The following is a 68276-nucleotide window of genomic DNA, read 5'->3' as shown; positions in this document are numbered from 1 at the left end:
CCAAATTTTGGCAGTTATGAATAAAGCTGCTATAAACATCCATGTACAAGTGTTTGTATGGACATAAGTTTTCAATTCCTTTGGGTAAATACCAAGCACAATCACTGGGCTGCACAGTAAGTATTTTTAATTTTCTAGAAGCCATTCAACTGTCTTCCAAAATGGCTGTACCATTTTGCATTCCCTCCAGCCATGAATGAGAGTTCCTGTTCCTCTACATCCTCACCAGCACTTGGTGTTGTCCATGTTCTGGATTTTTACCATTCTGATAGGTGTGCAGTGGTCTCATCGTCATGACCTATTACTTTCTAATTAATTTTTTAAATTTTTTGATTATAAACATGCAGTTTTAAGAAATAATGTGATGAGATCTAGTTAATGTACTCTTTACTCATTTCATGCAATGTTAATATCTTTGAAAACTATAGTACAATATCACAAGTGAGATAAATATGTTGATATAAGATACAGAACATTAACAATACCACAAGGATCCCTCTTACAGCTACATCTACTTTCCTCCTGCTTTCACATCTCCTTAACCTCTACTAACCACCATTCTCTTCTCCATTTCTGTAATTTTATCATTTCAAGAATGCTCTATAAGCAGAATCATATAGTACATGATCTTTGGGGATAGTCTTCTTTCCCTGAAGCTCAATTCTCTGGAGCTTGAGCAAGGTGGTTAACAACCTCTGGGTCATTTCCAGGTTTTGGCTATTACAAAACTCCTATCAACATTCATTTACAAGTTTTTGGTAAACGTAACTTTTCATTTCTCTGGGATAAATGCCCCCAAGTGAAATTGCTGTGATGTATGGTAGTTACATATTCAGTATTATAAGAAACTGCCTACAATTTTCCAGAGTGGCTAGACCATATCCACTAGCAACATAAGAGTTTCTCTGATAGCTCCCCAGCATTTGGTGTCATCACTATTTAACACTTATTTTAAAGTGTACTATTTGATAGTTTTGGTGTATTTATAAAGTTTTACAATGATAATAACGATCTATTTCCAGAATATTTCAACATCCCCAAAAGAAAACTCCATATTTATTAGCAGTTCTTTCCCCATTCCTCTCTCTCCCAGCCCCTGGCAACTGTGTTCTGTTTCTGTAGATTTGCCTATTCGGGACACTTCATATGATGTAATCATACAATATGTGTTCTTTTGTGACTGGCTTCTTTCACTTAACAGTGTTTTCAAAGTTTATCCATATTCTAGCATGTATTCAAACCTCATTACTTATGGTTGAAGAATATTCCATATATGGATATATTGGATTTTGTTTTTGCATTTCTCAGTAGATAGACTTTGGGTTGTTTCCACTTTTTAGCTATTAGGAATAATGCTGCTACAGATGTACACATTTTTTTGTGTGCAAATAAGTTTTAAACTCTCTTGGTTGTATACCTAAGAGCAGAATTGTTGGATAGCTTTACATATAACTTTGGGAGACTGCCAAACTGTTTTTGAAAGGGACTTAACCATTTTTTACATTCCCCCCAGCAACATATGAGGATTTCAGTTTCTTCACATTCTCCCCAATACTTATCAATGTCTTTTTTTTTATTACAGCCACCCTTGTGGGAGTGAAGTGGTATCTCATTGTGGTTTTGACCTGTATTTGTCTGATGGCTAATGCTGTTGCACACCTTTTCATGTGTCTTTGCTATTTGTATATATTCTTTTTTTTTTTTAATTTATGATAGTCACACAGAGAGAGAGAGGGAGAGAGAGAGGCAGAGACATAGGCAGATGGAGAAGCAGGCTCCATGCACCGGGAGCCCGACTTGGGATTCGACCCCGGGTCTCCGGGATCGCGCCCTGGGCCAAAGGCAAGCGCTAAATTGCTGCGCCACCCAGGGATCCCTATTTGTATATATTCTTTGGAGAAAAGTCTATTCAGACCCTTTGCCATTATTAACTTGGGTTCTTTTTCTTTTTATTATTGAGTTGTAATTCCTTATATATTTTGGATACTGGTCCCTCATTAGATATACAATTTGAAAATATTTTCTCCCATTCTGTCAGTTGTCTTTTCACTTTCTTAATGGTATTGCCTTCAGCACAAAAGTTTCTAATTTCTTTTTATTTTATTTTATTTTTTTTTTTTATGACAGTCACAGAGAGAGAGAGAGAGAGGCAGAGACACAGGCAGAGGGAGAAGCAGGCTCCATGCATGCACCAGGAGCCTGACGTGGGATTCGATCCCGGGTCTCCAGGATTGCGCCCTGGGCCAAAGACCGGCGCTAAACCACTGCGCCACCCAGGGATCCCAAAAGTTTCTAATTTCAATATAGTCCAATGTATATTTCCTTTTGCTACTTGTGCTTTTGTGTCATATCTAAGAAACAGTTTCCAAATGCAAAGTCCCTTATCCAGTATGGCTAGCCTCCTCAAAAGAAGATTAAAAAGTCACATAAAGACTGAGACCCACAGAGAGAACACAGTGTGATGACAGAGACGCAGATTGGAAGCGCAAGGATCAATGGCCATCATGAAAAGCAAAGAAGAGGAAAGGCAAGATTCTGCCCAGAGTCTCAGAGAATGACCTTACTGACATCTTGATTCTTGAATGCTAGCCTCCAAAACCACGAGAAAAGTAAATTTCTGTTGTTTATTTTATTTTATATTTTTAAAGATGTTATTTATTTATTCATAAGAGACACACAAGAGAGAGGCAGAGACACAGGCAGAGGGAGAAGCAGGCTCCATGCAGGGAGCCCGATGTGGGACTCGATCCTGGGTCTCCAGGATCATGCCCAGGGCCGAAGGTGGCACTAAACCACTGAGCCACCCGTGCTGCCCAATTTCTGTTGTTTAAAGCCATCTAGTTTATGGTACTTTGTTATGACACTCCTAGGAAATTAGAATAGTCTTGGCATTTAATTCTTTCATATATATGGCTTAATTCCATATACTAGTATTATTAAGGACTTTTGCACCTATATTAGTGAACAATATTGATCCATAGCTTTCCATTTTTTGTCTAGTTTTGGCATCAGAGCAATATTAGCTTCATCAAATGTATTGGGCAGTGTTCCTCCTTCCATTTTCTGAAAAAGATTATGTAAATTGGTTTTATTTATTTTTTAAAACTCCCCCCCTTTTTTAAAGGTTTTATTTATTTATTAGAGAAACATACAGAGAGACAGACAGACAGGCAGACAGGCAGAGGGAGAAGCTAGCTCCATGCAGGGAGACCCACTCGATCCCGGGTCTCCAGGATCAGGCCCTGGGCTGAAGGTGACTCTAAACAACTAAGCCACTGGGGCTGCCCTGTAAATTGGTTTTAATTCTTCTTTGAGTATTTGGTAGAATTCTGAAGTGTACCCTCAGTTTTCCCTTTCTTAAAATATCTTCATTTTCCCCTCATTCCTGACAGATATTTTTTGCCAGATAGAGGTTTTGGGGTTGATAGTTCTTTCTTTTCATCCCTTTAAAACTGTTGCACTAATTCCTTCCTGCCTCCATGATTTTTGGTGAGAAACCCATTGTCATTTGCCTTGTTTTTCTTATTGGTAAAATGTCATTTTTCTCTCACTGCCTTCAAACGTTTTTCTGTTTTTCTTTGGCATTAAATTTCAGATATTTTTTAAAAGATTTTATTTATTTATTCATGACAGACACACACACACAGAGAGAGAGAGAGAGGGAGAGAGAGGCAGAGACACAGGCAGAGGGAGAAGCAGGCTCCATGCAGGGAGCCTGATGTGGGACTCGATCCCTGGTCTCCAGGATCGTGCCCTGGGCCAAAGGCAGGCGCTAAACCGCTGAGCTACCCAGGGATCCCCAAATTTCAGATATTTAACTATATGTCTTGGTGTAGATTATTTTATATTTATCCTATTTGGTATTTGTTCAGCTTCTTAAGCCTATAGGTTTAGAGTTTTCGCCAAATTTGGAAAATTTTTGTCCATTATTTCTTTGAGCACTTTGCAACCTCACCTTCTTCTTTCTTTCTGGGATTCCAATCACATGAACACTAAATCTTTCATTATAGTCACGTGGATCCTGGGCATCTGTTCATTTTTTTTCAGTCCACTTTCTTTTTATTGTTCAGATTGAGTAATTTCTATTATTCTGTTTTCAAGTTTACTTATTATTTCCTCTGTTTCCTCCATTGTTCTGTTGAGCCCATCCACTGAGCTTTTTGTTTCATTTTGTTTTATTTTTCAGTTCTAAAATTTCCACTTGGTACTTCTTTATATCTTATAGTTCTTTACTAAGACACTATTTCTTTGGGAGGAGATTTTATACTTTTTTCATTTATATCAAGCATGTTTTTAATGTTCATTGAAGCACTTTTATGATGGCTGCTTTAACAACTTTGTCATATAGTTCTAAAATTGCTGTTATCTTGATGTTGACATCTATTGATTATTGTTATCTACTGGGTAGTGGTGAAAGTTCTGACTCTCCACTAGGTCTCCTCTGACACTACTCTAGTGGTGAGGAGGAGGGATGCTTCATTACTGCTGGATAGGGGTGGAATTCATGCTACTCATAATATGAAGTGGGGGGTTAAGTACACCCACTGGAGACGAAAGTCCTGGCTTTCTACTGAGCCTTGTCTGATACACTGGTGAGAGGACGGTCTTTATTTGGCTTTTGCCTTTGGGGATGGGGATTGAGTTGGAGGTTACAATTTTTCCGTAATGTTTGGCTGTAATAGAGTGGCTACTATCTAAAAGTTTTGTGTGTTGCTAGCCTGCCCCTTGCCAATCCTTTTGTTAGAAAGAATGACTTTTTTTTTTTTTTTTTTGGAGTTTTTATCTCAGTGCCTGCTATGTTTCTGGTTTGTCAGCTTTTTTTTTTTTTTTTTTTCCTGTAAGTCTGGGATATATGAGGGGAAAAAACAAAGTGTGGAGAATGCACCACCATGTCATTTCTTGGATTCAGAGTTCTTTGGCCAGTATGCCTTCTTTTTTCCCGCCATTTAGAGTGTTCTTAGGTTTATTTTATATGTAGTGTCCAGGGTTTTTAATAGTGTTTAGGAGTACTTTATCCTAAAGACAGTGAAAATATATTGCAATATTTTAAGCATTTTTAACAAGTCATTCTAGTTGGTTGCAGTGTAATTAAAGGATAAGAGAGAGCAAGACTGGAAGTAGAAGCCAGTTAAAAGCCTGCTACAGGAATCTTAAAGACAATGATGTCTTGCACTTGGATGGTAACAGAGGAAGTAGAAATCAGTAGTTGAATTTGAGAGATATTTAGGAATTAAGAATCAATAGAACTTGGTGATTGTTTGATATCCAAGATAAATAAAGGAGACAGGAGTAACTTCTATGTTTCTGACTTGCACACTGGGTGGGTAGTAGTTTGTTTTTTAACAGCATTTATAATTATGATTTTATAGTTATTGGTATATTTGTTTAATGTTTGTCTCCCATGGAAGGGCCATGAGAGTTTTGTTCACTGCTATAATCCCAGTCCCTAGTACAATGTTTGGCCTGTAATTATATGCTCAATAAATAGTAATACACTACAGTATATTTAGAAGAGTGAACATGATTGGGACTCCTTGGTAGCTCAGTTAGTTAAGTGGCCAGCTTTCAATTTCACCTCAGGTCATGATGGTTTTGGGATCAAGCCTGGTGGCAGGCTCCATGCTCACTGGGTAGTCTAGTTAAGGATTCTTTCTCTCTTGCCTTTTCCCTCTGCCATTTCCCCTGCTTGGGCATTATCTCTCTCTCTCTCTAAAATAAATAAATAAATCTTTAAAAAAATAAAAGAGACATCATGATTGTGGGGAAGATTATTTTGGAAATGTTATTTTGAATGTATTAAATTTAAAGTGTCTATGAGACATGTCTCAGTTACACATTGGTCTAGAGCTTAAGAGATAGCAGTAAATAAGGATTTGGTAACTATCTGCTTAAATGGAAATCTTAAGACATTGATATAGAGAGATTGTTCATGGAGTATATAAAGGAGCAAAGAAAGCCAAGAACTAAGTCTTAAGGAACTCTACCTTAAAGTGACAACAATAGGAGCTTTTTAAGCAGTAGGGTAAGAGTAGTCAGAGTAGTAGGGGATGTATAGGAAAAGTGTAGTTAAATAGAAGGCAAAGAGAAAGTGTTTAAAGAAAGAGGGAGGAGTTATCTCTGTTGCAACTGAGAAATCAAACAAGATAAAGACTGAATTTGTGAATGCAGTGAATACACTGCATTCACAAATTAGTTAAAAAATGGTTTTGGTAGAGACACTGGTGAAGAAGGCATATTGGAAGAATACTTTGAAATAAGAACACGGGGCAGCCCGGGTGGCTCAGCGGTTTAGTGCCACCTTCAGCCCAGGGCGTGATCCTGGAGACCTGGGGTCAAGTCCCACATCGGGCTCCCTGCATGAAGCCTGCTCCTCCCTCTGCCTGTGTCTCTGCCTTTCTCTCTCTCTCTCTGTGGGTCTCAACATAAATAAAATAAATAAATAAATAAATAAATATTTAAAAAAATAAGAACATGGAAGCAGAAAATATAGAAAATTATTGAAATACTTCACTGAATAAGAGAAAAAGATGAGAGCTGGAGGGCAAAGTAAAGCCCAAGGAAAATATTAGTTTCTTTATTATTTTCAGATAGACTAGACTAGACCATGTTTATCAACGGATGAAAAGGAGCCAGTAGAAAAGAGATTCAAGACAGGGTGGGAGGGTGGAATAATCAGTAGAGGAAATTAGATCCAGAACACTGGTAAAGGATTTTTACTTCATTTTTTTAAAGCTTTTATTTAAATTCCAATTAGTTAATGTATGGTATACTATAATTTCAGGTGTATAAATTCAGTGATCCAGCAGTGCCATACAACACCCAGTGCTCAACACAACAAGTGTGCTTCTTACTCCCCATCACCTATTTCACCCATTCCCCCCCACCCATCTCTCCTCTGTTAACCATCAGTTTGTTCTCTGTAGTTAAGAGCCTGTTTCTTGGTTTGCCTCTCTTGTTTTTCCCTTTGCTTGTTTGTTTTGTTTCTTAAATTCCACATGAGTGAAATCATATGGTGTTTGTCTTTCTCTGACTGACTTATTTCTCTTAATGTAATACTCTAGTTCTACCCACATCATTGCAAATGGGAAATTTTCATTCATTTTGATGGCTGAGTAATATTCCATTGTGTATATACACCACATCTTCTCTATCTATTCATCGGTTGATGGACGCTTGGACTGTTTACATAATTTGGCTATTGTAGGTAACACTGCAGTAAACATCAGGGTGTATGTATCCCTTTTCCTTTACAGTCAAGAACAAGACAGGGATGTCCTCTCTCACCACTGTTATTTAGCATAGTATCAGTAGTCCTAGCTACAACAATCAGGCAACAAAAAAATAAAGACATGCAAATCAGCAAGAAAGAAATAAAACTTTCATTATTTGTAGAAGACTTAATGCTCTGTATGGATAACCCTAAAGACTCCACCAGAAAACTACTAGAACTGATATCAATTCAGGAAAGTCACAGGATACAAAATCATTGTGGAGAAATCTATTCCAGTTCTATACACTAGTAATGAAGCAGCAAAAGAGAAATTAAGAAAATGATCTCATTTATAATTGCGCAAAAAGTAGTAAGATACCTAGGAATAAAACTAACCAACCTGTGAAAGATCCGTACTCTGAAAACTATAACATATTGAGGAAAGAAATTGAAGATGATGAAAGACCTTCCATGCTCATGGATCAGAAGAACAAATAGTGTTAAAATACCTATACAACCCGAAGCAATCTACACATTTAATGCAACCCCTATCAAAATACCAACAGCATTTTTATTTTAGATGGAAAGATGAACATTTCCTTTATTGCAAAGGGGGCAGAGAAATAAAACAAAGAAGGAGAAGGAATGGATTCAAATAAAGATATGTTTATAGGTTTGGTAGCAAAAATTGAAGTAATTCTAGATTGTAGGTGCTGATGCTTCTCTTTCTTCTTCTCCTCCTCCTCTCTCTTGCTCTTTGTCCTTCTTCTCTTCATCCTCCTCCTTCTTCCTCTTCTTCTTTTCTTCTTCTTTTAGTGATGTAGAAATTGAAGAGATCTGCTGAGATTTGAGTGAGTTAGAAGGTTTAAAAGGGATAGCATATGTTAAGGACAGGTGTTAAGGAATGGTAGTTTTGTGTTACTTATAGCTTTAGAAAGTATGATTATATAGAAACAGTGCAGTATAATGTGATTTGAGAACATTCAAATATCTTCTAACAATGTGCTTGAACCTCTATTTTAAGAAAATGTTTACTTTGGATTAAAGCATTGTGAGAGGGGACACCTGGGTGGCTCAGCAGTTGAGCGTCTGCCTTCAGCTAAGGATGTGATCCCCAGGACCCGGGATCACGCCCTGAGCCAAAGGCAGACACTCAACCACTGAGCCACCCAGGCATCCCAGGAAATATTATTTTAAATTGAAGCCAATTTCTACTTGATTTCAAACTTATTAGTTCCTACTACAATCCCTTTTAAGTTCTTTTTAAAGTAATCTATATACCCAACATGGGGTTCAAACTCACAACCCTGAGATCAAGAGTCACATGCTCACTGACTGAGCCTACCAGGCACCCCTCTACTAAATCCCCTTTTGATGTTTTCTGCAGATTGAGATTTGACCCTCAGAATGACTGGTTTTGACTTTAAGCAGGAATGATATAACTCAACACTTATGGACTTAGCATCAACTCAACTTGAGTATTAAACTAGCCTTGATCTTGTGCACGGTTCTAAGTTCCCTATTACTTCCTTATTCCTGAGACTTCATCCCCACCTCACACCCCAGGTTTAGTAATCAGAACCTTGTGCCTGAATCCCAGATTTAGTGATCTGTCGTCCCTTTAGTACTGCCTTAGACTAATCCCTGGTCAGGGTCAGATCCTAGCCCACTGGTTTGGCACTAACTAATAGGCCTAGCTGACGCTTCTTGCCTTCATGAGTATTCTCTTCTTCTAATTACTAGGTTGCTCCTCAAACCAGCAGCATGAGCATTGTCTAGGAACTTGTTAGAAATGCACATTATTGGGCCACACGCCCACCGTCTCTAATTCAGTGGTTCTGGGAGTGAAGCTCAGCAATCTGTATTGCAATGAGCCCTCCAAATGATTCTGATGTGTGCTAACGTTTGAAAACCACTATATCATAAACCTGCTGCTTTCTAGGGCATCCACCCTCCTGTGTTAATGACCAAGAGCACATCAATATTCTATATTCTCATCTACATGCTCTGTCTGATAGACTATATGCTCAGTGTGGATAACTGATCCTCATTGCCTTCCACATCTTGTGAATTGTTCCTGTCAGCCTGTTCAATCCTATTTGCCTTCGTGTAAAATTAGGAAAGCTGCAATATGTAGTCAGAATTTTGAGAGACAAGAAGTCTACATTATGTATTAATTCTCAAAGCACAGAGTCACAAATTAACATGTATAAGTGTCATTAAATTAGTAATACTAATTGTATTTATTAGTAATAAATACAATATGTATTGTTTTGTAAGGAATAGCACCTAGTGGACAACTATTGGACAGTACTTTGTATTTTGCTTTGCAATGGACACTGGATAAAGATGATAATTTCTGATTCAAACATGATATAAAAACAATGAAATGGAGACACCTGGGTGGCTCAGCAGTTGAGCGTCTGCCTTTAGCTCAGGGTGTGATCCTGGATTCCCGGGATCGAGTCCCACATCGGGCTCCCTTCATGGAGCCTGCTTCTCCCTCTGCCTGCGTCTCTGCCTCTCTTTCTGTGCCTCTCACGAATAAATAAATAAAATATTTTTTTAAAAAATGTGTTCTGCCAAAAAAATATACTAGTGACTTTGCTAGAATTTCCTATGAGAGTTTATTAGCATTTCCTTTATAAAATGGGAGGTTGTTTTCTATAAATTATTTTATACTTATTTTTTGTTGTCATATTTCTTTTTTTAAAAAGATTTTATTGGGGATCCCTGGGTGGCACAGCGGTTTGGCACCTGCCTTTGGCCCAGGGCACGATCCTGGAGACCCGGGATCGAATCCCACATCGGGCTCCCGGTGCATGGAGCCTGCTTCTCCCTCTGCCTGTGTCTCTGCCTCTCTCTCTCTCTCTGTGACTATCCTAAGTAAATAAAAATTTAAAAAATATATATTTATTTATTTGACGGAGAGAGAGTAGAAGCCAGGGGGAGATGCAGAGGGAGAAGGAGAAGCAGTCTCCCCGCTGAATAGGGAGCCCGATGTGGGGCTCGATCCCAGGACCCCAGGGTCATGACCTGACCTGAAGGCAGATGTTTAACCGACTAAGCCATCTAGGCATAGATGGCTTATTTCTTATTTATTTATGGCTTATTTTGTTGTCATATTTCTTATTTAAAATTTTTCCGACTTTATTAAGGTATAACTGACAAAACTGTAATGTATTTGAAGTGTACAACTGATAATTTGTTGTATGTCTACATTGTGAAAGGATTTCCACAATCAAGTTAATTAACACATCCACCATCTCACACAGTTACCTTGTTTTGTTTTGTTTTGGTGAGAACATTTAATTAAGATCTACTTTCTTCACAAATTTCAGTTATACAATACAGTATTATCAATTAGAGTCAGCATGCTATACTTTAGATCCTCAGACTTTATTCATCTTATAATGGAAAGTTGTGTATCTTTTTAACAAACTCTCCCTATCTCCTCCATCCCCAATCCCCTGGCAACCACCATTCTACTCTGTTCCTTTTAGATACTATATATAAGAGATACCAGGTGGTATTTGTCACTGTCTGTCTGGCTTACTTAATTAGCATCATGCCCTCAAGATTCATTCGTATTGTCATAAATGGCAAAGTTTCCTTCTTTTTTAAGGCTGAATAATATTCCATCACCTCTCTCTCTCTGTCTCTCTTTTTCTCTCTCTGTCTGTCTGTCTCTCTCTCTCTCTCTCTCTCTCTCACACACACACACCATTTTCTTTATTCATCCATCCAATGACAGACATTTACATTGTTTCATATTTTGGCTGCAATAAGTATGAAAGTACAGATAACTCTTTGAGATCATGATTTCATTTCCTTTGGAAATATACCCAGGAATGGGATTGTTGAATCATATGGTAGCTCTATTTTTAATCTCTTAGGGAACCTCCATACTTTTTATTTTTTATAAGGGCTGTATCTGTTTACATTTACCAATGGAGTATAGGGATTCCCATTTTTCCACATCCTTCCCAGTATTATCTTCTTTCATCTTGTTAATAGACATCTAACAGGTGTGAAGTGGATATTTCACTGTGGTTTTGATTTGCATTTCCTTGATGATTAGTGGTGTTGAGCACCTTTTCATATACCTATTAGCCATTTGTATGTCTTCTTTGGAAAAGTGTCTATTCAGGCCCATTGCCCATTCTTAAATTGGGTTGTTTTTGCTATTGAGGTATATGACTTTCTCATGTACTTTCGATATTAACCACTTTTCAGGTATATGGTTTGTAAATATTTTCTTTTATTCCATGGATTGTCTTCAATTTGTTGATGATTTCTTTTGCTGTGCAGAGGTTTTTAGTTTGATGTAGTCTTCACTGTTTATTTTTATTTTGTGGCCTTTGCTTTCGGTGTCAAATCAAAAATTATTGCCAAGATGTCAAGGAGCTTTTCCTCTGTGTTTTTTTTTTTCTTTTTTCCAGGAGTTTTACATTTTCGGGTCTTACATTCAGATCTTTAATCATTGCGAGTTGATTTTTTATGTGTTGTGTAAGATAGGGATCAAATTCCATTCTTTTGTATGTGGATGTTCAGTTTTCCCAACACTATACTTTTCCCCATTGTGCATTTTTTGGCACATGTGTTGAAAATTAATTGACCATATATGAATGGGTTTATTTCTGGGCTCTTTATTCTGTTACATTGACCTATATGTCTGATTTTATGCCAATAACATACTATTTTGATCACTATAGTTTTATTTTTAAAAATATTTTATTTATTTTTTCATGAAAGACCCAGAGAGAGAGAGAGAGAGAGAGAGAGAGAGAGAGAGGCAAAGACACAGGCAGAGGGAGAAGCAGGCTCCATGCAGGGAGCTCAACGTGGGACTCAATCCCTGGACTCCAGGATCATGCCCTGGGCCAAAGGCAGGCGCTAAACCACTGAGCCACCCAGAGATCCCTGATTAGTATAGCTTTAAAATGTAGTTTGAAATCAGGAAGTGTGATACCTACAGCTTTGCTTTTCTGGGTCAAGATTTTTTTTATTTATAGGCTCTTATTCCATATGAATTTTAAAATTATTTTTTCTCTTTCTGTGAAAAATATCATTTTTTAAAAGATTTTATTTATTTATTCATGAGACACACACAGAGAGAGGCAGAGACACAGGCAGAGGGAGAAGCAGGCTTCCCTGTGGGGAGCCCGATGTGGGACTCGATCCTGGGACCCCGGGATCATGACCTGAGCCCAAGGCAGATGCTCAACCACTGAGCCACCCAGGTGCCCCAATATCATTTTAATTTTGATAGAGATTGCATTAAATCTGTATATTGCTTTGGGACTATGCATGTTTTAACAATACTCGTTTTTTTCCAATCCATCAGCATGAAACATTTTTAAATTTATTTGTATCAGATTATAGATTATAGATCTTTCACCCAGGTTTACATTTATCTTGAATATTTTATTCTTTTTTTAAGATTTTATTTATTTATTCATGAGAGACACAGAGAAAGGCAGAGACATAGGCAGAGGGAGAAGCAGGCTCCCTACAGGGAACCTAATGTGGGACTCAATCCCCAGACCTGGATTACACCCTGAGCTAAAGGCAGATGCTCAACCACTGAGCCACCATAGGTGCCTATATAGAAGATCATGTCATGTGCAAAAAGATAATTTTCCATTTCCTTTCTGATTTTGATGCCTATTATTTAATTTTTCTTGCCTCCAAATGAGGCTGAACTGATAATTCAGTTCAGGGGGGGAGGTCTGAGCAGCCCCTGTTTACAGGTGAAGAAAACAAGGAACAGGGAAAGGGAGCATGTTGGCCTGAGGCATCAAGAGGTGGATGCAAAGTGTCCATTTTGTGGGTGGTGGGGTGAGCTGGAGCATCAGGACCGTGACCCCTGGCCTGGCAATCGAAGTCACACGCACTCAGCTCATTCTACTTCAAGAAGACTAACCAGGGTTCCTTTTTTAGGAACTTGGTTGAGAATAACCAAAATGACCTCCTGAATGAGTGAAAATGAACTGAGTGTCTGTTCTGGGCCAGGTATTTCATCTAATCCTCCCAAGCACATGGAATGATGAACAGAGCAGACAAATCCCCACGACTGAGAGCACAGGCTTAGAGGCCTCTCTCTTTCCACCTATGTGATCCTGTGCTCCAGAACTGCTCCCACTGCTAGGGGAGCAGGGAATCATACTTCGGTGGGATCCTAGGAGAAGAGCACTGCGCTAGGAGCTCAGTACGGGAGTGACCATGACCCTCTGTGTGCCTCGGTTTCCCCCACCTGTGCCACAAAGTGTTCCCTTGGTGAGTCTTAAGGCCTCAGAGCCTAAGGGCTTTCAACTTCTATGGGTGGGCTCCCAAAGTATCCCAGAAGCAGCACCCAGAAGGAATTCCTTCCTAGGGTTGTCACCTAGAAGCTGCCCACACTCTGTGGTCCTTTCTGTTTTTCTACTTAAAAACAGTCCCTACATGGCTTTGACCAGATCAAAGGGACACGCACTGCTAAACTCGCTGGCCAGAGGCTATCACCATGAACTCTTGCCTGCTGTCTATAGGTGGACCATACTGGCTTCCGTGAGGATATAAAGAATAAATAAAAGCTCTGTGAGGGCAGGAACCATGTCTCCCTCGATTACCGATTTATCTCTTGGAGGAATGCATGAAATAAATAAAGTGTGGAAATAGTTTCTGCCTATTTAGAGCTGATGGGCTAGTTGGTGAGAGAAGAGGTACACGTGTAAAAGTTAAATAATGACCCAAGGACTGAGTTACCATGCAAAGCAATGATATGAGATATTGCAAGACAGCACGTTTGTCTGTGGTGCAGCCAGTAAGGGCTGCGGAACACAGTGTAGCTCCGACCTAGGGACAGCAGGCTGGGACTTGAGGGTCAAGCCAGGTTTGCAGTTGGTGGGGCGGAGAGCTCCCAGAGGCTTGTCCCACAGAAGTGAGGCAGTTCCCGCAGGGGCTCTGTGCTGCAAGGGAGCAAGGCACACTCAGGGTCTCCAGCAGAGGATGCATCTCTGCCACAGAGGGAAGGAAGCCTGCGCAGGGGTGGTGGGGCTCAGAGCATTCTGGTCTAGCCTCTGCCCCCTCAGAATGTCGACTGCACTGGGGGGTCTTACTGGAATTTCCTGGGATATGTTTGCACAAGCACTTTGCAGTCTGAGACCTGTTCTGCTGATGCTAATGGTCCCTGTGATTCTAGGGCTCCCTGCAAAAGCTGCCCTCTAGGCAGGAACAGCATTGGCTCTCCTCACATTTTCGTAAGCCGGGGGACAGCGAGTCAAGGCCCAGCAGATGACAGACCAAATGAGTAACCACTGGGGAAGCAGCTGCAGAGGATGAAGGGGAGAAAGACATGTCTCAACCTTACAGGGCTTAAACAGGCAATAAGGAAAGCTGGCAAAAATATAATATCCTCTGAAATTTTATACATCAATCAAAGTGATAACAGAATTTGCTGAAATTATGTTAGGTGACCTTAACTGCCCTGTTTCCCATGGATAGTTCATTTCAACTTTAGAGGGGTGGAGTTGGGCAGGGTATACCATATTTCATGTTGTGATAGGATGAGCTCTGCTTGCATAACAGGAGATGAGCCTCTGTGTATTTTTTTGATCCCAGGGGTGCCCAGCTGAGGAACAGGCCACCAGGAGGAGAATTAGCCTTAGCAAGTGGCCTGTAAACAACCCCTTGTTATCCTTCCTGCCAGATGTTTGTTGCATAACATGAATGAGGTCAATTTTTTTTCTTGTTCTACTCTTACACAATCTCCATAGGCAGGGGGAAAAAATCTTCCATGGAGCAGATGAGAGACTGAGTCCTGGAGAGGTGACTTTTCCAAGCTGTGCGATGAGTTAGCAGACCGGGTGGGAGAGCCACTTCTGATTGATGCCTGGAGCTGGCGGGCCTTCAGATCCTGCTGACCCTCCTTAGAACCAGAGCGGGGCACTGTGAACGGTTGGCTGGAGTGGGGGAGATTGCTCTATGGGATGCTCATCTAGCCAGCCTGATTCAGTCATTCATTAAATATTGACCAAGTGACAGTCACAGCCCAGGTACTGTTTGAGTTTTGAGACTCATGTGTAAATAAAACAGACATAAGTCCTCACCCTCCTGGAGCTTATATTCTAGTCGGGTGGAGGCAGACAAAAAAAAAACAAAACATCATAAAGAAGCTCATTATATAGTGTGTCAGAAGATGATACATGCTATGGAAAGAAGAGAATAGAGCAGGGTAACGGGAATTAGTAGTTGGGGTAAGGTGAGATCTAATTTTAAAACAGGGTGCTCTGGGTACACTTCCACTGAGAAGGGGTGAGACAAGAAGCTTGAAGGATGTGAAGCAGTTAGCCAGGTAGTTATCTGGGAGAAGAGTATTCCAGAGGGAATAGTCAGTGCAAATGCCCTGAGGCAGAAGTGTGCCTGGCATGATCAAGAAATACTGAGGAGGCCAGTGTAGCTGGGGCTGAGTGAGTGAGGAGGAGAGCCTGAGGTGAGGGCAGCCAGGTCATGGGGCCATGTCATGGAGGCGCTATGAGGGCCATGTCCCTGGTGGTTATTCTAAGGATGAGAAACCATCCTGAGATGGCTTTAAGCAAAGAAGTGACTCCATCTCACTTACATTTGGACAGAATCACCAGGGCAGCTTAGCAGAAAACAGACTATAAGGGGGTGAGAATAGGACAGGGAGCTGAGTTGGGCTGTCAGAGTTGTCCAGGTGAGTGGTCATGTTGGCTCTGGCTGCAGAGAGGGAATCAGATTCTGGATCTATTTCCAGTGCAGAAGCAATAGGGTTGTGGGTTGGAGGTCAGGTGTGCAGGATAGAAAGGAATAGATAACTACCTCATGGTTTATTGTCTGGAAAGCTCCATAAATGGAGAAGGGATCAATTCACTGAGGCAGGAACACCGGATGGCTCAGACTTAAGGATACCACTAGTCCAACTTGGGACACGTTGAGTTTGAGATGCAGACTGACATCCAAGCAGAGTCGTGAAGTAGGCAGTTGGATCTATGAGCCCACAGTCCCATGTGCACGTCTTGCACTTGCCAATGCACTTGAGAACCATGGAGCTAGATGAACTTAACCAGAAGTTAATCTGTAGAGAAAAGAAAAGAGATCTGAGGACTGAGCCTAACTTTCAAAAGTCAGATGAAAGACCAGCATGGATGCTGAGAAGGAGACAGTGAGTTAGAAAGGACACCTGGACGGGACAAGATCCTAGAAGTCAAATGAAGACGGAGTTCAAAAAGGGAGGAGGACCCTCTGCTGAATGCTGCTGAGGGCTGAGAATGACCCCTCTACTCAGCCATGAGCCAGTTATTGGTAATCTCATTAAGAAAGGCTTCTTTGGGGCCTAGAAGTCTGATTCAAGTGGGATCCCCCCTCCCCCAACCTCCCACAAAAGAGGGAACGAGGAAGTAGACACTGAGTATCAGGAACTCATTCAGGAAGTTTTGCTATTGAGGAGAAATTGAGAAATAGCCAGAGGCCTCAAGTGGGTAAGGGGGAACTCGTTCAGGAAGTTTTGCTATTGAGGAGAAATTGAGAAATAGCCAGAGGCCTCAAGTGGGTAAGGGCAGTAGGGCTCCAGGGCACAGGTGGCGGGCTGGCTGCCCAGAGGAGCGCAGGTGGCTGACTCGGTCTTCTGTGGGGTTTGTCCACATCTCACCTGCCTTCCCTGACTTTTCCTGGCAGAGGAAAGTGGCCATAGTGCAGTCTCCATCCTCCAGCAAGCGGGGGAAAGCCACAGGCTATAGACTCAGGACTTAGAATCACCCCCCAGAAGCAACAAACAATCTGCCATAGTGATAGAGTGAAAATATGTCATGCCTTTGATTTTAAAAAATGTGGAAAAAAGAGCACTCTATTCCAAAAACCACCAATTGGGAGCATGACTTTAGAAAAGCAGCTCAGTGTCCCCCGCCCAGAGGAAAACATGCCCCAATTCATCTGAGAAGTGAGGAAAGGAGGATTTCATGATTTTTCTTCCCATGGTGACATTTCACTTCACTAATCTGACAAAGGTGAATAAGAACTGCAAAGTATCGGGTGCCTCAGTGGTTGAGTGTCTGCCTGTGGCTCGGGGCGGTGATCCTGGGGTCCTGAGATCGAGTCCAGAATCAAGGTCCCACATGGAGCCTGTTTCTCCCTCTGCCTGTGTCCCTGCCTCTATCTCTGTGTCCCTCATGAATAAATAAAATATTTTTTAAAAAAAAAGAACTGCAAAATATCTTTTTTTTTTTTTTTTTTGCCTGATGGACCAGTATTTTAAAGAATAACCTCTACTATTCACAAGTGTTTGCTGAAAGAGGCGTTCTCTGAAAACACGGATGGGAAAGAAAACTGGTTTGAGATTTTGGGGAAGCAATTTGGCTTTATCAAATGGCTTCAGGAAGTGTAGAAGTTTTACCCAACAGTTCCTCTCTTGAGAATCCAATTGAGAGACACCATCTGGAAGTTCAGGCAAAGAATGAATCACAAGATTTTTCAGAAACTTGTTTACAATAATGGAATAAATATCGGAAAATCAAAAGTCCAGACATAGAGCACTAGTTTACAACATTCCGACACATTTATATTTATATTTAATTTTTATAAATTAATATTTATATTTAATAATATTAGAAATGCTTAGAATATGTTGGTAAGTGTAAAAAAGCTATAGAATTATTTCAGGTGAGTGATTCCATGCTGTCTTAGAGAATGTGCATTCACTCTTCAACTCTTTCTAGTTTAAATTTTATCCTATTGGGCAGCCCAGGTGGCTCAGTCGGTTTAGTGCCGCCTTCATCCTGGTCCTGGAGATCCAGGATGGAGTCCCACATCGGGCATCCCTGCATGGAGCCTACTTCTCCCTCTGCCTGTGTCTCTGTTTCTCTCTCTCTCTTTCTGAGTCTCTCATGAATAAATAAAATCTTGAAAAAAAATAAATTTTATCCTATTGATTGAATTATTTTAAAATTATAATAACCATATTATTCTCCATATTTCTAACTGGGTTTTCTTCACACCAGCTAAAACTGGTTTGCTTTCTGGACATTTTTATTTCTAAATGTCTTTTCTTTTTAATGGGTGGTTTTCTTTCTTTTCTCTCTTTAAAGACTCTACATATGCTTAAAGAATGATTTCTCCCTATTATTGGTTTGAATGGCTGTCTTCTTAGCATTCATTCATTTTTTTTTTTGCAGTTATAAAATGAAGTGTTTTTTAAATTGTATTTAAATTCAGTTTTCCAACATAAAGTATAACACCCAGTGCTCAACTCATCGTATGTCCTCCTTAATGCCCAGCACCCAGTTATCCTATCCCACCACCTACCTTCCCTTTTGCAACCCTTTGTTTCCCAGAGTTTGGAGTCTCTCATAGTTTGTCTTCCTCTCTAATTTTATTTTTTTCCTAATTTTAAAAATATGAAACACTTCATGAATTTGCGTGTGATCCTTGCTCGGGGGCCATCTTCTCTGTATCATTCCAATTTTAGTATATGTGCTGCCCAAGCGAGCACTGAGCATTCACTCTTTTTGGGTCTTCTGGAATACCAGCTTCTTGGCTCACCTTGAATGGTGTGTGTGTGTGTGTGTGTGTGTGTGTGTGTGTGTGTGTGTTCATGCTTGATCTTTCTCTAAAAGTTTCATGGTTGCTTCCATCTAGCTTTCTGAGCTCCCCTAATTTAATACTGGTCTTGGTGGCCTAGGGAGGACATTGTGAGTGCAGTCACCAAACAGCTGTTGGCCTGGTCCAGGTCTGGGCAAGGAGGCTATATCCATTCATTCATTCTTTTTCTCCTAAATACAAAATATAAGTCAGTCCTAGGCAATGGTCAGTCACAGCTTTTTTCAGCCCTGTCCCATAATCAGGACTCCCTCAGCTGGAGGCTCACATCCTTTCCCAGGAGCAGAGTTCTTAGAAGCCTCTGCACCCAGAACTGAGCAGGACTGGGGCTTCCACTTTACAGCCCTTGTGTATTTCCGTTTCATCTACGGTCAACAGAGATGTTTATCTTGTTTTTGATAGCAGCTGGTCTTTTAAATTTTTATCTTTATGTATTTTTTTCAAATTTTTATTTAAGTTAGTCAACATACAGTACAATATTGGTTTCAGTAGAATTCGGTGGTCCATCACTTACATGTTAACACCCAGCACTCTCATAACAAATACTCTCCTTGATACCCATCACTTGGGGTACCTGGGTGGCTTAGTGGTTGAGTCTCTGCTTTTGGCTCAGGACATGATCCTGGGGTCCTGGGATTGAGTCCTGCATCAGGATCCTCACAGGGAGCCTGCTTCTCCCTCTGCCTATGTCTCTGCCTCTCTCTGTGTCTCTCATGCATAAATAAATAAAATCTTAAAAAAATACCCATCACTCTTCTCTCCCATACCCCTCACCCACCTTCCTCTATCAGTCTTCAGTTTGCTCTCTATTGTTAAGAGTCTCTTATGCTTTGTTTCCTTCTCTCTCTCTCTCTCCCCCCCCCACCACCATATGTTTATGTTTGTTTCTTGAATTCCACATATGAGTGAAATCATATGGTATTTTTAAAAATTTTTTTATTGGAGTTCAATTTGCCAACATATAGCATAACACCCAGTGCTCATCCCGTCAAGTGCCCCACTCATTGCCCATCACCCAGTCACCCCAACTCCCCTCCCACTTCCCCTTCCACTACCCCTTGAGTTAGGTGTCTCTCATGTTTTGTCACCCTCACTGATATTTTCACTCATTTTCTCTCCTTTCCCTTTATTCCCTTTCACTAATTTTTATATTCCCCAAATGAATGAGACCATATAATGTTTGGAGGGTATTAGGCTGAGTGAAATGTCAATCGGAAAATCATATGGTATTTGTCTTTGTCTGACTTATTTCTCTTAGCATGATATACTCTAGCTCCAACCACATCATTGCAACTGGCAAAATTTCATTCTTTTTAATGGCTGAGTAATGTGGATAGATAGATAGATAGATAGATAGATAGGTAGATAGATAGATAGATTGATAGATAGATAGATATAGATATAGATATAATATATATACATACCATTTCTTCTTTATCCATTCATCAGTCAATGGACTTTTGGGCTCTTTCCATAGTTTGGCTATTGTAGATAATGCTGCTATAACATGAGGTATTTTTTTTGTATCTTTGGGTAAATACAGAGTAGTGCAGTTGTTGGATTGTAGGAGTAGTTCTATTTCTAACTTTCTGAAGAACCTCCATACTGTTTTCCAGAGTGGTTGCACCAGTTTGCATACAACACCGCATGAGGATTCTCCTTTCTCTGCATCCTCACCAATACCTGTTGTTTCCTGTGTTGTTAATTTTAGCCATTCTGAAGGTGTGAGGTGGTATCTGATCGTGGTTTTGATTTGTATTTTCCTGATGATGAATGATGTTGAACTCCTTTTCATCTGTGTTAGCCATCTGGATGTCTTCTTTTTTTTTTTTTTAATTTTATAAATCAATTTTTATTGGTGTTCAATTTACCAACATACAGAATAACACCCAGTGCTCATCCCGTCAAGTGTACCCCAGTGCCCGTCACCCATTCACCCCCACCCCCCGCCCTCATCCCCCTCCACCACCCCTAGTTCATTTCCCAGAGTTAGAAGTCTTTATGTTCTGTCTCCCTTTCTGATATTTCTCACACATTTCTTCTCCCTTCCCTTATATTCCCTTTCACTATTATTCATATTCCCTAAATGAATGAGAACATACACTGTTTGTCCTTCTCCGGTTACTGTGGCCAAGTTCAAAAAGGGTGTTGCCTGAGTTCTCCTCTGGGATTTTGATGGAATCTTGTCTCACATTTAGATCTTTCATCTATTTTGAGTTTATCTTTGTGTATGGTGCAAGAGAGTGGTCCAGTTTCATTCTTCTGCATGTGGATGTCCAATTTTCCCAGCACCATTTATTGAAGAGACTGTCTTTCTTCCAATGGATCGTCTTTCCTCCTTTATCCTATATTAGTTGACCATAAAGTTCAGGGTCCACTTCTGGGTTCTCTGTTCTGTTCCATTGATCTATATGTCTGTTTTTGTGCCAGTACCACACTGTCTTGATGAACACAGCTTTGTAGTACAACCTGAAATCTGGCATTGTGATGACCCCAGATACGGTTTTCTTTTTTAAAATTCCCCTGGCTGTTTGGGGTCTTTTCTGATTCCACACAAATCTTAAAATAATTTGTTCTAAGTCTCTGAAGAAAGTCCATGGTATTTTGATAGGGATTGCATTATACGTGTAAATTGCCCTGGGTAACATTGACATTTTCACAATATTAATTCTGCCAATCCATGAGCATGGAATATTTTTCCATCTCTTTGTGTCTTCCTCAATTTCTTTCAGAAGTGTTCTATAGTTTTTAGGGTATATTTTGAGAACCATTTGAATGGTAAATGGTTCTCCAACCTTTTATTTTCAGGTTGTAGGTGTCCTTCTGTCTAAAATGAGTCTCTTGTAGACAGCAAATAGATGGGTCCTGCTTTTTTATCCAGTCTGAAACCCTGCGCCTTTTGATGGGGTCATTAAGCCCATTCACGTTCAGAGTTACTATTGACAGATATGAGTTTAGTGTCATCATGATATCTATTTAGTCCTTGTTTTTGTGGATTGTTCCACTGAACTTCTTCTTAAAGGGGAGTTTTAAGAGTCCCCCTTAAAATTTCTTGCAGAGCTGGTTTGGAGGTCACATATTCTTTCAGTTCCTGCCTGTCTTGGAAGCTCTTTATCTCTCCTTCCATTTTGAATGAGAGCCTTGCTGGATAAAGTATTCTTGGTTGCATGTTCTTCTCATTTAGGACCCTGAATATATCCTGCCAGCCCTTTCTGGCCTGCCACGTCTCTGTGGAGAGGTCTGCTGTTACCCTAATATTCCTCCCCATGAAAGTCAGGGACTTCTTGTCTCTTGTTGCTTTAAGGATCTTCTCTTTATCTTTGGAATTTGCAAGCTTCACTATTAGATGTCGAGGTGTTGAACGGTTTTTATTGATTTTAGGGGGGGATCTCTCTATTTCCTGGATCTGAATGCCTGTTTCCCTTCCCAGATTGGGAAAGTTTTCAGCTAGGATTTGTTCAAATACATATTCTGGCCCTCTGTCCCTTTCGGCGCCCTCGGGAACCCCAATTAAGCGTAGGTTTTTCTTCCTCAGACTGTCATTTATTTGCCTTAATCTGTCTTCATGGTCCCTTAATTGATTGTCTCTTTTTTCCTCAGTTTCCCTCTTTGCCATTAACTTGTCTTCTATGTCACTCACTCGTTCTTCCACCTCGTTAACCCTCGTCGTTAGGACTTCTAGTTTGGATTGCATCTCATTCAATTGATTTTTAATTTCTGCCTGATTGGATCTAAATTCTGCAGTCATGAAGTCTCGTGAGTCCTTAATGCTTTTTTCTAGAGCCACCAGTAGCTGTATAATGGTGCTTCTGAATTGGCTTTCTGACATTGAAGTGTAATCCAGATTTTGTAACTCTGTGGGAGAGAGGACTGTTTCTGATTCTTTCTTTTGAGGTGAGGTTTTCCTTCTAGTCATTTTGCTCAGTGCAGAGTGGCCAAAAACAAGTTGTATTGGAACACGGGGGAGTATCACTGGTCCGTCTAGCTGGTCTTCTGGGGGAGGGGCCTGCTGTGCTGATTTTCAGGTGTCAGCACTTGGGGGAGCTGCTCTGCCCCTGCCTGCTGCCGGGCTCAGCGGGGGTTGTTTACCCCGTGGGGCCCCAGGAGGAACGGCCGCAGTTGCTATGGCAACTCTGGAAGCCTGGATTTAGCCTCCGCAGGAACTACGGGGCTCCAGGAACTACGGGGCTCGGGGCTCTCGGTTCTCCGTCTGCAGGGCCTGGAGGCTCCGGGGCGGGGCCGCTGATCTGCTCAGCTCGGGGCAGGAGCGTCCTTGCTGTCCTGGGCCCTCCCGGCCTCTGCCTGTCCCGGGGGGAGGCCGGATCCTGGGCTGTGTCCCGGCGCCCTGTGCTCCGGGGCCTGCGCTGTTGGATTCGCGCTCCCGCCCCGCAGCTCCCTCCCTGGAGCCGCTCCCGAGCCCCTCCGAGCTGCTCCGGTCGGTCCCGCCGTGCGCGCTGCAGCCCTTAGGGAGCTCGGCGCACTCTCCTGCGCTCGCAGGTGTCTGTTAGTGTCCCCGGGAACCCGAGGGCATCCCCGCTCTCCTGGGTCCTGCTCTAACTCCCTGCGAGCCCCTTTCCGCCCGCCCGGGAAGGTTGGTGCAGCTCCTGCTCCTCCGGGATGGGACGGGGCTCTCCTGTCCTGGGGACACTCGCCCCGGCCCTAGCCCGGCTCCTCGCGGGGCCCCTCCCCCTCGGAGGCCTTTTGTTTCTTTATTTCTTTTTCCCCGTCTTCCTACCTTGATAGAAGCGCGAACTCTTCTCACTGTAGCATTCCAGCTGGTCTCTCTTTACATCTCAGGCCGAATTCGTAAATTTTCAGGATGATTTGAAGGTTATCTAGGTAATTTGGTGGGGACAGGTGATTTGGGGACCCTGCTCTTCCGCCATCTTGCCCCATCTGGATGTCTTCTTTGGAAAAATGTCTGTCCATGTCTTCTGCTCATTTCTTAACTGGATTACTTGTTTTTTGAGGTATTGAGTTGGATGAGTTCTTTATCAATTTTAGATAATAACCCTTTATCAGATATGTCATTTGCAATTATCTTCTCCCATTCCATAGGCCGCCTTTTAGTTTTGATGTTTCCTTCACTTTGCAGAAGCTTTTTATCTTGATGAAGTCCCAGTTCTAGTTCTTTTGTTTCCCCTGCCTCTGGTGACATGTCTAGTAAGAAGTTGCTATGGCCAAGATCAAAGATGCTGCACCTGTGTTTTACTCTAGGATCTTGATGGTTTCCTATCTCACATTTAGGGCTTTTATTCATTTTGAATTTATTTTTTGTGTATGGTGTAAGAAAGTGGTCCAGTTTCATTCTTCTGCCTATGGATGTCCAGTTTCCCAACACCATTTGTTGAAGAAACTGTCTTTTTACCCCTGGATATTCTTTTCTGCTTTGTTGAAGGTTGGTAGACCATACAGTTGTGGGTCCATTTCTGGGCTCTCTATTTTGTTCCATTGATCTGTGTGCCTCTTTTTGTGCCAGTACCATACTGTCTTGATCACTATAGCCTTGTAATGTAACTTGAAGTCCAGAATTGTGATGCTTCCAGCTTCACTTCTCTTTTCCAAGACTGCTTTGGCTATTTGGAGTCTTTTGTGGTTCCATACAAATTTTAGGATTATTTGTTCTAGCTCTATGAAAAATGTTGTTGGTATTTTGATAGAGATTGCTTTAGTAATACAGACATTTTAACAATATTAGTTCTTTCAATCCATGAGCATGGAACATCTTTCCATTTCTTTGTGACCTCTTGAGTTTCTTCCATCAGTGTTTTATAGTTTTTGGAGTACAGATCTTTTATCTCTTTGGTTAGTTTTATTCCTAGGTATCATATGAATTTTGGTGTAATTGTAAATGGGATCAATTCCTTGATTTCTCTTTCTGCTGCTTCATTATTGGTATATAGAAGTGCGACAGCTTTCTGTACATTGATTTTATATCCTGAGACTTTGCTAAATTCATGTATCAGTCCTAAAAAATTTTTTGGTGGAGGCCTTTGGGTTTTCTACATAGAGTATCATGTCATCTGCAAATAGTGAAAGTTTGACTTCTTCCTTTCTGACTTGGATGCCTTTTATTTTTTTGTTATCTGATTGCTGAGGCTAAGACTTCCAGTACTACATTAAATAGTAATGGTGAGAGTGGACATCCCTGTCTTATTCTTGTCCATAGAGGAAAAGCTCTCAGAGGGGTGATATTAACTGTGGGTCTTTTGTATCTGGCCTTTATGATGTTGATGTATATTCCATCTATACCTATTTTGTTGAGGGTTTTTGTCAAGAATGGATGCTGTATTTTACCCAATGCTTTCTTTTAAGATTTTTATTTATTTATTCATGAGAAACACAGAGAGAAAGAGAGGCAGAGACACAGGCAGAGGGAGAAGCAGGCTCCATGCAGAGAGCCCGACGCAGGACTAGAAGCAGGCTCCATGCAGAGAGCCCGACGCGGGACTCGATCCCAGGTCTCCAGGATCAGACCCTGGGCTGAAGGCGGTGCTAAACCGCTGAGCCACTCAGGCTGCCCTCCAATGCTTTTTCTGCATCTATTGAGAATATACGGTTCTTATTCTTTCTTTTATTAATGTCGTGTATCATGTTGTGTTGATTAATTTGCAAATATTGAACCACCCCTGCACCCCAGGAATAAATCCCACTTGATCACGGTGAGTAAGACTTTAGATGTTCTGTGGGATTCTATTTGTCAGTATCTGGTTGAGAATTTTTACATCCATGTTCATCAGGGATATTGGCCTATAATTCTCCTTTTTAGTGGGGTCTTTGGTTTTGGAATCAAGGTAATGCTGGCCTTGAAGAAGCAGTTTGGGAGCTTTCTTTCCATTTCTATTTTTTTGAATAATTTGAGAACTAGGTATTACCTCTTATTTAAGTGTAGAGTTTCCCTGCGATGACATCTGGACCCAGACTTTGTGTGTTGGGAGGTTTTTGATTACTGGTTCAACTTCTTTCCTTGTTATGGGTCTATTTAAATTTTCTATTTCTTCCTGTTTCAGCCTTGGTAGTTTGTATATTTCTAGGAATTTGTCCATTCTTCTAGATTGCCCAATTTGTTAGCATATAATTTTTCATAATAGTCTCTTAAATTGTTTGTATTTCTGGGGTATTTGTTGCAATAGCTCCTCTTTCATTTGTGATTTTATTTATTTGGGTCATTTCTCTTTTCTTTTTGATAAGTCTGGCTAGGGGGTTATCAATTTTATTAATTATTTCAAAGAACCAGCTCTTAGGTCCAGTGATCTGTTCTACTATTTTGTTTGTTTGTTTCTATATCATTTATTTCTGCTCTACTCTGTATTATTTCCCTTCTTCTGGCTTTAGACTTCATTCCCTGTTCCTTTTCTAGCTCCCTTAGGAGTAAGGTTAGTTTGTGTATTTGAGACTTTTCTTGCTTCTTGAAGTAGGCCTGAATTGCTATATATTTTCCTCTCAGGAGTCTCTTTGCTGCAACCCAAAGGTTTTGAACCATCTTGTTTTCATATTCACTTGCTTCCATGTACTATTTTATTTCTTCTTTAATTTCTTGGTTAATCCACTCATTCTTTAGTAGGATGTTCTTTAACTTCCATGGATTTTCAGTACTTCCAAATTTTTTCTTGTGGTTGATTTCAAGTTTCATAGTATTTTGGCTGAAAAATATTCATGGTATTATCTCAGTGTTTTTGTACTTGTTGAGGGCTGATTTGTGACCTAATATGTCATCTATTCTGGAGAATGTTCCGTGTAAACTCAAAAAGAATGTGTATTCTGCTGCTTTAGGATGAGATATTCTGAACAGATCTGTGAAGTCCATCTGGTTCAGTGTATCATTTAAAGCCAAGTTTCCTTGCTAATTTTCTGCTTAGATGATCTATCCATTGCAATAAGTCCCCTACTATTATTGTATTATTATCAATAAGTATCTGTATATTTGTTATTAATTGATTCATATATTCCAGTGCTCCCAAGTTGTGGACATAAATATTTACAAGTGTTAGATTTTCTTGATGGATAGATCCCTTAATTATGATACAGTGTCCTTCTTCATCTCTTGTTATAGTCTTTGGTTTAAAATCTACTTTGTCTGATATAAGTATGGCTACTCTGGCTGTTTTTAAATAGCCATTAGCATGACAGAGGGTTCTCCATCCCCTCACTTTCAATCTGCAGTTTTCTAAAATGAGTCTCCTGTAAGTAGCATATAGATGAGTCTTGTTTTTTTTTAATCCATTCTGATACCCTATGTTTTTTGATTGAAGCACTTAGTCCATTTATACTCAGAGTGATTATTGAGAGATATGAATTTAGTGCCATTGTGTTATCTGTAGAATTGGTATTTCTGGTGGCGTTCTCTGTTCCTTTCTAGTCTTTGTTGCTTTTGGTCTCTTTTCCCCATTCAGAGTCCCCTTTAATATTTCCTGCTGGGCTGGTTTACTGGTCATGAACTCCTTTAATTTTTCTTTGTCTGGGAAACTCTTTATGTCTCCTACTATTCTGAATAACAGCCTTGCTGAAAAAAAGTATTCTTGGCTGTATATTTTCCCCATTCAGCATGGTGAATATACCATGCCACTCTCTTCCTGCTTGCCAAGTTTCTGTGGACAGATCTGCTGTGGACCTGATCTGTCTTCCCTTATAGGTTAAGGACTTTTTCTCCCTTGCTGCTTTCAGCATTCTTTCCTCATCTATGTATTTTGTGAATTTGACTAAATGTCTTGGTGATGGCTGGCTTTTGTTTTTTTTTTTGTTTTTGTTTTTGTTTTGTTTTGTTTTGTTTTGTTTTTTTGATGGCTGGCTTTTGATTAACTTAATGGGAGTTCTCAGGATGCCTGGGTGGCTCAGCAGGTTGAGCGTATGCGTTTGGCTTGGGGCATGATCCCAGGGTCCCAGGATCAAATCCAGCATCAGGTTCCCTGCATGGAGCCTGCTTCTACCTCTGCCTGTGTCTCTACCTCTCTCTGTGTGTCCCTCATGAATAAATACATAAAATCTTAAAAAAAAAAATAATGGGAGTTCTCTGTGCTTCTTGGATTTTGATGCCTGTTTTTCTTCTCCAGATTAGGGAAGTTTTCAGCTATAATTTGCTCAAATAAATTTTCTGCCCCTTTTCTCTTTCTTCGTCTTCTGGGACTCCTGAAATGATATGAACGTTAATATGTTTTAAGTAGTTGCTGAGTTCCCTAAGTCAACATTTATGATCCAATACTTTTCTTTCCCTCTTCTTCTCAGCTTCATTATTTTCCATAACTTTATCTTCTATATCACTAATGTGTTCCTCTGCTTCATCCATCCTCATTGTCATGGCATCCATTCGGATTTGCATCTTGGTTATAGCATTTTAAATTTTGCCTTGACTAGATTGGATTCTCTAGTATCTTCTATGGTTTTTTTTTTCAAGCCCAGTTAGTATCCTTATAATTGTTGTTTTAAATTCTAGTTGAAACATTTTACTTATATCTGCACTGATTAAATCCTTACCTATTACTTCTTCCTGTTCTTTCTTTTGGGGTAAATTCCTCTGTCTTGTCATTTTGTCCAGGAGGAGAAAGAAAGAAGAAAGAAAGAAAGAAAGAAAGAAAGAAAGAAAGAAAGAAAGAAAGAAAGAAAGAAAGATCCTAGGTGGTGTTTTAGTCTGCTTGTTAAGTAAGTGAGATCTAAAAATATGAAAAATAATACAAAAACAAATAAAAGATAAATTAAATTTAAAGTAATAATAATAATAAAAATAAAAAGGAAGCCAGATCCTGTTTCCTCTAGAGCTGAAGCTTTGAGGCACTCTGTGATCAGTAGACTTGGTGTGAGCAAGGTGTTGTGCTAGTCTTCTGGGGAAGGAGTCTGTTGCACTGATTCTCTGGTGGACTTGCACTAGTGGAGATATGCCTGCAGGATGCAAGAGGGTGGGGCTCGGCGTAAGTGGCTCTGGCCTCCACTGGCTGCTGCTATGTTGCTCACTGAAGTCCATTGGTGCTGATGAGTAGGATAAATATGGTGGTGCCCAGCCCTCTTCTCCCAAAGTGAGGAGTCCGCACCTGCCACCCTTCAGGAAGCCCTCATAAAAGAGCACACAATCACCTCTTCTGTGTTCCCAGCCTCCATGAGATCCCTGCCTTCACCCTGCCTGTGTCTGAGCTGTCTGCCTGCCAGGTGGCAGGGCACTCTTGTGTTTTAGCTCAGGCTCAGCTGGGTTCCAAAACTCCAAATTTGAGCAATCCATGCCAGCACCAATCCCTTGGGGAAAGGTCTTGCTACCCACCGGTTTGTCCCAGAAATTGGCTGAGAGATGTTGCTGCAGCTTGAAGTTTATGGCAAAGTGTAGTAGAATGCCAGTACCAAGGCTCACTGCCCTTAGCCAGTGCCCCCATTCCTATGCTAGTAAATGGGGCAGCTCAATGGCCCCCGCCAGGTCTACCACCCCTGGAAGTCATGCCCACCCCTCCCAAATGCACTCCAATAAGGGGAACTGCCTCTCCCCATGAAGCCCAGAGGACCCTCAGACCAGGCTGTCTACGCCCAGGTCTCCACCTTCCCTCCCCACCAGAGCACTGCCTTAAAATTTTAAAAGTATTTTATCTGCCATCACTTTGTGTGTGGTACAGATGAAGGGTCCTAAAAAAGTGAACTTCAGGCCATCTTACCCAGAAGCCCCAAATTGCAGCTTCTTACTTTTCTGACTCTGGCTTGTGGGTGTGAAGGAAGTAACATAAGTATTTGTGCCCACCCTTTTCTGATTGGGGATCTTGTCCTCCCTACCTCACTTCCACTTTTTCCCAGGAATTTCTCCCAGGGGGCATTTGGTGTCACATGTGCTCACAAGCTAGCCTGCTTAGATCCAGACACTCCAGTGCTCCTGGAGATGTTAACCACCTGGCAGCCACATAAGGGCATCTCTTCCCATTGCTCAGAGACTAATATCCTCCAAAAATTCAAGACGTCCAAGTCCAAATGGTATTAGAACCACCCGAATTCCCCACAAAAGTGGACAGAACATCTCTCTTTTCAGAGACCTCAGACCAGAGTTCAAGGGTAGGGCTGAAGCATGGACCCATGCTTTCTGCTTCCTCTTTCCCAGTGCCATCCTAAGTATGTCCCACAAGGCTGTGGACCCAGAAAAGAGGCTGAGCTGAAAGAAAAACAAAAGCATTTATTTGTGTTTCTCAGAATTACAATTCAGGGAAAACAGATGCAGATAGCAACCCAAATAGGGCCTCCCTGGGAACAAAAGTCAAGGAAATTTAAAGACAAAAGGGAATGTTTGTATATGTTGTTTACAAAGAATTTTGATTGGTGCTGGTGGCAGAAAATGAGACTTGGCTGAATATAATTGGTTGCTAAGGCTCCCCCTAAGCAAAGTCTCTTATTGCAGCAAGTTGCAGGTGTTCAGAGTCCTTAGAATATTTGTGGTTTGGCTCGGTTCAGAAGTTCTTGGTCCTACCTGGCAAGATGTACATGAGGCCTCCTTCCTGGCAGCCCCACTCCATTTTAAAACCCCTTGACATAAGTGAAACCATTGCATTTCACCTTTCTTTTTTTCTTTATGTGTGTGAGAGAGAGAGCACGAGCAGGGTGAGGGGCAGAGGAGAAGCAGGCTCCCTGCTGAGCAGGGGGCCCAATGTGGGGCTCAATCCCAGGACCCCGGGATCATGACCCAAGTCGAAGGTAGACACTTAGCCAATTTAGCCACCCTTCAAAAGGCAAACCAGCTCATGCAAACAGGTTCATCAGAAACTACTCCGCTCTGAATCCCGCGCTGGGCCACATTTTGCATGTGACTAGAAAGGAACATTTAATTGTAGCAGAGATTTTATCTAGGTGGGTGGATTACAGCAATGTTTAAAATCTTTTTTTGTGGTTTTATATATTTTCCCATGATTAATGTTTATAAGCTTTGTAATCATCCAAAAATGTAATTGGCAGAAAACGTCTATCCTTCCCAAATGTTAGTCAGAAGAAAGGCATGTTGGGCAGCCCAGGCGGCTCAACGGTTTAGCGCCGCCTTCAGCCCAGGGCATGATCCTGGAGACCTGGATCGAGTCCCATGTCGGGCTCCCTGCATGGAGCCTGCTTCTCCCTCTGCTCATGTCTCTGCCCCTCTCTCTGTGTGTCTGTCATGAATAAATAAATAAAATCTCTTTAAAAAATTAAATAAATAAATAAATAAATAAATAAATAAATAAATAAATATTTGCGTCTTCTCCAGATATTAGGAGACAAATGGACTTTCATCTGTCAGAACTTTGGCAAGGACGTGATCATGTTGCTCCATTGCTTTACATGTTTTACTGGCTCCCCAGCAACCAGGGCAGGGGCCTAGATCTTTAGCTCACCTTGTATCAGACCCCTCATAGTCTGACTCCTGCTCCTGGCTTTAGTTCTGCTTCCAGCTTGTCCTTCCCTATATCATTGTTTAGTCACACTGAACTGCTTATAGCTTCTTGAACATGGAATGCATTCCCATCTTTATGCCTTTCTGTTTGGTCTTCCAGTTGCTCTGAATGTCCTTTTAGCTTTCTACCTGGCAAACTCCTATCCACCCTCTAAAACCCATCTCAGATCCATCACTTCCACTGGGAAGTCCTCCTGTGGTTCTCTTCTTGTCAATCCTGGATCTGCTTTGATCATGCTGGATTATTTTACTCAGCTCTGCATACCCAGACAGTATATGACACATGGTATTTCCTAAATACTTGTCAAACTGAGGCAGTTTACTCATGCCACAAATATGCGTGGGGTGCCTACCACCTGCTGAGCATCATGTTAGTTTCCTGGAATTCAAAATTAATGAGTTTCCTTACCTTTCGGAGCTCACAGTCCAGTGGGGTAGACAGAGAATCATGCACAGATCATCAAAATGACAGTAGGACTCGGACAGCTTTGCCTCACCTCTACTCATTCTGCATTCCCTTCTTTAACTGGTCACAACTTGAAAGCATAAATCATACTTACTGCTTTGCTTATTTCTTCAAAAGAACTTTCCTTTTACTACATGTAGTTTCTGAAGTCACTTAATGGAAGTCACTTCACTCCACTATGAGGAACACAATCTGAATAGTCAAAGTCGCCCCCAAATTGGTGCTTCCCAAGCAAGGGGGCACCCCATGACTGGAGGTGTGCAAGTCAGCGCTGCTGACCACCAGGTCTGGTTGGGGTAGGGTAGAAGAGGGATTTAAGCTAAAAAAAAAAAATGTTGGTTGAGCTCTGTGACCTTGAAAATCTTTCTAATCCTGATTCTTTTTTTTTTTTTAAGATTTTATTTGTTTATTCATGATAGACCCAGAAAGAGAGAGGCAGAGACACAGGCAGATGGAGAAGCAGGCTCCACACAGGGAGCCCGACGTGGGACTCGATCCCGGGACCCCAGGATCATGCCCTGAGCCGGAGGCAGATGCTCAACCGCTGAGCCACCCAGGCGTCCCTCTAATCCTGATTCTAAGGAAAACATGTCAAACCTAAGCCAAGATCATGGGACTGAAGTTGTCAAATGCTATCATTATAGCACAAACTCTGGGATAGTCACCCTTGAAAGAGAACCAGATGTTCTTCATTGTCTCTGACACTGTCTTAAGTCATTTCCTTAAATCATTCTAAGGAAAACATGTCAAACCTAAGCCAAGATCATGGGACTGAGGTTGTCAAATGCTATCATTATAGCACAAACTCTGGGATAGTCACCTTGAAAGAGAACCAGATGTTCTTCATTGTCTCTGACACTGTCTTAAATCATTGGTACCCAGTGAAATATGCCAAGTTGGAATAGGAGATTTTTCAGAGATCACCAGAAGGGATCACCAGTTTTGCAGATCTTACACTGCCTTGGGACTAGCCCAGTGAGAACTGGCTAAGCCTATGGGCAGAGGAGTATGTGGATGACTGCAAAAGGGCTTCAGGTGAGCCCCTAATGACTCTGGAGTCCAGGTGGGACTACGATCCAAGGAGTCCTTTAAAGTATCCCATCAAGGGCCACATATTGGAAGAAATTTCTTTTTTATATAATTTTATTTTTTTAAGATTTATTTATTTATTTATGAGAAACACAGAGAGAGAGAAAGAGAGAGAGGGGGCGGAGAGAGAGAGAGAGAGAGAGAGAGAGAGAGAGAGAGAGGCAGAGGGAGAAGTAGGTTCCATGCAGGGAGCCCGATGTAGGACTCGACCCCAGGTCTCCAGGATCACGCCTTGGGCCGAAGGCAGGCGCTAAACCGCTGAGCCACCCGGGCTGCCCTGGAAGAAATTTCTTCTACCAACCTGCCTGCTTTAAGACAAAACAAAGCAATTATTATTTCCTTCATTTTGTAAATTAGTGAGACATCTAAAATCACCCTTTGGGGGTCTGAATCTGCAACAGATGTCCAGGGTTATCAGCTTCGGCTGACGTCTTGCCAGGCAGGATGAAAAGTGAAAAGCACTTCAAATTTTAGTTGCAGTGTGGCCTGATCTAAGCCTATGTATAATTTCTCATAGATTTTTGGCCAATAGGGCTCACCTTCTTCCCTCCCTCCTGGGTCCCTTGAACTGGGAATCTCTTCATAGGACAAGTCCAGTACATTTTACTGGATTAATTGGGACTGAGTTTTGCTCCCCATGTAGTTAAATGCACAGTCTCCAGAGTCAGCCCAACATGGCTGTCCAGCCATCTGGACAAGTCACTCACCTTTCAGAGTTCCACTTTCCCTTTGGTGCAGTGATGATAATAATGCCCACTAAACAGGGCTGTGTTACATAATTAATTGAACACTATGGGTAAAGTCCTTAGCAGAGTGCACACGGCTCAAAGTGAGTGCTTCAACATTTCTGTTGGCGATCAATATGAGTAGGATTAATGAAGTCTCCCTTGGCTCATTAAGGGCTGAGCAGAGCCTGCTCCGAATTGTTGGTGATTTTTTGTTCCACAGTGCGTTTTTGGATTTCCTACCTGCTTGTGTCCCTGAAGAAGAGGAAATGGAAGACATGCAGTCAGATGGAAGCCGGCCAACATCGTTCCAGTGAAATCCTTGCCCCATCCTTGTACCTTCAGATTTCTCTGAACCAAGTCAGCCACTAGTCAGCATATGGATAATTAAGGGGCTGTGGGTGTGATCTCTTTAGGAAAGTCAGGAAGAGGAGGAGCTGGGGAGAGGTGAACTGTGGGCTTCACAACGCAGGCTGCTGTTCAGACCACAACTTCTCTGGGACCTGCGGTCTAGAAGATGGGAAAAAGGATGAGCATGCTGGAAGACCCAGCCCAGCCAGACCTTGAAAGCTGCAGAGGGTGAGTGGCCCATTCCTCTAGTTTTCGATGCCAGTGACAAGAGAAAGGCAAGGGTTCTCTGCCTTTGGTGGGGAAGCTATGAAGGATGACTCTGCCTGGGGCAGAAGTCAGGAGATATGAGCTCTGCTCTTGCCTGGTTGCTAGAAAGCTGTGCAACCTTGGGCAAGTCACCAGACCTCTCTCGGCCTGTTTTCACATCCGGAAAATCAGGAATTGGCCTAGTCAGAGTAAAGACAATATCTAGCATTTGTACAGTACTTACCAGTTGCGCTTCCCAAATAGCATCTCATTTGATCCTCATAGCAGCCCTTGTTGGAAGGATGCCTGTCACATGTTGCAGATGAGCAAACTATAGCACAGTCAGGCCAGTGATTCAGTTAGGGCAAAGCAAGCCTGGACCTAAACTCCTGGTCCCTGAGGACAATTCTGGCCTCCCGGGAGCACACTGTTCCCCTAGACCTCTGCAATCTGAAGATTCCTGGCTTCTTGCAAGGACTTCCGTCTCCTTTTCTCCCCCATGCCCTCCCTCCCTCCCTCCTTCCAGCCAGCTGTTCCAGCCTCTTCTCCACCAGCTTCCCAGAATTTCTTCTCCTTCTGCAGCCCCAAAACACTAACATTTCTGAGAAGGGGGAGGTGAACACCAGACACCCTGTCCCCACCCTCCCTGGGTTAGTGTTTACACACAGTCTCATTTTCCAGAGTTCTCTCTGCATTGTGGAATGCGTTCCTGTGGGTCCCAAGTGGTGAAGTAAGTGGGGCTGTTTAACCTTCAAGGTTGAGCCTGGACTAGCCGGCAGGGGTCGCAAACATCCAGGGTGCTGGTTAAATGCTCAGATTCCTAGGTCTCATTGCAAAGTTGGTGAGTCAGAGTGGGCATTTTAGCAAGCTCTCCCTGTTTCTGATAGGCACATATCACAGCTTGGGAGGTGCTACTCTTCTGGATACTGCACCGTTGGGACAGCAGAGGATGGTTGACGGATTTCTTGATAGTGAACTATCCTTGTATATGTGGAAAAAGTCCTTCCTGATAAAGGTGGATTACTATTTTTTAAAGTAAATTCCAGGATTTAATTGGTTATATTTTAGTTTGAGTGTTGGATCTCTATAAGTTACACTTGTCTAGAATTTTCCTTTTTTTGTACACTATCTTCATTGGGATTGAGTAATGCTAGCTTTGTAAAATAAATTGGGAGTCTTACCATTATTTATTTTTTTTTTAGACAGCATGAGAAATGCAGTCAATGATAGTGTAACGATGTTGCCTGGGAAGAGGTGGCTACACTTGTGGTGAGCACAGCATAACTAGAGTTACATCTGAAACTAATACAACATTGTGTGTCAACCATAGCCCCTCCCCCCAAAAAAAATGTTTTAAGAATGAAAAAAATAAATAAATGAGCAAAAATCACCAATCAAAAGCCCCAAAATACAAAATTTGCAGCACTCAGTAGATCACGGAAAGAATGCTTATTTATAGTATGAGAGCTGAAACAGGAAGGCAGAGGGTCACTTTGTTTGACCTTAGCTGTGAACGTGTATGTACATCAGGCAGCTCAAATTTATCACTGCTTTGTTCATGTTCACAATGTCTGGGAAAATGCTGCAAGTTTGGGGGTTACTAATAAGTTTTAACAAATAAGTGAATTCATGAATATGAGATCAACAAACAATGAGCAATGAGGATCGACTGCAGTTAAGTCATTTAAGGTTATACTGAACTCATGGGATACAAAGCTATTCTCTCAGAGGAACGTTTATAGCACAGGATGCTATAAATCCTCACAGCTTCAAGTTTGGTCTGTTGGGTCTGATGCCACAGACAGTGGTATCCTCATTTATCACTATCACCTCTGTTCAGGTCATTGCATAGTTAAGCTTGTTTGTGAGGGTGCTAGTTAGCTGATACCCTGGGGACATCAAAGAATATGCCCTGGACTCAGGGAGTCAAGATTCGAGGTCTGAGTCCTGGTGTGGCTTGTACTAGAAGTGTTGAAGCAGAGGGTGGAGTCTCTGGGACACGGTGGAGAACACGCTGGCCTCGGATTTGAATTCTCTCTCTCCCTTTATCACTGGCTGAATAAAGTTCGCTAAAATACTCAGCTGCTCTGAATCTATTTCCTCCCTATAAAACATCATGACTCACCAGGCTATGACAGAGACCAAATGAAGTAGGGGGTGGGAAGTATTTGGAAAACAGTAAAGAGCTGTTGGAATGCAAAGTGGGGAAGTATTGTCATCATGTTACTTGCATTCCCAGAGTGTGCCACTCTCTGATCTTATGCCCACAGTCTGGGCTCCATCTCATGGGACCCTATGATTCCAGAACCTAAAGACACACGAGGCCAGGCTAGCTGATGCCAGATGGAAGAAAGAGACAGGGACTTAGGGACTTAAAGAAGCAATCTTGCAGAGGCTTGTATCCCACAGGCGAAGCTGATCCAACCCATGGAAGGCCCGAGGCCATAGTGAGAAGAAGGCACAGATCCTGGAACCACCAGGAGCCCTTGACCACCCCAAACCCTTAAACCTGTCTCCTTTTCTCCCAGCACCATGAGTACCGAGGAAGATGCCAAGTGGCTTCAGTGGGTGACACACCAGTTTGAGACCATTGCGGGAAAAGACAGGGAGATCAACCTGCAACAATTCAAAACAGCCCTGAATGTGAAAGAGGCAAGTGTCCACTCTGGAAGTGGGGCCCTGCATTCATAAAGGAAGGGCAATCTGGATCTCAAGGACACAGCACCTCGCAAGGAGGGAAAGATGGCTCCCTGGGCGTCCTCAGGGCTTATGGCCCCACCCTGATCAGGATCAGAGAATGTTTCTGTGTCTGCTGCTCATGCTCTTCCATCCTTCTGGTGGCCATGCCTCCTGGGGTCTTCAGCACGACATGTGAAGTTGGGTATCAGTAGGTCGCCAGATTTTTTTTTTTTTAAGATTTTATTTATTTATTCATGAGAGACACAGACAGAGAGGCAGAGACACAGGCAGAGGGAGAAGCAGGCTCCATGCAGGGAGCCTGATGCGGGACTTGATCCCAGGACCTCAGGATCATGACCCAATCCAAAGGCAGTTGCTCAACCACTGAGCCTCCCAGGTGTCCCTTGCCAGATCTTAAGAAATATATTTGGCCTCATATTTTCCACCAGCCTCATGGGCAGAGTGGATGCTGTGATGTCCATAAGCCTCCTTCCAAGAAATAAGTTTCTTGATGATTTGTATACACAAAACTCCCATACCATTCCCAGCCCATTCCCATTTTATAGGTTCTCTGCCGTTCCTGTAGCAGCCTGCATGGCCAGCAAACAGGGGAGACATCCACAGAAAGATGGGGGGAGTGAGCCTGCAAATGTCAACTTCTCCCCACACATTTTAGGGCTGGTATCTGGTGGTGACCTGTGTCCCTGATAAGGGTGAGCCAATGAGCATTCATTTGCATGTCCCCTATTTGGATCAGAGTGCCCCTCCCTTGCTGGAGGCAGGGATACTGCTAAGAACTCTAAATGCCAGGCCTCCTTCCATAGTAAACATGGGGAAGGACCAAAAGCCTTTCTGCCTAACAATACATCATGCTTTTAACAGGATGCTGTAAAATACCTTAAGATAAAGATGACTCAGGACAATAGAGAGTGATAAAGAGATTAGCCAGAGATCCAGGGAAGAAAGAGGAGAGCCAAGGCAGGGGTGATGGCCTGTAGCCGACTTCAGCCCCCACTTCCTGCTCATGAACTCCTCATGGTTTCTTTAGGTCAGACATGAAGCCCTGCAGGCCCCTCTCCCTGCCTCAAGGGGAGCATCCAGGGCATGGCATATGTGGCCCCATCTCCTTTAATTTCTGTGTTGGGTGCCTAACACCAGGCCTGGCAAGTGGGGGCTGTGCTGGACATGATTGCTGAATGAATGAATGAATGAATGAATGAGTGAATGAATGAATGTGTGAATAGAGTGAGTGAATGGGAGCTTTAAGAACAAGCTTTAAGGGGCAGCCTGGGTGGTTCAGCTCAGTTAAGCATCTGCCTTAGGCTCAGGTCATGATCCCAGGGTCCTGGGATCAAGCCCCACATTGCGGGGGGGGGTCCCTGCTCAGTGGGGTGTCTGCTTCTCCCTCTCCCTCTGCCCCTCCCCCTGCTTGTGCTCTCTTGCTGTCAAATAAATAAAATCTTTTTATTTTTTTTTTAGATATTTTATTTATTTATTCATGAGAGACACACACAGAGAGAGAGGTAAAGACACAGGCAGAGGGAGAAGCAGGCTCTATGCAGGGAGCCCAATGTGGGACTCCATCCCAGGATCCCAGGATCACACCCTGGGCTGAAGGCGGCGCTAAACTGCTGAGCCACCCGGGCTGCCCAATAAAATCTTTTTAAAAAGAGAGAGAGAGAGAGAAAGAAAAAGAGCAAGCCTTAAGTGTAGGCCACAGGCAGCCTAAACAATGAGTACAGGGATGATCGCAGTGTTCAAGTACCATCTGCCCTCTAAGAGCTACCTTCCTGATTTCCTTGGCCCTTGTGGTCATCCCAAGGGGATAAGACAGGACCCGGGAGGAACCTGCAGGCTCTGACCCTTTTCACATGCTGAGGGGTCTGGACTGCATGGCTGATGGGGGTGACGGCGTGCAGGGGACACAGAGCCTGTATAAATGACCAAGTTGAGAGCTAGTGGGGGGCCAGAGGCCCAGACACAAGCCCATCCTTCTGCTGGGATCTGAATAGTTCTTCCATGGGAGTCCAAACTTGCTCTGGGCAAGCAGGATGGGCCGTGGACACCACCTCCTGGTGTGGCCAAGTGGTAAATCACAGTGTGTGCAAGCCCCGGGGTCCTGCCTCGAGCCCACCACCCCAGGGCGCATGCGCACACCCCCTGCATGACCTCTAATCCAGGCCCCACAGGTGCCTGTCTCCTGTCTTCTTCCCGCCACAGTCCTTCTTTGCAGAGAGATTCTTCACCCTGTTTGACTCCGACGGAAGTGGCACCATCACCCTCCAGGAGCTGCTGGAGGCGCTGACCCTGCTCATCCACGGCAACCCCATGGACAAACTCAAATTCCTCTTCCAGGTGTACGATGTTGATGGTAAGGACTCTGAAGGTGTCCTGTTTTTAATCTTTCCAGGAATGCCTTACTCTTCATAGAGGTTGCACTGTTTTACCTTCCTACCAGCCATGCACAAGGTTCCAATTTCTCCACGTCCTTGCCACACTTGCTATTTCTGTCTTTTGTTTGTTTGTTTGTTTTTTAACAGTAGCCACCCTAGTGGGTATGAAGTGGTAACTCAAGTGTATTTAGAGCATCACTTTCTGTGGCTGCGTCCTATTCCACAATATCGACATAAGCGACTGTGTGTCCCGTGTCCCACGCAGCACAGCCTCGGACTTAAGATCTCTGACTTGGAGGTCAGGCTGCCAAAGTTCAGATCTCAGCTCCACCACTTTTTAATAATCATGGAGCCTCTGGCAAGTCACTTAACTCCTTTGTGCCTCAGTTTCTTTACCTATTACATGCGAATAATGGTTATAAAAGTGTACACTCATGAGGCTGATAGGATTAAGTTAACTTATGTAGATTCAGAACAGTGCTCAGCACACCTTTATAGGTGTCACCTGTTATTTAGTACTATTTATTCAAGCAAACTGGAGAATTTCATTGTCTCCCTTTCCCAGCACTCTTTCTTTCTTTCTTTCTTTCTTTCTTTCTTTCTTTCTTTCTTTCTTTCTTTCTTTCTTTCTTTCCTTCTTTCCTTCTTTCCTTCTTTCTTCTTTCTTTCTTTCCATTATAAATGACACTGCTATGAATGTCCTGCTTTCAAATCTTTGACTGCTCTATGGCATCAGGCATCTCTGAGGGCCTGGAATCATCAGAAGAAGAGGTATTTCAGTGAGAAAGAGGCACCCAGTGAGACTGGACAGGTCTCCAAGGTTTGGAGTCTCAGTTTGGAGTCTCAGCCTCAGCCACAGGGAGCCACTGAAGAGTGTTGAGCAGAGAAGTCACTGGGCTGGATTTGCATCCTGAAAAGCTCTACCTAGCTGCAGGCCTGCTCCCAGTGAAGGGCCCTCTGGCTTATGGGGTTTCTTTACCTCCCGGTCCTACCTGATTCAATCTAGCCAGACCTCATTCCTGGAACCCACTCCTCAAATTGACCTCCTTCCCCTGGTACATAGGCAGTTGGCCATACCTGCTACCTAAACATCAACATCTTCCTCCCAGTCTCCATGGGACAGTCCTCACTGACTGCCTTCTGATCACCAAGCTTTGGTCACTCCCAAGAGGTTGGTTTGTGACAGGAGAAGCAGCACACTCACCTTCTCCTTGCAGACAGTGGTGGGGAGGAAGGCAGGGAAGAGCAGGAGATGTATAACTAGAGGGCATTCCCTTCCAGTGGCTTCTGTTTTCTTTGAGAGCCAGGCAGGGATTGGATGCGCATGGAGGTGAGAAGTGGTCTTTGCAGACAATACAAGAGTGATCTCACTAGGAAAACAGGAGAAGGTTGGTAGGCAAGTTGAAGGCCTTGCTGTGGCTGGGGATCAAAGCTTCCTGCTCTCTTGGGTGCTTTTCTGCAAAAATGTTCTATTAGCTGCCCTGGTACAGGAAGGGAGATAACAGGTGGCTAGATTCACTCAGGGATGGGATATGTTTAGGTTGCTGGAATAGGATAGCGGGACAAGGGAGAGGAATGTGTGTATGAGAATAATAGTGAAGAGGAATCCTGGATTTGAAATTAGCCAATGAGTGAATAAAGCTGGACCACTGAGAGGATATGAAGGGAGCTGGGGAGGAACTGGAGCTCTGGCTGCAGTTAGAAACCTGTTGCATGCTGGCTCTTGACCAGGCGAGCTGAAGGACAGGACATGTGATGGGAGAGTGGTACGTTTGACTCTTCTGTCATGTGATTACAGACTTTGGCTTGGGCCTTCATGGTGATCACGGTACCAATAAGACTTTCCATGTATATGCAACTACCTTTTTCCAGATACTGCAATAAGTGCTTTTTAATTATCAATTGTCCTTGAGCCAGTTTTTTTTTTTCTTGAGCCAGTTCTGAAAGGGACGAATTATTATCTCCATTTTATAGATGAGCAAAGTAAGGTTCACCTCCATAGGACTTACAGCCCACCATCAGTTAGTAAGGGGGCAGAAACAGGAAGCTACCTCAAGTGTGTCCGCACCAAATCACGCCAAGAACTCATTAATCACAGGCTCTGCTGCTTATGAAGAATGGAAATATATACAAAAAAAAAAAAAAAAACCCGCCCCCAATCTCATCTCAGTGGGTGGATTTGGCTTCCTTTTCCCATCACACCTTTGGTCCCTCATGTGCATGTAAGGTCACATGGCCAGACGTGGGTACCCAGCTCTGACCTCTCAGGACAACATGGAAGAGCAAGTTCTGCTACAAGCTGGAGAACAAAAGGGAACTTCCTTCACCACCAACCCATGTACAATTTGCCTCTGGATAATTGAGGCTCTGGGCACGTAGCTCCTTACAGATTAATCAAGCAAATGTTCTCTTCTGTGCAGATGGTCTTGGAAGCTCAGTACTTAGAAAGGAGGCTGCAGATTCTGGAGAAAGGCTTGCACTAAGATTCTCCATGTCTGGGCAGGAGTTCATCTCCGCTGAGCAGGACAGTAGGGAGCCACGGAAAGTTTCTGAGCCAAGGATGACATTGTGTACTTTGCCTGCCTATACCCCAAAAGGGACTTGGTTGGCAGAAAACCGGAGGTGGGCGAATAGGGAAGGTTCACCACCCCACGCAAAGGCTGGGCACGGCAGGGGGGGGTCTGCAGGTACAGAGTGGGGCCCAGCACAAGTCCCCAACTCGGCTGCATCCCCACTTGGGACAGGCAGCGGCTCCATCGACGCGGACGAGCTGCGCACCGTGCTGCGGTCGTGCATGCGCGAGAGCGCCATCTCGCTGCCCGACGAGAAGCTGGACCAGCTGACGCTGGCGCTCTTCGAGTCGGCCGACAAGGACTGCAACGGCGCCATCACCTTCGACGAGCTGCGGGACGAGCTGCAGCGCTTCCCCGGGGTCATGGAGAACCTGACCATCAGGTGCGGCTCTGCGTCCCGCGTGGGTACCGCCCGCGTGCAGGTGCCGCTCCGGCTGCGCAGGCTGGTCTGAACGCTCCCGGGACCCCTCAGCCCCGCCCCGCCCCGCCCTCCGCTGCCAGCCTGGCCCCGCCCCGCCCCGCAACAGCCTGCCTGGCCCCGCCCACCAACCCCTCCTGTCCTGTTTGGCCCCGCCCCCTCAGCCCCTCCCCGTCCAGCTCAGCCCCGCCCAGCCCCGCCCCGCAGCAGCCTGCCCTGCCCGGCAGCATCCTGCCCGCCCCCGTCCAGCCTAACCCGCTTTCTCAGAGGGGACAAAGGTCTGTAGTGCGGGACAACTGTTGTCAAGCCTCCGTTTTCAGTGTCTTTTCAGAATCAGCTTCACAGTGTTAAGCGCCCACTATTGGCTGGGCATTTTTACGAATAGACCCGTGCATTTTATAGCAACGCCCAGAAGGAAATTAGTCAGGTCACCTGAAGGAGCTTATCTAGGATCACACAAATGATTAGCAAAGGCACACACACTTATTCAACGTGGTCGGGCAGGCACGGCTGATTTATAGGTAATGTCTATAATGCCAATAAGCAGACGCATAAACTAGACGGGCACTAAACAGGTAAGGGCTGCGGAGAAAATAAAATAGAGGGTAACAACACACCTAAGTTTGACTCCAAGCTCTCGCAGTTGATTCTTTTGGTGTGTTAGCTCACTTGTGGGTTATCCACCACAACATATCTCAGATTCTTCCATTCTTTCCTCTTTTTTCTTTAAGATTTTATTTATTTATTCAAGACAGACACACACAGAGAGAGGGGCAGAGACACAGGCAGAGGGAGAAGCAGGCTCCATGCAGGGAGCCTGATGGGGGACTCGATCCCGGGTCTCCGGGGTCACGCCCTGGTTCGAAGGCGGCGCTACACCGCTGGGCCTTGGGGGCTGCCCTCTTCCATCCTTTCGGATCACCCCCCCCCCCTCAGTTCGCAAGTAAAGGAGGTAATAAGAACGGCGGCGGATGCAGCGTCAGACAGGTGGGAGTTCCATCTCGGCCTTGCCGAGCTGTGTGACCCCGGGCCAGTGGCTTGGCCTCTCTGTTCCCTGTGTACCGGGAAGCCGGCCGGCTTGCCACGAGGCCCCGGAGAGTGGGTGGAAGGCCGCGGGCGTGGGGTGCCTCGGTGCCCCCCGGGGCCCGTTCCCCTCCGCAGCTGCCCTGAGCACAGCCCGTCCCTTGCAGCGCTGCCCACTGGCTGACGCCCCCCGCCGCCCCGCGCCGCCCGCGCCGTCCGCGCGCTCTGACCTGGGCCTACTGGCACAACCACCGCAGCCACCTGCTCTGCCTGGCGGCCTTCGCGGGCCTCCACCTGCTGCTCTTCGCGCTGGCGGCCAGCGAGCACCGGGCCCGGGGCGCCAGCGTCATGGTGGCCAAGGGCTGCGGCCAGTGCCTCAACCTCGACGGTAGCTTCATCGCGGTAGGACTCCGCGGGCAGGATGCCCAGAGGTGGCCGGGGTGGGGTGGGGAGAATGGGGATGCTGATGTAGGTTCCCCAGGGCCGCAGGGACCCACACGTGGACTCCTGGAGCACCAGGGCGGGAGGGCGCCTCGGAAGGTCAACACTCGGTGGACACTGAGGCCCAGGGAGGGGCAGTGACTTGTCCGTGGTCACACAGCCTGTAAAACACAGCAGGCATTTTTGTGCAATTACTATGGACATTCAGAGGGTGCTAAGCCCTTCCCATCTGATGTTCACAACATCCTGCGGTGACCCCAGGGGGAGATGGGCAGCTTCTGTGCAGGGTGCCCAGCAGATGGAGTCCAGGATAAGAGCCCTTGAGTGCCAGGCTAATGCGTCCGAATATGATGCTCTGGGCCAGGGAGCGAGGTCTCCAAGCATCTTTTGATTGTGTGCTCCTACAATTAAAACAGCAAAAAACCCTTCCAATGACACAACATATTTCCTTCGGATGATGTGCATGCCCTATTATCAGTAACCATCAGACGCGGGGCACGCGGTAACTATCAGGCAAGAATCATCCTTAATGATCAGGGATGTACATCTCTAGTCCAGATACTCTTGATAATGTCAGCCTCTTGTGTGGGTTTTATTTGTATCCTCAGACCTGGCTACATACCAAGGGTTAGAGACCCATGACTCATTTGCTTGGTCACTTGAGTTATTAACACTGCTTTCAATCAGCGCTTTCTCTGCAGGGAAACTCTTTGAGCTACTTGTCCTTTCTGCGAGAGGCAGTTTAGTTTGGCTAAAATCAGACAATGAAAAAAAAATAAAAAATAAAATAAAATCAGACAACGTCATCGCCAAGTCCACATATCTGGGCTCACATATGTTAAAGCACATGAGCAAGGAGGGCCTTGGAAAAACCCGGTGTTCCTCCAGGACACCTCGAGAACTAGACATAACAGGTGCTGGGCTGACGTACAGATATATGAGGGTCCACCCTGTGGACACAATGTGCTTCTCGTGGGTTTAGGTACAAGTAACACCCGCAGTCATCCTGTAATCCGTTCTCATCCTGCCACAGTTCCCGGAGACTGTGCTTTGGACACCCTCAGCTCTGCACTTAGGGGAGCAGGGAAGGCTTGGGTGGGCAGGGGAGCTGGTGAAGGGACCAGTTCAGGAAGCACAGCCAGCTCAGAGGGAGGCAGGGAGACAGCTGCTGGGGAAGGGGGAGTGGGGGGGTTGGGAGAGAGCTAGGGGGGGCTCTCTGCTGCTGTGTCCGGCCAGGTGCTGATGCTCAGGCGCTGCCTGACGTGGCTGCGGGCCACGTGGCTGGCTCAGGTCCTGCCACTGGACCAGAACATCCAGTTCCACCAGTTCATGGGCTATGTGGTGATTGTGCTCTCCCTCGTACACACCGTGGCCCACATAGTGAACTTCGGTGAGTGGCCTGGGGCTGCGGGAGGGGCCCTGGGTGAGCCTTTCACAAACCCCCAGCCCTGGACACCGGGCACAGGCCCTGTGTGTCCTGGAGACCCGGTTGGGTGTGGGGGGAGTGGTATCCTGCCTAAGTCGGTGGACTGGAGGGAAGTCCCTACCTGTGGGGAGAATCTGGTGGGGAGCCCTGGGGCCCTCAGAGGAAAGGTGGACAGGGAAGATCTTGTCTTGCATTTGTCTCCAGCGCTCCAGGCTCAGGCCGAGGCCAGCCCCTTCCAGTTTTGGGAACTGCTACTCACGACGAGGCCTGGCATTGGCTGGATCCACGGCTTGGCCTCCCCGACCGGTGTGGCACTACTGCTGCTACTGCTTCTCATGTTTGCCTGCTCCAGCTCCTGCATCAGAAGGAGCGGCCACTTTGAGGTGTCCATCCTTGCCCTTTGCTATCCCAGGCTGGGCTCCCATCATTTCATGCTGCATCCCCTCTCATTTACTGCAGAGCCCAGGAAGTGCCCATCACATGCCTGTGACTTGGGTTCTGCCCTTGGGTTGTAGTGTATGTCTGCCGAGTGGAAGCTGTGTTGTTCTGGAAGACTCTGCCTTTTTGCTGGCATGCCCACCCCCACCCCCTCCCCGCCCCAGTTGGATTAAAGTAGGTTTAAACTGGCCCACTCAGCTTCCTCGTCTATCAAGTGAACCTATAATTCTCTACCTATGAAGTTATTTTAGGCATTAAATGAGATAACATATGCAAAGCCACTGACTATTCCCCTGGCACGCAGATGCTCCAGACACTTCCCCGTGTGTAGTGTCCTCAAGATGCAGGAGGTCACAGATTTGGTTTGGAGCCCCCTGGACTGATCTGGTCACATCAGATAGTCGTTTACAGAGCCCCAGCAGCAGTGCTTTGAGGGGGGAACCCGCATCCTCATTTGACCAATGAGAAGTATGACGCTCAGACCGGTGATTGCCCGGCCCATGCTCCTCCCACTTGCTCAGGCACTCAGACTCCGGCTCTGCCCTTTCTTCTCCATGCCCAGGAAATTACCGTCTTTCTTTTCTTGCCCCCCACCCACCCACCCAAAAGGGTCAGTGTGATGGGGACATTGATGCTCTTGAGCCCTTCAGCCAGGATATCCCTAGGCAGATGTTTCAGATGTTTGGTGCAAGTACCAGGAACCCTTCTATTATCCCGGGGGCCAAGCCCCCAGAATAAAGAAGCACCAGAGCTTCCCATCCCCAGCCTCCTACCCAGCCCTGTCCCCTGGAGAGGGTGTTTGACCAAGACTCTGTCTGGGTGCCGCCCTGGCTTTGAGGATGGCCCTGAGCCCTGGCCCTGTTCCACGCTCCCCCGTCTTGAGCTCTGCAAGCTTACTACTACCACCCCCCCCCCCACAGGTGTTCTACTGGACCCATCTGTCCTACCTTCCCATGTGGATTCTGCTCATTCTGCATGGGCCCAACTTCTGGAAGTGGCTGCTGGTTCCTGGCACCCTGTTCTTCCTAGAGAAGATCATCGGGCTAGCGGTGTCCCGCATGGCAGCCCTGTGCATCGTGGAAGTCAATCTGCTTCCCTCCAAGGTGCAAAGGGGAGCTGCAGGTGGTGGGGCGCAGCAGCTGGGTGTCCTATTAGACCCCCAAGGAAGTAGGGACTAGCGTAGCTAAGCCCCTGCACAGTGGAGGAGACAAGCAAAGTCCAGGATCTGGTCTAGCCTTCAGGGGTGATGTTTCAGGCAGAGGAATGACAGGTAGGCAGGATCCTGCTGCTCATGAAGCATATATGAAGAGCCTGTAAGTTGCCAGCCCTGTGCTAGGTGACAGAAACACAGAGACAGCTCAGGCACTGTCCTGCTTGGCCCTGGCATTATAGGTCAGGGCTGTGTTGTTGAGTGTAGAGCATCAGGCGGTACAAAACTATCCTTGGGAGGTCAGAGAAGGCTCCAGAAGGAGGAAGGAGATGCCCCATCAGGGTTCTGAGAGATGAGCAGGGGTTCCTTGGCTAGACAAGACAAGGAAGGGCGCTGCTGGCAGAAGGAACAGCACCAGCAAAGGCACCGAGTTGTGGGAGGGTATACCGCATTTGGGGCCTGTGGGTAATTTGGCATAGCTGGAGCCAAGGTGCCAGGGAGAAGGTGTGGGTGGGGCTTGGGGGACTGGAGGCTCCTTGCCCTACAGGCAACGGGGAGCCCCTGAGCAGGCTGGGGGAGAGTGCTATTAAGTGGGTTGGTGTTCCAGCTAGATTTCTGCAGTCACTATTTGGGAGGCTGCTGCACATGTGCAAATGAGAACTCGTGAGGGCCTTGACCTTGAATGGGTCTATGGAGTGGGGGTGGGGGCATATCACAGAAGGACTCAAGAGGTAACTGGCTACACTTGGGGGTGGGAGGTGTCTGAGTGACTGGGCCTTTTATGGAAAAAGGAAAGGCACTGCCAGGTGGGCTCACCTCTGGACAGCTGAGCATGAGGACACGGGTAGTGAGGTGCTTTATATCGAGCTCTGGCCTCAGCTAGCCGTGATTAGATTCACATCCCATGGTTTCCTAGCTGGCAACCTTGAACAAGCACCTTAGCCATTCTGAGCCTTAGCTTCTCATCTGTAACGTGGAGAGAGAATGGCATCCGTCTCAGAGAATGGCTGTGAGGACCAGAGATCACACTTCCATTTTTTTTTAAGATTTTATTTATTAGACAGCGAGAGAACACAAGAGGGAGAGTGGGAGAGGGGACAGCAGGCTCCCCGCTGAGCAGGGAACCAATGTGGGATTCCATCCCAGTACCCTGGGATCATGACCTGAGCTGAAGGCAGACGCTTAACCCACAGAGCCACCCAGGCGCCTGAGATCACACTTTCTGTGCTTCACACAGCTCTGCCAACAGTGAGTGCTCAGATACTGAAGCCGTTCTCCCAGGGGAGGTGCCATTAGTGGTTGGAATACCATCCAAATTATACAGAAGTTCCAAGCAAGGGGCCAGAGCAGCCAGGGGCTCTACAGAGAAGGAGCCACTAACAGTGGTGTTCACACCATAAGAAGTGGGATCAAGCCATGAGCCTCACTTCAGACACATTTCAGCTCTCCCTTCCTCTGCTCATCGCCCACCCCCTGGCTGGCAGATGTGCTACAGGGGGAGCCCCACTCACAGGCAAGAAGGGTCTCACGTCCAACGCTGGCCTGCCTTGTGGTGGAGGAGGATGGCTCGGGCCTCTGCCCTCTTGCCCAGGAGGCCCCTGACAGCTTTGGACCTGCAGGGATGACACGGATGACCCTGACCTTCTTCTCTCCCCAGGTCACCCATCTCCTCATCAAGAGGCCCCCTCTCTTCCACTACAGGCCGGGCGACTACTTGTACCTAAACATCCCCACCATCGCGCGCTACGAGTGGCACCCCTTCACCATCAGCAGCGCTCCAGAGCAGAAAGGTATGTCCTTCCCCCAACTCACTCAGCAGATGGTAATTTTCTGAGTTCTCCTGGGAGTCAAGCACAGGCTGGAGACCAGGAACACAGAAACGAGGAAGACCAGAGACCCAAAGCCACCCTCCAAGAACTCCCTCCAAAACCGGGAAGCAGTTGCCCAAACTCTTACTAACTAGGGAGGTCAGGGCTGTCGTGAGGATCCCATGAAGGCCGGGCATGGTTGGGTAGGTTACAAGGCTCCACAGACCTGGTGGTATAGCAGCCGAACTCTGAAGGCTTGGTTGGAGTTTACGAGATAGAGAAGGAGATGGGGGAGGAGACAGAGCGAGAAGCATAAGCAGCAGCATGGAAACCTGGGAACCATTTCTCTCTGGCTCCCCAACACCCACAGAACTGCGGACCCCCCTTCGCCCAGCAGACCTCTGGCCCCCCAGCAATGTGTGTGCCTTCCTTCTGGTCCTGGTCTGTTGGTGAAGCCAGCCCCTGGCCCTCTGCCCTCTTCCTAGGCCAGAGATTGGTCTTTCCACTTAGGTGGTCCTTCTGGCAGGGAATGCCCTACGTGGCCTTCGAGAGCAAGACCCTTGCTTGGCTTCATGAGGGGGTAAAGGGTCCTGGTTGCCTGTTTTCTCTCACCCATCCTTATGAAAAGCTCTAATTCCACTCAGGATGCCTCCCAGCCCCAACGTGTCAAGACTCCTGGGCCAGCTCCCACATTTCAGGGTGAGACCCCAGGCAAGGGTTCCCCATGTGAGGCTGCACAACACCTGCCCTGGAGCCACCTGAGTGGTGGCTTGGATGTACAACGGGGCAAAGGTGGGAGTGGTGGCGGGAGAAGGAAGCTTATTTTCTGCCTATCTTTCATTCCTGTTCTGTTTCTCAAGATCTACACTCGCAGAAAATTCAGATAGTATAGAAATATGTACAGAAGAAAATGAAAATCCCTCATAATAATTCCATCCAAAGAAAGCCGCTGTCCATCTTTTGGTGAACAGTCTTCTAGATCCATCTTTATATTTCTATGTGGCTCGTTGGCTTAGAGATAGTTTTGCATACATGGGGTCACACTGTTCACTCTGTTGTGCAGTCCACTTTTTCTCCATGAACGGTACATCATGAAGGTCTTTGCAAGTCAGTTCTTTTAGAAAAAAAACTTTTCCTAATGTAGCTGCATAGTATTCCAGTGTATTGACACGACTGTGATTACAATGACTGTGTGCACTCCGTGGAGGTGCCCTTGATTGGACCCGTTCTTCAGGCGGTTTCTTCAGGGTCTCAGCTTGGAATCAGTCTGGCTCCTGGGCCCCAAGGCTTGTGCAGTGAACTGAGTGAGTCCCTGTGAGGGCTGGTACATACCCCAACTCTGTTTACAGAGCTGGTTTCCAGAAACCAGGAGGGGACTCAGGTTGCCAGTGGTGGCTGATTGAATTCCACCAGCGTTTTAGGGAGGCCTCCTACCTGGAGTCACTGTGTGGGGCACTTCAGAGTACATTTATGTAAACAAGGCACAGTCCCCCACCCCCCACCCCCCAGCCCCACACTTGTCCCACCAAGTGGATGAGGCCTCAGAGAACCCACTGAAATTTAGCATCCTCTTCAATTGCGAATGCAGACAGGTTTCCAGTGGCCACGTAGTTCCTGCTGGATCTTGTCGTTCCATGTGTTGATAGGCACATGTGTTCTTAGATCATGTGTTTGGGGTTTTTTGTTGTTGTTGTTTTGTTTTTGCAAACACACGTGGTTTTGCGATTTCTCTATATGCTACTTGGTGTATTTAAAAATCTTACTCTGGGGATCCCTGGGTGGCGCAGCGGTTTAGCGCCTGCCTTTGGCCCAGGGCGCGATCCTGGAGACCCGGGATCGAATCCCACGTCGGGCTCCCGGTGCATGGAGCCTGCTTCTCCCTCTGCCTGTGTCTCTGCCTCTCTCTCTCTCTGACTATCATAAATAAAAAAATAATAATAATAAAAATCTTACTCTGGGGGCACCTGGGTGGCTCCGTGATTGAGCATCTGCCTTCAGCTCAGGGTGTGATCCCCGGGTCCTGGGATCAACTCCCTCATCGGGCTCCCCACAGGGAGCCTGCTTCTCGCTCTGCCTGTGTCTCTGCCATTCTCTCTCTGTCGCTCATGAATAAATAAAAATAAAATCTTTACAATTAAAAAAAAAAAACCCTTACTCTGAGAAGGAACTTCTCTTTTGTAATCATGGAACGGCCAAAAGAGTCTATGGTTTAAAATTTTTTAAAAAGGGCAAGAATGGGCAGCCCTGGTGGCTCAGCGGTTTAGCGCCGCCTTCAGCCCAGGGCATGATCCTGGAGACCCAGAATCGAGTCCCACATTGGGCTCCCTGCATGGAGCCTGCTTCTCCCTCCGCCTCTCTCTCTCTCTCTCTCTCTCTCTCTCTCTCTAATAAATAAATAAAATCTTTAAAAAATAAAATAAAATAAAAAGGGCAAGAATGCCCAAGCAGGAGATCCCCTTGGGGGGCCTCCTTGCTCTAATGCTGTGGCTTCTCTCCAGTGCCCTTCAGCAGAGGGGTAGCTACACCGCCTCTCTGCCCAGTTTTCCGTTCAGCAGAGAACCTGAACAAGCACCTGTTTTGTCCCAGGCACTGGGCACAATGAAAGCCATTGGTCCCACCCCAAACTGAGCACCTCCAGGGTGCAGAGCCATTGACAAGCATCTGGTTGAATGTGGGAGGGAGTGGTCGGTCTCTGCCTTGGGGAGACCCTGGCCCGGTGATGAAGGAGGCAGGGACACTCTGACCCCATCTTAGCAGAGGAGACCGAACCCTTACTCTGTAGGTTTAAGTTGGCTTCCTAGAGAAAGACCACAGTGTTTGTACCTGAGAGATGAGATTTCCAGCTCCCGTGGCTGTGACCCCTACTGTGGGCCTAAGCAAGGCCTAAGTCTGGGGCTTGAGTAGTTCATGCCCAGCTCCAACCCTTCAGGTGAGACAGGCTGGCTCCATGCTGGAGGCCAGCACCAAACCCCCAACCCCCTGCCCTGTCTCTTGCTCAGACACCATCTGGCTACACATCCGGTCTGAAGGTCAATGGACCAACAGGCTGTATGAGTCCTTCAAGACATCATGCCCCATGGACTGTGACCCCAAACCACTGTCAAGGAATTTGAAGATGAGGAGGAGCCAGAGGAGGCCGGAGGTAGGTTGCTTTGGGGGAGGAAGGGTCCACCGTGGAGAGAAACCCAACAGGGACTATGTTGCTGTCTTCTCAGCTGGTGAGCATCCATCATTGAGCAACTGCTGTATACGCTGACTGGATGGCCGCACAGGGGGTGAGGCAGCTATGAACTAACTATGTGATCCAAGAGCCTGACCATCCCAGGTCCTCCTGAGTCCCGTGTACTCTATTAGAAGCCAGGGGGGGGATCCCTGGGTGGCTCAGCGGTTTGGCGCCTGCCTTTGGCCCAGGGCGCGATCCTGGAGACCCGGGATCAAATTCCACGTTGGGCTCCCAGTGCATAGAGCCTGCTTCTCCCTCCGCCTATGTCTCTGCCTCTCTCTCTCTCTCTCTCTGTGACTATCATAAAATAAATAAATAAAATTTTAAAAAAAAAAAAAAAAAGAAGAAGAAGCCAGGGGGACGTTGGAAAGAGATCCGAAAAACCCATCTCCATGTCTTTGCTCCAGCACATTCTGACTGTTAGGCCTGGCACATCCTTTGCCTCACCGAGCTTTAGCTTATTCATCAATGAACTGGAGGTGGTCCCCCTCCTTGGCCTCCGTTTCTTAAACGCTTCTTTTAAGGATCGGTGATAGAATAATGCATGTAAAGTACTGAGCTGATCGGACAGCATGGTCCACGTGGACCCTCATCATCACCATTAGCAGCATCAGCGGCGGCATCGTTATCTTTTGAACCCCAACGAAACCCACAAAGCTGCCAAGTTGTCAGTGTCCAGAATGGATACAGGCCCTGGGAGGTTTGGGAAGAATACAGCAAGGTCACAGTAAGGATAGACAGAGTAGGCTGAAGGTACCTGGACACAGAGCTAGTAAACCGTACTGCTCCCCTGGGAGGCACGTTAATATGGGGAAGCTCTGGCCAAGGTCAAAGAGAAGATGCCCCAGGTCCAGCTCAGCCCTTGTGGAATTTAAAGTCCAGGGGAGACGAGAGGCAGGCATCCATCTAGAAAGACGCCAAGAGCAAAGCTTTGGGAAAAATGAAAGGGTAGGTGGAAACAAGCAGGTTGTTCTCTGCTTTTAATCTGGGGAAGAAGGAAGCTGGCTTGTCAAACCAGATGAGTCCTACACCTGAATCAGCGGGTAGATATGTTAAAGACTCTGTTTCTTTGGGACTTTAGGGACCACCACCAAAGAATAAGTTAGCGCAGTCTTTCTGGCAGGCAGTCTGGCCACAGGAGTCGGCATCTTAAATATGCCTACCCATTGGCCCGGCCATTCCATCCTTAGGGCTTTGTCCTAAAAAGCAAATTGGACAGTTGCACAGGAAGTATGTTAATCACCTTGTTCATTCATTCATCTAACAAACATTTAGTGAGCGTAACACTTACTGTTTCCCAAGTACTAGTCTAGATGCCGGAGATATATCAGTAAGCAAAACGAACGCAGTCCCTGCCCTACCTTCTGGAGAGAGAGGTAGACAATAAACAAACAATATACATGCATAATGTGCCAAGTGATAATAAATGCTACGAAGAAAAATAAATCAGGGTAAAGAGATAGAGACAGGAGAGTTGCTATTTTATATATGCTTGTTGTTCACAGTAATGAGAAAGTGGGAATGATCAAAATGCCCAACCAACAGGGGTGTAGCTAAATAAATTACTGATCACCCTTATCATGGAATAGTAAGTCCCTAAAAATATTATGTAAATGTATATGCATTAGCATGGAAAGCTAGTCAAGATACTAAGTGGAAAAGACAGATTACAAAGAAATATATTTCATTTATGTAAATGTGTGTGTGTGTGCGCGTGTGTGTGTGTGTGTAAGTATGGAAGGACATAGAAAAATGTTTAGAGAAGCTATTCTACTTTATTCAGGGTACTTTTTGCTTTATCCTTTCAAGTCCTGTAACATGTGAATCTTTAAAAACTTACGTGTACTGGGGCACCTGGATGGCTCAGTGGTTGAGCGTCTGCCTTTGGCTCAGGTCGTGATCCTGGGTCCTGGAATTGAGTCCCACATTGGGCTCCCTGTAGGGAGCCTGCTTCTCCCTCTGCCTGTGTCTCTGCCTCTCTCTGTGTCTCTCATGAATAAATAAATAAAATCTTTAAAAATAAAAAAAGAACTAACATGTTCTAATTTCATGATTTAAGTAATAAAGCAACTTCCATTTCAAAACCAGAGTTTGGAGCACCAGGACATCCATTCGGGAACCTCGGTACAGGGAGCAGTGGCCTACAGCAAGGATGTCACTGTGGAACTGACATCCTACAGGCCCAAGGGAACTGCACAGCAGGGGGACCAAGGCCTAGTATCCACGGCAGTGACAAAGAAAGGGGCTCAGGCACGGTGGAGAGCCATAGCCGAGCCAGGCCAGGTAAGGCTGCGGAGACGGGGGCTGGAGATGGGGAGAGCCCATGTTTGTCTCCCCATGGGTGGAAAGTCCTTGGAACCCAGAGGAGAGGTCCTTATGGGCAGGCCACACCAGGAAGCACTGCACATTATTATGTGGTGCCCCTGCACCCAAGCATGGGTGTGCCCCTTCCATAACTATTGCCATAGTCGCACCCTATTGAGGTGAGACTATTGCCTGCCTACCTGGCCTCTCTCTTTCCTCCCCAGCATCACTTTAAATGAATTGTATTAAAAGGATGCTTGAGCTTGCTGTTTTTAATGGGAACTTAGTAGCATGTGCTGTAATCAGAAGATAACTTGAAAAGGGGTGGGACTGGTAAATGTTACGTGTCAAAGATTGCTAACCATGACGTGGGTTTTCCCCATGCAATCAGAAGGCTTAAAGAGAACAGAAAGGAGAGTAGCCCTTGTCCGGTGTACCTCCTACACCGCTAGTTCAAGTCTGACACCTCCTCTGCAAGGACGCAGCATGCAGGGGCCCCCAAACAAAGAAGCAATGTGCTGTCATGCGATGAGCACTGGACGGTCAGCAAGAGACCCAGGCTCTACCCTGAGCATTTTGGGAACTTGGGCAAGTCATTCTCAACACTGTCAAGCTGGGTTCCTTTTTGGCGAAGTGGGGGATTACTCTGGATGATTGTGAAGGTCACTCCTAACTCTGCCTCCCAGCACCAGACAGAGAGTTATCCCAGGCCCCTGCAGCCTGTTTGGGAGGATCTGCTTCCTTCAACTTCTGGAAGGAAGTGCACTGACGTCCCAAATGCAGTCTGCCAAGTGCCCAGGCCCGGAAAGGAGGCCTGCTCCCTGCTCTCGGTGGCTCCCATCAGGAAGCCCAGGACAGAGTGCCAGGGGCAGGGTGAAGCTGTGAGCCAGGCCAGCCACTGGCTTTTCTGCCTGGTGCAGCTGGGCGCAGCTGTAAGGAGGAACAGATGCTTCAGCTGAGCTGGGTTCTGAAGGATGCACGGGAATTTGTCAGCTGCGGAAGAGGAAAGGGTCTTTAAGCCAAGTGGGGGTGGGGAGAAAGTTATGGGAGTGGCTGGAGACTGGGGGGAGTGAGCATTCATTCTCCAGTCACCCCTTGAAGCTGACTGCATTGGACCACAAGAGCCAATTGCTAGATTTTCAGGAGCCTTGAGAGCCAATTATTAGACACAGTCATTACGGTGGAAACCACGATGGCAGTATTTACACCAGAAATCTCTGGACACTACCAGTCAGGATTTTGGTGTTGTCTTCTTTTTCTGAGAAGTCAGTTTGCCAGCACGCCACTGATCTTCTCCCTCAAAAGGACTCCAAGCTCCCTGGAATGCTTGGGGCAGGAAAAACAATTCCCTTTTTGTACAGTTGCCCAGAGTGGCAAGGGCTGGATTGCCTCTGAGAATGACCTGATGCGCGCATTCCCAGAGGCCCACGGCTCTCTGCTCCCCACAGGTCTCTGAGAAGTCCTCTGAGAACCACCTGTTTTGTAACATCAAGGTAAGAGGCTCCCATGGCTGAGCATGACCAAGGACCCTGCTTCAACCAGAGGAAGAGAAGCCTCTGCTTACAGAGAGGGCTTGCTGTGACCCCAGGGACCCCAGTCCCTCAAGTCCCCAGGTGTCCAGAGAAGGGGACCAAACCTGTCCCCTCGCAGGTGCTGGGTCCCACCGTCCCCAGTTCTGCCTTCTGACATTCCAGGGCTCTTCCAGACTTGACCTCTGAGCACTACAGCGGGAGCCACTTAGGCTTGGGCTGCAGCCCAGGAGGGCTGCTGAAGCCTTGGGGTCCGGCTTTCCCCAGGCACCCAGCCCTCTCTCCTCCAATGCTCTCCCATCCACAGTGCTACATTGACGGCCCTTACGGAACCCCCACCCGCAGGATCTTTGCCTCTGAGCACGCAGTGCTCATTGGCGCGGGCATTGGCATCACCCCCTTTGCTTCCATCCTGCAGAGCATCATGTACAGGTGGGCGGACAGGCTGCCACCCCTGCCTGAATCCTGGGGAGCCCCCCTTCTCCCCTCACCCTTGTTCCCCTCTTCTCTCCTGTCACCCTTTCTTCTCTTTCTTGCTCTGGCCTTCCTCCCTCTCTCTTTTGGCTCTCAATCCTCCCCTTCCTCATAGGGTGGGCCCTGCTACCCTGCCCCTTCCCCCCATCCCCTGCATTGTTCTTTGGGGTCCTGAGAAGACTCACTCATGGCCTCCCCTCAGGCACCAGAAGAGGAAGAACATTTGCCCCAGCTGCCAGCACTCCTGGATGGATAGCGCCCAGGATGAGGACATGAAGCTCCACAAGGTGAGTGCCACCTCCTATAGGAAGGCCTCTGGACCCTCTCCCCTGGAAGAGTAGGCTCTCCTGTGCAGATGCAGGGGAGAGACGGATGGAACAACTGGTCCCTATGCTTCCCTTAACACCCCATGTTCTCCTCGTGCCTCCCAAGTGTCCAGGCCTCCCCTTGCACCTCTGAGAGGCAGCCTGGGCCCTGAAGATGGAGTCCCAGTAAAGACCTTCGGAGCCTGCAAGTCAGGCAGCTGGGATCCGGTTATAGCCGTGATGTGTACTAGCCATCACCTGCTGGTAGTTTTAAAAATGAAAACGTTTGCCTTTTGAAAATTCATTATTTTGTATAGGCCACTTAAAAGAGCTTCTCTTCTGGCTCTTCCTGAGCTTAATAGTTGAGAACACTGCTTACTATGAACATTAGGTTATTGCAGAAAATCCTGACCTGACAGTCAGGAACCTGGGTCCTGATCCCATGCTGCTCTGTGACCTGGGCAAGTTTCCTACCTCTGCAAGTCTGTGTCACCATCTGTTAAATGGGGGTGATAATGCGTGTCCTGCCAACACCAGGGCAGTCATCCAGGTGCTGAGCATCACAGACGTGAGCATGCTATGAATGAGGCTGGCTCACTCTGAACAGAAGGGCCCCTCTCCCCAGGTGGACTTCCTGTGGATCAACCGAGACCAGAGATCTTTCGAGTGGTTTGTGAGCCTGCTGACCAAACTGGAGATGGACCAGGCCGAGATATCACAAGAGGGTAGGAAAGGAACCGGGCCTGAGGAAGATGGCAGCAGGGCGGGGCTCAGGGTCTTTGTAAGAGGGTGTTTAGATTATTCCATTTCTATCAAAAACGAGGGAGAGAGGAATGCTTTTTCTTTCCCCACTAAAATGTAACATGTGTCAAACCAAAAAAAGAAGAGAAAGAGGTATTCATAATTTCATCCAGCTATCCAAAGCATTCCAGGTATTTTAAAGGATGTCCTGGTATTTTTTTCTTATTCACATTTTACAAAAACATAATTTTTTTTTCTAATTTCCCTCTTTTGTGGCATTTTTTTTTAAGTCACGATGAATACCTGATGAAAGTTTAGATTCCCAGGCCTCATCTCAGACTTCCAAATCGGGGTCTCTGAGAGCAGGGCCCAAGAATGTGCTTTTTTTTTTTTTTTTTTAGTTATTATTCATTCGAGAGAGAGCGAGAGCACGTGCGCATGAGCAAGGGCGAAGGCAGAGGGACAAGCAGACTCCCTGCTGAGGGGGGGGTCTCCATCCCAAGACGCTGAGATCATGACCCGAGCCAAAGGCAGAGGCTGAACCCACTGAGCCACCCAGCCATCCCTCCCCAGGAATGTACATTTTAACGTGCTTTCAAATGACTCCTATTCACACTTTTTTTTTTAGTTTTTTAAGGAATAATTTATATACCATAACATTCGCCAATGCAAGTTTACATGAATACAATGACATTATGACAAATGTGTACAGCGGTGTAACCACCGCTACACAGTAAAAATATAGAGCATTTCTATCATCTGCCAAGGTTTGCTCATCCTCCTTTGGCATCATCTCCTCCCCCCCATGTGCAGCTCCTGGCACCCCCGGATCTGCTTTCGATCACTACAGCTTTGCCCCTTCTAGACTCTCCTGTAAGTGGAATCATGTAATATGCAATGTTTTCTAACTTCTTTCCCTTAACGTAATACCTTTGAACTTCCCCATGTTGCTGCATGTATTAGTAAGTGGTTCGTTCTTCTGCAGTGTTCTATTTTATAGATATACCAAAATCCCTTTTGCCACTCACTTGTGAGAGGATGTTAGAGTTAGTCCCACTTTTCAGCCATTTGGAAGAAAGCTGCTCTATCTGCCTGTAAGTGTGGACATATTTGCCAGGTAGTGTGGTCTGTGTTAAGTTTAACTTTCTAAGGAGCAGCCACACTGGTTTTCCAAAGTGGCTGTACCATTCTGTGTTTCCATCAGCATTGGACGAGAGTTCCAGTTGCTCTGCAGCCTTGCCAACATTTGATATTGGCAGTCTCTTACGTTTCAGCCAATCTAGTGGGAACATAGCAGTATCTCAATGTGCTCTCTCTTTTTTTTTAAAGAATAGTCTTTTCATTTTTTTTAAGATTTTATTTATTTATTCATGAGAGACACAGAGAGAGGCAGAGACACAGGCAGAGGGAGAAGCAGGCTCCATACAGGGAGCCCGACGTGGGACTCGGTCCCGGGACCCCGGGACCCCGGGACCCCGGGATCATGCTCCGAGCCAAAGGCAGACGCTCAACCTCTGAGCCACCCAGGCGTCCCTCAATGTGTTCTTAATTTGCATTTCCCTAACAACTAATGATGCTGAACATGTTCTCATGTTATTTGCAGTTTATGCATTTTTGAAGTGTCTGTTCAAATATTTTGACCACTCCTTTGCCTTCTTTTTTATTAAGTGGTAAGAGTTCCTTACATATTCTGGAAGCAGGTTCCCTGTCAGGTGCACATTTGACATATACATTCTATAAGTCTGTGGTTTATCTTTTCATTTTCTTAAATTGCCTTTTGAAGGGCAACATTTTGAATGTCAGTGTTGTCCGGTTTATCAGATTTTTTTTTCTTTTTTTTCTTTTTTTTTTTTAATTTTTTTTAAATTTTTATTTATTTATGATAGAGAGAGAGAGAGAGAGAGAGGCAGAGACATAGGCAGAGGGAGAAGCAGGCTCCATGCACCGGGAGCCTGATGTGGGATTCGATCCCAGGTCTCCAGGATCGCGCCCTGGGCCAAAGGCAGGCGCCAAACCGCTGCACCACCCAGGGATCCCAGATTTTTTTTTCTTTTATTCTTCATCCTTTTGTGTCCTAACATCTTTGCCTCACCCACGGCCATGAGTATTTTCTCTTATGTTTTTCTTCTAGAAGTCTTGTAGTTTTAGCTCTTCATTTCAATCAGTCTCCATAGTGAATTCCACAAGGCATAGGATATTAGGTCACAAAATCAATTGTATTCCTGTGTACTAGCAACAGATAATTAGTAATGAAAAACTTTAAATAAAGAGTTTAAAAACATGAAATACTTAAAGATAAATTTAGCAAACTAAGAGCAAATGTGTACACTGAAAACTACAAAACAGTTCTGAGAAATGGTTTTCTCTATGTGTTTCTTATATTTGTAATTCATTGAATTTCTGGGATGGATGGGCTTGTAATTTTCATCAAATTTGAGCAAATTTGGGTCTCTTCTATGTTTTCCATTTCTCTCTCCATTTTATCTGCTTTCTTTTATTTTTACATTCTCTCACCCACTCTTTTAGTATCTCTTGTGATAGGTTTGCCTAAATCCATCATCTCTGTTGTTTCTTGGTCTGTTTCTAGTGACTAAATTTTCTTCAAGTTCTGGAACATATTCTCTACCTCTTTGCATGCCCAATAACTTTTTTTGGATGTCAGGCATTGAAACTGCACGTTGTGTGTTCTGGATTTTGTGGTATTGCTTTACATAGCACTGTGCCTTGTTCTGGCACACATTTATATGACTTAGGAGAATTGGGATCCTTTCAAGACTTGCTTTTAACTTTTGTTAGGGTGCGTGTGGAGCAGGTGTCAGCATAGGGCGACACCTCTGAGGGTTCTACCCACTCCCCTGAACATTACAAGCTGTCTCCACTCTTGCTGATGGAAACACAAATTAACCCCAGCTCTGTTGGAGCTCCTAGTACTGTTAAGCCTAGTGTTTTCTGGTAATTTTCTTTCGTATATGTATTGATAAACACTCAGCCAAAGACTTAGGGGAAATTTTATGTGGATTTTCAGAACTAGGGAGCTCCTGCCTCCTTCCTTCTCTCCCTTCTTCCCTTCCTCTTTCTCTCCTGTTCCCCTTGCTCTTTTCTGTGCATTTTCCTTTTCTCAGTTTTATGACTGGCAAATCCCGGCTGCCTTGTGACTTCTTAATGCAGTGAGACCAGCACCAGGCAGTAAGCTGGGGTTCACTTCATCTGTTTCTCTCTCTCAACGACTACAGTTCTATGCTGCTTGATCACGTGTGTCTGGAAAACATAGTTTCGTATACTTTGTCTATTTTTCTAGTTGTTTAAGGTGGGAAGGTAAATATGATTCTTTTTCCTCCAACATAACTTTTTTAAAGATTGATTTATTTGTTTTGAGAGAGAGCGAGCATGCAAGCAAGGGGAGGGACAGGGAGAGAATCTCTAGCAGATTCCCTGCTGAGCACAGAGCCTGATGCGGGGGCTCGATCTCATGGCCCAGAGATCATGACCTGAGCCGAAATTAAGTCGGATGCTCAACTGCCTGAGCCACTCAGAAACCCCTCCTACATAAATTTTTAATGTACATTGTCTGCTAGTAGAGATGAACAAGTGAAGAAGCATAGGTGCTGATTGGTAATGAATGCTCAATATTTGTCCTCTGAGGTGGCAGGGAAAAAAAGTGTAGAGAATGCTTTAAGGTAAAAGTTAAACAACCTAACACGTACGAATTCTTTTCCCGTTTGGTCCCTTCTTTTACACTTTTATCAAAAATGAATGTTTGGGGGCACCTGGGTAGCTCAGTGGTTGAGCATCTGCCTTTGGCTCAGGGCATGTTCCAGGGGTCCAGGATAGGGTCCCGTATTGGGCTCCCTGCATGGAGCCTGCTTCTCCCTCTGCCTCTGCCTCTGCCTCTGCCTCTGTCTCTGCCTCTCTTTCTCTCTCTCTCTCTCTCTCTGTGTGTGTGTGTCTCTCATGAATAAATAAATGAAATCTTTTTATTTTAAATGAACATTTTGGGCAGCCCAGGTGGCTCAGCGGTTTAGCGCCTGCCTTTGGCCCAGGGCGTGATCCTGGAGACCCGGGATCGAGTCCCACGTCGGGCTCCCTGCATGGAGCCTGCTTCTCCCTCTGCCTGTGTTTCTGCCTCTCTCTTTCTCTGTGCCTCTCATGAATAAATAAATAAAATCTTTTAAAAATATAAAAAAATAAAAATAAATAAAAATAAATAAAAATGAATGTTTTGAATGTCCTCCTCCAGCCCCAGTCTCTCCCTCCCACCCCTAAGGGTTGCTGCTTACATCCTGTGCTAAGCCAAGGCTGAATCTGTATGATATCATGGTTCTCTGGGTTCCATCTTGGTCTTCACAGGACATCTTTATGGAACACTGAGGTTTTATTTTATTTTATTTTATTTGAGATTTTATTTTATTTATTCATGAGAAACACAGAGAGGAGAGAGAGAAGCAGAGACATAGGCAGAGGGAGAAGCAGGTTCCATGCAGGGAGTCTGATGCAGGACTCGATCCTGGGTCTCCAGGATCATACCCTGGGCAGAAGGCAGGCCCTAAACCCCTGAGCCCCCCGGGCTGCCCATGAACACCGAGGTTTTATACTGTGTTTTAAAGTAAATCTGTTAGAATCATTGTTTTGTTTTACTTCTGGAATAAGTAATATGAGGAGGAATATCTTTAGATATATTTCTAACTTTAGAGAATTGGTGGGTTTTTTTAAATACTTGTTGAGTTCAATGGAATCAGATCTTATTTGGCTGTTTAATTATCCTACAGCTGCCATGAGTGAGTTTAAATTCCTATGATAAATAGTTTCTAAGTTCAAGTAATCAAACACAGTTTTGTGTAAGAAACATTCAAACAGGCATAGTTAATTATAACAAACATTCAGAGCCCTAAAGCACGAGTCAACAGTATTTGACACAGAATTGGTAAACTTTAGAATGTTGCAATAAAGCTCCTTGCCCTTTCTTATAAATAACAATTATAGCAAATATTTATAGAACCTCCACTTTGTTCTAAATGCTTTTATGTATATTAATTCACTAGAAACTCAATTTTATGATGACAAGTTTGGGGGGGAAGTTTAGATTTCATTTAAGTTTCCTGGTTACTGGTATATAAATATTTGCAATTTGCTTCTTCCTAATCTGTATAAACAAAGGGTAACAGTGAACCCGGTGCTTTGCATTCTCAAAGCCACTTGAGTCAACAACTTTATTACCTCAAATTTCTTCCAAGGTTTTTCATTAACTGCAACAGAAGCTCATGACTTCTGATTTCAACTTTTAATTATTTACCAAAGTTTGAGTTCAAGAATTCGTGGTTTATTGCTTTTAATTTCTACAGCTTAAGCTTCGAACATTCTGTTTGCGCTTGAATCTTTATTCCATCCCATAATAGCTATCGAAACTTGGGGACATTATCTAACTGCTTTGCTTCGATTTCCTCATGTGAAAAATATGTATGTAACTAGTACCCACCTCATAGGGTTGTCATGGGTATTCAATGAGATCATCTGTGCAGCACACAAAACTGTGGCTGGAACTTAATAGCTGCTCAGTAAATTTAGCAGCATCAGTAGTAATAGTAATAGTAGCAGTAGTAGCAATAGTAGTAACAATGGTAGCAGTAGCAGTAGTGTCAACAGTAGCTATAGAAGCAATAGTAGCAGTGGCAGTAGTAGCAATAGTCATAATAGTAGTTGTAGCAATAGTAGCAGCGGTAGTGATAGTAGCACTAACAGTAATAGTAGTATTAACAGTAGGAACAGTAGTACTATCAGTAGTAACAGTAACAGTAATACTAACAGTAGTAGTAGCAGTAGTAGTAATAGTATCAACAGCAATAGTAACAGTAGCAGTGGTAGCAATAGTAGTAATAGCAGTAGTAGCATCTGCCTTTGGCTCAGGGTTCATATTCCAGGGGTCCATGATTCCAGTAGTAGCAATAATAGTGGCAATAGTAGTAGCAGCAGCAGTTGTAGTATTTTTTTTTCTTTTTTTAAAAGGTTTTATTTATTCACAAGAAACACAGAGAGGAAAGAGAGAGGCAGAGGGAGAAGCAGGCCCCATGCAGAGAACCCCACGTGGGACTCGATCCCAGGTCTCCAGGATCAGGCCCTGGGCTGAAGGTGGCGTTAAACCACTGAGCCACCCAGGCTGCCCAGCAGTCATAGTATTTAATGACTATATAATGAATGACACAGTTAGTGGTCTGCCGTGCTCCAACTACTGGACATTTTATTTGTTTCTGTTTTCTCCACTCTCATATATAAAGCTGCAATTAATCTGTATGTGCACCTAGTTTATTTCCCTCCTTTGGATGATTTACTTCAGAGACTTTTCCAGAAATGGAATGAATGTCTCAAACACTACAGATTTGGAGAGGGTGGAACCCAGCTCATTCTCCAGAGCTCCTCCTCTCCGCCCCACCATGGTGTCACTCTCCCTCCCCTCACCCCCTCTCTGGGGGATGGGGACTCTGAGGAAGGCGAAAGAAGGGGGGGCCCTCTCAGGCAGGTGTCTCTATGGTACCTCTTGTTCCCTCCCAGCCACCCAGCCCTGCTCAAGTTAAGTGATATGTGAAATAAAAGGTGTTTTCTTCCTAGAGCCATTTGCATTTTAACAGTGACTGAGACCTTGAGCCACAGGAAAAGAGGGCCAATGGCAGCACAGGAGACAGTAGAGAGCCAGCTGGGATGGCCTGAACACTTTAGTCTTGGGAGAGGAGAAGGATGAAGCTTGTGGACCCCACGTCCCAGATCAGGCCCCATCATTTCCAGCTGGGATCGATGCACAGGTGGAAGGTGGCACTTTGCCAGCCTTTTCCTGTCATGGCACACGTGGAAAATGGTAACATTTGTATGCCATGTCAGGGAAAACGGGGGAAGCTGCTTGAGCACTGAGGTGCCCAGCAGGGAGCTCCAATCACCCCGAGAGCCAAAGGGATCAATGTCTCAGCAAACTCATCCCATTGCAGGCACTGGGCTGTGGACACTCACCAGTATCCAGGCCTGTGTCCAGGCAGATCCAGACCAATCTCTGCCCTGTCCCTCCTGTCCTCTGGCTCCCCTTCTGGGATGCTGTTCTCATCCTGCCACACCCTGCTCCAGTCCCCACTACCTGCCACCACTTGCCAGCTGGGCAGTCAAGGCCTTTCACATTGGGCCTCAATGTGTGTCCGGTCCCATCTCCCATCTCCTGTTGCTCCTGTGCAAGGATCCGTGTTCCAGGCAGGCAGTCCCATCACGCCCCACAAACACCATGTCGGTTCCAGCCTCTCCTCCTTGGCTCCTCTGCTCCCCCTTCTCAGCATGCCCTCCTTTCACATACCCCACTCCAGCTTTGAATCCTGCCCCTCTCCCAAGACTGACCCCTGTCCCCACCCTCCCAGGAAGCAGGTCCGTCTGCTCCAGCCCTTCCCTGTAGATCAGTAGCATTGGCCATCTGACCCGCTCATTCAACCTTTGACCTTTTAGTCTCGGTCACCTTTTCAGGTGCACGTGGCCTGTGTGCCCAACCAGACTAAACAGACGCCATAAGATGTGAAAAGGTATGAGCTTCAGAGCCCAAAGACTGCTATGCTGCTAGGAGGGGATGCATTTCCCCTCCTAGTCCTGAGGTGGTTTTGGGGTGCACGTCAGACAGAGGTCACACAGTCACTGCCTACGCCTTGCACAGAGTAGGCTCTGATCCAGCGGTGGGCCATCCTTCCTTTCTAAAGCATTGGTCACTTGGAGGTTGCAAAAAGCACAGTGGGCTCTGAGCACTCTTAGTCTCTCTCCAAGCTCTGGGGTAGGGGGCTGACATCCTGCCATGTCCCCATTATAGGCGTGAACCCCTCAGTGTCACCTTCTCCCACCACACAGGCCCCTTCCTGGAGCTGCATATGTACATGACCTCTGCACTAGGCAAGAATGACATGAAGGCCATTGGCCTGCAGATGGCCCTCGACCTCCTGGCCAAGAAGGAGAAGAAGGACTCCATCACGGGCCTCCAGACACGCACCCAGCCTGGGCGGCCTGACTGGAACAAGGTAAAGGCCTGCTAGGACCAGCGGGGCTGCGAGCCTAAGGCAGTGGCTGGGGCAGTTAGGACCAAGCAGCTCAGGGCCAAGCATGAGACCAGCATCCCAGGTCCAGCCAGGATCACTGGCGCCATCACTATCTCACCTTGTTCCATCATTGGGCTCAGTTTCCCTCTGTTCAGAGAGAAAGTTAGCCAGTTGGACCTCCTAGGCCTCCCCCCGCCCTGATTCCCTATGAACCAGGGTCAGAAGGCCTGAGTAGACGGGGTCTACTGAATACTTACCAATCAGGGTGCAGTTTGCGTGAGGAGCCAGAAGGTACTGCTTTTCAATCTGCTGGCGATAATCATGCCCAGGTGGTGAGGGGACAGGACACCACTGATGCCTGGGCACCAAAGAGGGATTTTAGCAATGTCCTCCTTAAGCAGAATTTGGGGTGGAAATGGGTCTTCACTGGCAAAAAAGCTGGACTTTAGGAAAGAGGCATTTCAATGGAGGCAGGTGACCGGTGGACGATTAGCACGAGGTCTGGGCAGTTGGGGTTCAGCGTGCCCACGGGGCCCTGTAGCTGCCCTCCAACGCTCCCTGCAGACGTGCTATAGGAGTGGAGGGCCTGGGTCTTTCTGGTCCAGCCCCTTCCCGGGGTCTGGGTCAGGTCAGGCGTTGAGCACATGGCTCCTTAACGGAAGGCGACGTGTTGGACCCTCCGCTCTGAAGCCAAGCCTTGGAGCTCCTGGTGGGGACAGAGGGCCATCACTGCCACCCCTTACGTTGTCAGCTCCGGGTGGGTGTGTCCCCGAGCAGCTCCGCAGCCTCACTGGCTCCCCTCTGCTCTCTCCTGACCCTGTGTGGGCCCCAGGTGTTCCAGAAAGTGGCTGCTGAAAAGAAGGGCAAGGTGCAGGTCTTCTTCTGTGGTTCCCCAGCTCTGGCCAAGGTGCTCAAGGGCCACTGTGAGCAGTTCGGCTTCAAGTTCTTCCAAGAGAACTTCTAGCCTCATCTCTCCCAGTTCTCCCAAGCCCACATTGCCGGCCAACTTGATCCCATCGCCCCAGTGCCCCACAGAGGCCAGCCTCAGGAGCCACCTGGTCCTGCTCCACACACACAGCAGGAGCACCCAGGCCAGGTGCACCTCCTTCAGGACCCTGGGGAAAAGCGGGTGGCCTGGGCCCTGTGCTGCTGTGCACTCTGGGGTTGCTGAGAAACTGAGGGGGGGGTGCTTCCCAGGCCACTGCTCCTCCGAAAAGTCCTCCGAGGGAGCCTTCCCCTACAACAGTGGTCCGCCACCTGCCAAATCATTCGGGATTTTTATCCCAACATTTTATTTTATTTTTCCATGCATCCACGTATCTTGTTTTTCTGATGCATTTCCAAGCCCGCTTTGCCCGTCTGAGGAGCGTCCTTTACGTGCACACTCCTGGGTCCCGCTCACAGCAATTCTGATTGTGAAGTTCTGGAGGCGAACCCCGGAAAATGTATTTTATTCAAAACCCATCCTCTTAGGATGAGATGAGCACCAGATTTCCCACCTCTCTCTCTCTGTCACCATCTCCCTATCTGTGTCCCTTCCCACCCCGCATCGCTCCCCCTGCCTCTCTCTGCCTCTCCCCTGCCTGCGTGTGTCCCCTGGTGTCCCTTCCCAGCTCCACGTGTTGGTTTCTCCCTTGTCCCCATGCCCTGAGTCATCAGAGGAACAGGTAGGAGACAGTCTGTGGCTGCGTCCACCTGAGGGGGACACAGGAGAGCCATGCACCTGGAAACCTCGTTGCTTGAAGCTCAGCTGAGCCACACGGCTGTGGTGCAGCCCTGGAAACCTCTCCGCGACTGACTCTTCATCTGAGAAATGGCACTGGTGACATCACCCGGTCACAGTTGTCATGAGAGCAAAATGGGACGTCGATGCTCAGGACATACATCTTCCATCCCCGCATGGCTCTCTGTGTCTCTGCACCTCGTCCCTAGGCAGCCTTTGTCTCATCTGTCACTGTGTGCTGGAGTACCTGGCAGGGACAGCGAAAGCCCAAGTTCTCCTGTGAGACACTGTGTGGAGGGCGGGGGGGGGGGGGGCTGGCCTTGCTGCTCGGATTTGAGCTGGGGGGTCCCGCCTGCCCCACACCGCGAGCCCCTGGGAACCCCCAAGGTCCTGGGCAGCCTCCACTCTGCAGCCTGTCCTGCTAGTTAGTTCTTTCTCTTGTGTGGGAGCCTAAACCACTCCACCCGAAACCCACTTTGGGGAGGGGGAAGGGGGGCTTCGAATGCTGCACTTTCCCATAGAATCACAGATTGTGCCTTTCTTTTGTGTGGATTGGAAGGCCCAGAAGGGGAACAGGTAAAGGAATTGGGTGAGGAGGACACCCCTTATATAGATCTGGGCATCCACAGGGGGAGCTGGGACCCAGATGAGGGGGCGGTGTGCAGAGGGTGAGCGGAGAGGGCCGAGGGAGGCATCCTGCGGGGAAAGTTGTCTTCACAGAGCAGCAGCGAGAGGAGGGGATGGTGGCGGAAGGAGTGGAAGGACACCCTGGGGGAGAGGGCACAGTGGTCCTTGAGGACAGAGGCAGTGGGAGAAAGGACATCGGGTGCAAGAAGCAGGAGGAGCAGGAGCACGAGTACGAGAGAAGGAGGGGCCCAGCTGGCAGCCCCACAGGGAAGCACTGGGTGCAGAGGGCGGGGAGGAGGGGACCCAGGCCCCCCTGAGCCCCTCCTTGCTGGAAGCCTGCACACCTGGGAGACCTGGTGCCGGGCGCCTTCCACCGGGGCCAGGTGCAGTTTCCAGCAAGCCCGGGGTAGGCGCACAACTCACACGGAGGAGTCGGAGGAGTCGTGTCATCAGCCTGAGGTCACACGGTCTTGGAACCCATTGCCCTGCTGGGCTGGTTCGTCCCCCTTCATCAGACTTGCGAAGGCTTGGGGGCAAACTGTCACCACCTGTAGCGCAGAAGTCAACAGGGTGTCTTGACTCAGGGCCGGGGCATGTGCTGGGAATGTACCAAAGTCATTTGGAAAGTTGGCAGAGCAGAGTCTGTTTAGCATAGGACTTCCCTCTGTGTCTGTCTGTCTGTGTTCATCTGGAATTTTATATCACACAGAGGGTGAGAGGAGGGGGAGGAACTGGGACATAGATCTAAAATACACCCAGGGGCCAGACTTTTGACATCTGGCCACCTGAGTCCTGAGGCTTTCTCTCCAGACATACTGCAGGTACCCACTGGAGGGCGCTGCAGAATCAGAGATCTTGGAGGTTTTGTCTGCGGGGAAGGAGCCGGGTTCCTGAGTGG

At 46.0% G+C, this 68276-nt stretch overlaps 1 protein-coding gene, 1 long non-coding RNA gene and 1 pseudogene across 3 annotated transcripts; 1 reads left to right on the top strand and 2 right to left on the bottom strand.

The window, feature by feature from the left end:
- Positions 1 to 18597: 18597 nt before the first annotated feature.
- LOC129506500 (U6 spliceosomal RNA) lies at positions 18598 to 18698 on the bottom strand (annotated as a pseudogene).
- A 14172-nt stretch (positions 18699 to 32870) lies between these two features.
- LOC129506419 (uncharacterized) lies at positions 32871 to 34530 on the bottom strand. The gene is made up of 4 exons (XR_008663770.1): positions 34303 to 34530; positions 33801 to 33971; positions 33444 to 33716; positions 32871 to 33044 (listed from the first exon to the last, which is right to left on the bottom strand). It is a non-coding gene; the product is annotated as an uncharacterized LOC129506419 (long non-coding RNA).
- NOX5 (NADPH oxidase 5) lies at positions 33909 to 67022 on the top strand. Of its 2 annotated transcripts, XM_055320128.1 has the most exons (17): positions 33909 to 34040; positions 36587 to 36710; positions 38958 to 39108; positions 41875 to 42085; positions 43312 to 43546; positions 44822 to 44975; positions 45216 to 45394; positions 46370 to 46552; positions 48257 to 48389; positions 51407 to 51549; positions 53719 to 53913; positions 55383 to 55427; positions 55771 to 55895; positions 56140 to 56224; positions 56868 to 56967; positions 64844 to 65010; positions 65861 to 67022. In XM_055320128.1, exons 1-17 carry the CDS (start codon positions 33979 to 33981, stop codon positions 65990 to 65992), a joined length of 2424 nt encoding a protein of 807 aa, XP_055176103.1. In that variant the 5' UTR covers positions 33909 to 33978; the 3' UTR covers positions 65993 to 67022. The 2 variants fall into 2 exon arrangements, with proteins under 2 accessions (XP_055176103.1, XP_055176104.1); XM_055320129.1 differs by lacking the exons at positions 64844 to 65010; positions 65861 to 67022 and adding an exon at positions 57797 to 58282.
- Positions 67023 to 68276: the final 1254 nt, after the last annotated feature.

This window comes from Nyctereutes procyonoides, unplaced genomic scaffold (assembly GCF_905146905.1).
Source record: "Nyctereutes procyonoides isolate TBG_1078 unplaced genomic scaffold, NYPRO_anot_genome, whole genome shotgun sequence".
Classification (NCBI taxonomy): domain Eukaryota; kingdom Metazoa; phylum Chordata; class Mammalia; order Carnivora; family Canidae; genus Nyctereutes; species Nyctereutes procyonoides.
The sequence above is the reverse complement of the archived record's forward strand: the minus strand, read 5'-3'. Positions and strand labels throughout refer to the sequence as shown.

Bases quoted from the DNA above. Each gene is read 5' to 3' on its own strand.
- NOX5 (XM_055320128.1), top strand. From the start codon at position 33,979: ATGGGAAAAAGGATGAGCATGCTGGAAGACCCAGCCCAGCCAGACCTT. The intron at 48,390-51,406 runs GTATGTCCTTCC...TCTCTTGCTCAG, and splicing joins CAGCGCTCCAGAGCAGAAAG to ACACCATCTGGCTACACATC. The intron at 55,428-55,770 runs GTAAGAGGCTCC...TCCCATCCACAG, and splicing joins ACCTGTTTTGTAACATCAAG to TGCTACATTGACGGCCCTTA.